Below are 72,089 nucleotides of genomic sequence, written 5' to 3' on the forward strand. Positions count from 1 at the left end.
AAGTGGTGGCATCAAATCTGGAGAGCCAAGTATGTTTCCCTGCTCTTCCACATAAGGCCACTTGGGTGACCTTGGGCTAGTCACAATCTTGCTAGAACTGTTCTCACAGAGCAGTTCTGTCAGATCTCTCTCAACCCCACCTACCTCACAGGGTGACTGTTCTGAGAAGAGGATGGGAAGATGATTGTAAGACACTTCTTCGAGTAATGAAAAATGGGATATCAAACTGACTCTTCTTCTCCTAAAAGCACAACTGGGGCCTATTCTGCATACACTGGATAATGTACTTTCAATGCACTTTAGACATATATTTTCCTGTTTCATCTATGTAGAGTACTGTGTGTTGGCCATTGACTGCCAAGGCAATGCTCTTCCCTCAGGTACATCCCCTCTTTGCTGTTGCTTCATTTCCAGACTACTCAATTTTTTACAGATCTGGAAAAGCATGTAGCTAGGAATGCTAGACCCCAGGGACATGGGGATCCCCTGGAATTATAGCTCATCTCCAGACTAAAGAGATCAGTTCCACTTGAGTATATGGCTGCTCTGGAGGGTGTACATATCATTATCCTTCACTGATGTCCCTCCTCAAATCCCTCCCACTCCTGGGTCCACCCTCAAAGTCTTCAAGTATTTTCCATCCCAGAGCTAGCAACGCTACTTGCAGGGCATTACACACAAGGGCTGGTGAGTTATAGTTCATTTGAAAAGTGTATGCCCTTAGGCTGTGATCTCACTGGTATGTGTTCTCATCTCTATTTGTTTTTTGCATAGTTACAGTAACTGGACTGAAATTGATTGTGCTATTTTCTAGAGCATAATTTCCTACGTAGGTTCTGTTTAAATTTCCAAAGAATCCCCTGCTTACACTATTTCGTCTCTTTCCCAAGGAACCAGCAATCAGGAGACAGATTTTTAAAAATTAACCACATGCATTATTTGTTCACAATCCGTTGCCATGTGGGAATTCATCATGGGACAAAAAGCAGCTGCCATGAGCGGCTTGGGGACCGGCTCTGAAGGGCAGGTGAGAGTACAGAATGGTGCTCCACATCCATCCATCCTTGCGGGGATTATGTTGGTTTGACATTATGTTGTCAAATAATTACTATAAATATCACACTAGAACACAGTTGCACCTGAGAACATTTTCAACGGGTACATTTTTTGTACAAATAGTTGTTTATTAGCCAGGATATTGATGGTATTACTAAAGATGCATGCAAAAGAAATCAAAATGAACATTCACGTGGCTTAGACGTTGTGCTTGACTTGCTGTTAAACCATTGACAAATACAGATGGAGGAAGGTTAGCATACCATTCATTGCCAGCGCTTATTTGGACAGATGGCCAGCTAACACAGTCATGGAACCTTCTTGGTTTTTCTCCTAATGTTAATTAAATGAACTGTGATGGCTCTACCAATATGTCTGGCCTTTTAAAAGAAGACAAATCTGTGCTGGGGTAAAATCAGGTAGTTATGCCTGTATCTTCCTTACCTTAATTTGTTAGCGTTCAAACTGTTTGCTCCTTTGCTGTTATTATCTCACACCTTGGCTAAGTGGTGAGCTTATGCAGATGTTCCCTGATTCAGTCACTAGCTTCTCTTGTTAGAGCAAGGGGTAGTCCACCCGTGGTCCTCCAGATGTTCATGGACTACAATGGAATTGTAGTCCATGAACATCTGGAGGACCACAGGTGGACTACCCCTGTGTTAGAGGACCTCACAGAGCAGATGTTGGGAATGTCTTTAGTATTAGCATTGCTTCCGTCTTTCTTTCAAGAATATATATAGGTTAAATCCCCAGAACATTTCTGTCTTACTACATGGTTTTGAACCAGGTGTGATAGCACTAACTAAGGAACCTTAGTAACTCAGAGTGATTTCATACTTGCATGGCTATCACTTGATGGCTTGAAACATTCACGTCATTTGCCAATGTGAATTGGGCAATGCAGATCTAATCTCACATTCACAGCTTCCATTTAGCTTGCCTCATAGCAGCTGCAGTTCCTTTCAGTGAAGTCAGCTTGCGCATTAACCTGCCAGTCCCAAAGTGCCGGTTCACATGTATATGCTCATCATCATGTCTGCACAGATTCATAAGCGCTCCTTTGGCCAAATCATAGTTTGATCAGCAATTGCAAGCAGCCCCCAACAGAAGTACAAACATGTTCATTTTTTCAATATTTGAAATTATTTTGAATTTCCCTGTTAAGGTTTTATTTATTATTTATTGCTATTTATTTCTCCAAGCAGCTCAGGGCAGTTTGCATGGAACATATCAGTAAAGATAAAACAATTCAGCAACAGCGTTGAATGAAACAGCAGTCACATCAGTGGTTTCAATAATATTCCCATAGCTGGTGGTAACGATTCATATATTTGCACACATACGTTCTTATACTGAATTGTTGAAGGCTTTCATTGCCAAAGCCAACTGGTTGCTGTGGGTTTTCCAGTTTGTGTGTCTGGGGATTTGTAGGCTTAGTCTTTCCGGGACTAAAACTACCAGACCATGGCCACACACCCCGGAAAATCTGCAAAATTCTCACACAGCTTAGCTGTGACTATTCATAACATCATAATGTATTGACCATTGTCACAAGTTTCTCACCTGATCTCTGAATCTACTGGATCTTTCTACCCCTCCCTGAACTTTTGTGGCAAGTTTGACCCGAAATTCAATTACATTTTTGTTTCTTTCTTTTTAATTAAAAAAAATTGATGTAAATCATGGACAGCCTCTTTCTTTGATTTCTTTCATGGGGTTGCTTAGCTGCATATGTATAACCATACAACTTAAATCAACAGGAGTAGAGAAATGTTATTTGCTTATTTCTAGGAAGACACTGTAAACAAGGGTGAATTACAAAACAATAACAAAATGCATTTGTGCATTAGAGAGGCCTATATATTATCCTAGAAATTTATTCATCTTATGGCATTTGGGTAATATACCCAAAGGTTGAGCTGCAAAAGCAATATTAAAAAATCTTACAGATATTTATTCAACAAAGTGCACTGATATTCATTAAAAACAACGTTTCTAACTGCACATGCCCAAATAGATCCCGAGGGGGTCTTCATCAGTGGTCTATTTGGGCATGTGCTGTTTGGGGTCGAAATGCGATTGATTCTGACTTTTGTTCAGGTTAGGTTTCAGTTCCTTTTTTTGGTTTTGCATTTGGGTAATATAGCTATGATTGTAGGGTTGTCTGGAAGCCAGGCAAGAGGTGCTTGGAGTTGGTTTGCCTTGGCCTGCCTACGCTTAATTATACTCATTTTTTCTTGGAGGTATTTCATCCAAATACTAACCAAGGCCAAACCTGTTTAGCTTCCAAGATCTGACAAGACTTGGCATGCCTGGTCTATCCCGGACATATAGATCTTGACCTAAACAACTGCTACGACTACCTTCCTTTATTTGAGAAGCTATTGAAAACATTTTTTCTGCAGAATAATTTAGTAAATAAGGGGTTTGGAAACCCCAGCCATTGCCCCCCCCCCCCCATTGTGATGACTGATCTTTGTTTATCTCTTTTTAAATGCATCCCTCACTTGCTCCAAGTTATCAGGTTGGGGGCAGAGGAAAGGGAAAAGGCAGCCAAACCTAAAACTGAGGGCTCTTGTTAATGATTTGTCATTGTTGATTCAAACTCTGGGAAATGTAGCTGGAGGGCAGGAGCATGCTTTGTATTTATTTATGCTGTTTACTTTCATTCACAGAGCTGGAAAGCGCTTTTGCCAGGTGTCTTGGCGGCAGCTTCCCTTCTTTAGTTTTTCCTCTTTCCCCCTCTCCTTCCCATTGTTTTGGGAAGTGTGGCTAAGGCACAAAGAGGGAAACTGACAAAAAGCCCAGGGGAGATGCTCTCCCAGGCTTGATCTTCCTGAGCTTTGAAAAATTCTCCAAAGGGCTTGCTAGACGGGTGGATTTTATCCATCTCTGTTTTTACTCCTCGTTGCCATTCATGGTCTTACTTTTCCTGATGGGTACTTGGCATGTTGTTCTTTCTCCTCTTGATTTATTTTCCTCCTGTGTTGTGTGCCTTATTGTAAGTCTGCGGCTAGAGTTATGTATTTTTTAATTTTGTATGGTTCTATATAGACGGTGCAAGAAAACCTGTGGAGCATGTTGAAAGTGCCTCAAATTATTTTTGTACTTATGACAAAAGATCATCACACAAAGGTAGATATAGATAGGCCCAGCTCCTCCCTGCCCTATGGTGGCCCGGGGGGATAAAGAATACCCTGGTCAGCTTCATAGTGCTTTGCTATACCACAAAATAAAAAGATCTCTGCACACACATACCCCTCTGGCAAAACTATTCTGCCACTGCCTTGTTTCCTGGGGGACATTTTTCAACACCAGAGCAGATCCAGTGCTGCAATGTGTTCCCCGTGGGGACATAGTGAACTGCAGAGCTTTATGTTCCACAGCACCGCCCTGCCAGTAGGTCAGCACGGCCACTGCCATGTGGAATGGGCCAATACCGATGCTTCTGAAGCTGAGGGGAAGGAGCTTAATATGGATATGATAATTCTGAAACTGACTTCAGTTGCAATTTTGGGATAACTTGAAACCCCACTTGGATGTTTGTAACCCTATACACAATAAAGAAGCTATAGCAAGGCAAGCGTTTTCGTACTGACAAGGCAGTGATCCTGGCCTGACCTGGAGATAGTCCTATCTAGTTCAGGTCAGTAGAAATCAGTTAGTGGCCTGCAAAGAGATACAAGGGATATGTGAAGCGATGTTGTAAAACTAATTTTATATCATTTCCCTTCATTCTGCAGTCTTATGCAGTTTCCTGAAAATATTCTGATGTCCAAAGCAGGAGACTTCCAGTTTAAATCTCAGCTGATCATGAAAATATCATTCTGAGTACTCTCAAATAAGTTATCATCACACATGAGTTAAGTACCAAATGTATATCTTGTGAGCATTATACAACCATTTGCTCAAAACTGTTCTTTTATATAGGAAATTAATTATTGTAAAAAGGTACAGATTGTTCTGGATCAAGATTGTAATGAGTCACTTTCAAAGGTTACTCGTGTTACTTTGACAAATACTAAAGCAGTTACATTAGTTATTGAGGAGATACCTTCAAGAGACTTGTGTTTGTCTTTCAGATGCCCCATAAAGTATCAGTAATACAAGTCAGAGAAAGTGATAAGCAGAAACATATGTTCTAACTAAACTGTGGAGATAATTTTATTTATTACTGAGACAATTTGGCCAAACTTCTCTCTACTTTTAGATGGATGACTGTGCCAACTGCATTATTCAGATAATGAAATTAATGTTCAGAGTAGTTGTAGCTTCTGGGTCAAGGTAATATGTTTTGTATCTCCCATTTTTAATCCCCCCCCCCCATGTAGCATGAATTGTGCTCATGTTGTGTGGAGGACACTCAAGCACAGATTTATAAAGAGACAAAGACCAGATTTGTCTGACAGATTTATAAAGAGATAGAGGCCGGCAGGTGACCATTCTGAGAGCTTTTATTAAGTTTATTTTAATACAATATTTGAATATTAAGAAGAAAGCTGAAGGGGTGAAAATATGTTTTTTAATTTGATTGATTCACTTCTGTTTTACAGTAACTTGATTGCATTGATGTAAATGCCAAAATGAACCAGATCCTATGTCTCATAGAGACTGAGAGTAATGTAGAGGTTAAAGAGTAAAGGTAAAGGTAAAGGTATCCCCTGTGCAAGCACCGGGTCATGTCTGACCCTTGGGGTGACACCCTTTAGCGTTTTCATGGCAGACTCAATACGGGGTGGTTTGCCAGTGCCTTCCCCAGTCATTACCGTTTACCCCCCAGCAAGCTGGGTACTCATTTTACCGACCTCAGAAGGATGGAAGGCTGAGTCAATCTTGAGCCGGCTGCTGGAATCAAACTCCCAGCTTACCTTTAAAGAGTAGCAGACTCTAATCTGGAGAACTGGGTTTCTTTCCCCACCCCTCTGCATGCAGCCAGCTGGGTGACCTTGGGCCAGTAACAGTTTATTTAATTAATTTATTTGATTGTTATGCTATCTATACCTGTAGGCCAGCTCTGGGTGGTGTACAATAATTGCATCTATTGATTGATTGATTGGATTTATTTTCCCCTGCTATCGGCAAAACAGTCTCATGGTGGGTTACATAAATAAGAAATAAAAACTCCTCAAAAAATTAAAAATTGAAAACTATTCTCAACCCCCCAATTCCAAACAAACAAAAATGACTTTAACCTCCTCACCCAATTTCCAACAGCCCCCTCCTGGTGCCTCAGGGAGAGTCCAGGTATACTAGATGTCTAACTGAACTTGGAGGAGCCCCTGAGATCTTCTGTGCCCTGTCCTCAAAGACCTGGCAGAAGAGCTCCATCTTGCAGGCTCCATGGAACCATGAAAGGTCCTGCAGCGCTCTCAGCTCTTTTCGGAGCTCATTCCACCAGGTCAGCACTAGGAAAGTAAAGGCCCTGGCCGAGGCCAGGCAAACCTCCCAAGGGCTGGGCACCACCAACAAGTTAGCTCCTGTAGAGTGCAAGACCCTATGGGGGGACATAAGGTGACAGACAGCCCCTCTGATATGTGGGTCCCAGACAGTGAAGGACCCTAAAGGTCCTTATACACACACAGAAGATAATTTTTTAAAAAAATTAAATTAAAACAGTTTAAAAACAGCAATGGTAACGACTTCCAGGTAAAAATATATTTATCCTCAGCAGTCTGGTTTATCAAGTCTTCTGCCATCTGAATTAAGTGGGCCCAGCAGAAGTTAGATATTTTCAGTTCATTGGCCCCAACCAAAAGCCTGGCAGAAGAGCTCTGTCTTGTAGGCCCTGCAGAACTGTGCAAGCTCTGACAGGGCCCCGATACATTCCAGGAGCTCATTCCACCAGGTAGGGATCAGGAGAGAAAATGTCCTGGCCCTGGGACCACCAGCTGTTTGGTGTTGGCAGAGCGTAGCACTCTTCAGGGGGTATAGATAGAAAGTAGGTCTCTCAGATGTGTGAGACCTGGACCACAGATAGCCTTATGGGTAAGAACCTTGATCCAGAAACTTGATCCAGATTCAACTGGGAACCAGTGTAGCCATTGGATCCCTCCAAGGTTTTCTCATGGGAAACCTGGTTTCCACATTCTGGACCAGTTGCAGTTTCAAGATAAGGGTAGGCCCACATACAGAAAGTTACAGAAGTCCAGTCTAGAGGTGACCGTCACATGGATGACTGTGGCTAGGTGTTCTGTGAACAAGTAGCATGCTTGTTGAAGGTTGAAAAATACCTGCGTCTACATAGATAAGGAGCAATCAAATATCACACCCATATCCCTGAGTGAGCAGAAAATAGTTGAACTCCATCCAGGCAGAATAGGTGTGCTTCCTGGCTTGGTCCCTTCCTACCAAACCAGAGGACTTCCATCTTTGAAAGGCTGAGTTTCAGGCAACTCTACCTGAGCCATTCCATCACTGCTTCCAGGCATCTAGCAAGATGGTCTGGGGTTTTATCCAGGCAAATGTTGATCAGGAGATCGAACTGGGTGTCATCTGAGACCGAACGGGTAAACCAGGTGTTAGAGCAGTACTTTCACTGCTTCTTAAATTACCACCATGATGACTGGGTTTTGCTATTGCCACTAGTCAAATATGTCTAAAATAATGCTCCTCCCCTGAGCACGAGGATGTCCCCTTTTGAAGTGGTAAATGGGTACGCCCTGCACTCATTCCCCACTCAATCTCCTCCCACGGATCCACACAATCTTCCTCCAGAGGTGGTAGATTGGGCATCTTGGGTGCAGGACACATGGGAGGAAGTATCCGACATGCTCAAGAGTGCAAAAGCTGATCACAAAATGTGAGCTGCCAAGAAACAGGTGCCAGGCCAGCAGTACAAGGTGGGGTACATGGTGTTTATTTCCACCAAGCATCTCAAGAACTGGCACCCCAGCAAGAAGCTGAATTAATGTTTTGTAGGACCCTTCCAGGTCATGGAAGTTATAAATGAAGTGGCAGTGAGAGTAGATCTCTCCCCCCCCCCCAACTGCAGGAAGGTCCATCCTGTTTTTCATGCCAGCTTGCTGAAACTGGCACACCCACTGGATAAATGGCACCCTACCGTGCTCCCCCTCCACCAATCATGGTGGGGGATGAAACACTTTATGAGTTGTCTGATATTTTAGATTCCTGCCTACAGAGAAAATGCCTGCAATACTTGGTTGCCTGGAAGGGTTTTCCAGTCTCCGCAAATGAGTGGATAGATGCAGAGGATGTAAACGGTCTGGTGCTGGTAAAAAAATTCCACTCATTGTACTCCGATAAACCCTGTCCCAACTGAGGACCAAAGGAAAGTGGGCAGGGCAGGCCTAAGGGTGAGCAGATCATCATATCCACTCTCCTGCCAAACCCAGGAGAGTTGAGTTAGAAGCTTACTGAGCTCCACCAACCCTCCTTTGTTTTTACTCTTACAACCTCCCCTGGCCCTTTGGCCAAACTTAATGGCTCTCTCTCCTCCTCCGCAACAATGTGAGAATGCTGAGAATCTTCCCTTATCACCCCATTTGTCCTTGATTTGTTTGGGAGATGCTGGAAATTTACTGTCGAGAACTTGTTTGTTTGGAGGATGCTGGAAATTTACTGCCGAGAACAAGGGCATACCAGATCTCTCTATGCAATTTGCACCTTAGATCCATAGTCTCTTCCTATGTGAACCCCTCTTCCCACCTGAACTACCCTACTATAAATACCTGTACGGGGGCCACCCATCCCTGTCACAGTCAATACCCCCTCCCGCACCCACCATGCTGTGTTTTTGCATCATCTAATGTGACCTTTCAATAAAGACTAGCTTCTGAACACCACATTTGTCTGGAGCAGTTTTGTTCGAGAGGGTCTCTTCTGATTGAGCGGGATCAGGCATGGTTCATGGCAACCCCAAATTGTGGTCAATTCATTATTTTTGAGACCCACACAGTAGCTATGTTTGCAAGTATGTGAAGCATGTGATCTGCCTTCCACATAGCCTTGGGCCAGTGGGACCCACTCATGAATTTCACAGGAACAATAGACCTTGGCTGGCTATCCTTGAAATCATTATATGAAATAGCCATTATTAATCTTCTGTTGGCTGGAGAAAATGTAAGGGAAGGAAGATAACAGTAATGGCATTTTAGCTTCCTGGAGATTTTGAGGATATAAGAACAAAATGGTAACTATTCTTCATATAAACTGGGGTTGCAAGCTCACAACCCACCTACCCCAATATAGAACATCTCATATGTATGAGTGTATTCTGAATCCAATTACCTATAGCTGCAGCTCATATCACTGTAGCTAGAATAGGCATAGCAGAAAAATGTATTTCTGCAGTACTTTATAGTTTTGCTATTATAATCTTGCAGTAATGCCAGCATCTTGTGGATTGATATTTACTGACCTGAAATCGTAACTATTAAACTTGGTAATCTGTATATCCTTATCTGGAGAATATTTTCCATAGTATCTCTCTCTAAACTATTGAATGTAAAATTTCATTACAATTTTTAAAAATACAGTTCTAAAAACATTGTTCATTTTCCAAACTTCTGTAATGAGACTAGAACAAAAATGACTTGGCTATAGCTGTTCAGTGGTGTAGAAGAAAAACTGATTTCACAAGCTTTGCATACTGCTTTGGTTGTTATTATTTTAAAACAAGTTTAACATTGATTTAAGATGGGACAGTATGTTTACTCCCTTTATGAAAGTAATAGTACCCAAACCAAAAAACGAAAGCCAGGCAGATAGTCTAGCTTTAATTTCCTTTTGCAAAATCATTTTAGAAGTGTTTGCAAACCTACTAGGAACAGAAATCTGGAAAATAACCCGCACCCAGGGGGGCATGGGAATTGATAGGAGGAATAGTAACCTAGTAAAAGTTCTGTATTGTATTGCATATGGAAAATGTTACAATCATCTATGAATTTTTAAAAGGGGTCATTTGTGCAATAATAAAAGTGTGCTTCCCATGAGCACATCTTTTTAAATAGGGTTCTAAAACTAGGCCTAGGGAATCTTTAGAAAAGGCAGGAAAGTGTATTTTTAAAGTTTTAGTAACAAAGTTCAAATCTAGCGATAAGGCCTTCTGAAAAAACTGATGCAGGAATGTCAAATAACCTACTCACCATGTTTCATAACTTCAAAGAGCCAACAGGATTTTCCCATATCAGTCCTTAATGGATATCCATCACCTACCATAGGAATAGAATCACAGAATCATAGAATCATAGCATTGGAAGGGTCTTAACAGGCCATCTAGTCCAACTTCCTGCTCCATGTAGGATCATCCTAAAGCATCACTGATCCCAGTCACTGCTTGGAGATTACCAACGAGGGGAAGCTTAACATATTCTTAGGTTATAAATTCCACTGCTATTCCACTGCTTAACCACTCTGATTGTGAATTTCCCCCCTGATATCTTGCCAGTACTGTTCTACACCTAGTTTAAAGCCATTATAATGAGCCATGGATAGCAGCCATTAATCAGTGGTCATGGAATTAAAAAAATGGATTCTGATAAAAATGGAACTATTCTGAAAAGTAATTAAATGATGTCTCTAGTAACTTTACATGTACCCTGAGTGTGGAAAAACATGTATGGCCTTTTGTAGTTATTTAGGGAATAGTTTACTCCTGGGGGTTGGGTGAAGGGTGAAAGTACTATGGACCTCTTCCTCCCCTTTCACAAAATATGATGAATTCCAAAATTGTTACCTACCAGGACAAAAGAAAGGATGGAGAGACTCGTATTTCTTGTTTAATTTCCAGCTTCCATGTGGGGCCTGGGGATCTTTTGGAATTACAGGGACTATAGGGATCAGTTTCCCTGTAGAAAATGGAAACTGGGGAGAGTTAACTCTATGGCATCACATCCCTGCTGAGCTCTGTCCTCTCCTCAGCCTGGAGTCTCTCAAGGTTCTGCCCCCAATCCCCCAGAGATTTCCCAACCTGTGTGCATCTGTATGACCCTGGAAGTAGTTGTTCATGGTTCTGTTGGTAGTTGGTAGTTGTGGGGACAAATGGAGGGAATAGTGGCTTTTAAAAGCCTTTTAAGGCAAAGGAATTTATTGTGCCATGTCTCTAAGAGTTTTGTAGCACTAGGTTTGCAACCAATTTTAGCTTCCATTTTCAGTTGAGGATTTTCTGTGTTTTGAAAGTGGCTCCACTAAACATTGTTGCTACCTTTGGCTGCTTGTTCCCTATCGACCTCAGTAAGGAAGGAGAGAGAGAGAGAGAGAGAGAGAGAGAGAGAGAGAGAGAGAGAGAGAGAGAGAGAGAGCTGTGCATCTTAGATGATTTTTTAAAAATATATATGTTAGTTCTGTCTTTTAACTCCTTTACTCACTCCTGTGACCACTCTGCCCTAGCTTGGCTAGTCCCATCTCTACAGATCTCAGAAGCTAAGCTGGTTGGCCCTGGTTAGGATTTGGATGAGACCTCCCAAAAATACCAGGGTGGTGATGTGGAGGCAGGCAATGGCAAACTACCTCTCTTTCCTTGAAAACCCTATGGGATTGCCACGAGTCAGCTGTGACTTGATGACACTTTCCACCACCACTATAACCCTTCTGACCCTAGGTACTTGGGCCCCCTTTGCTGGAGTGAGTGACTCAGTATGCCTGTATATTACATCTCTCTTAAGTGTGTACAGCCACTCTGTAGGATGCCGCTCTTTGCCTTAACCTGAAAGCTGCCCTCTGATCCCTCCTCTATCTTTGTCCTCTCGTTTTACATGGCTTTTCATGAACACACATGTCTCTGCTGCTCTCTCTTGGAGATACAATGCTCTCATAATCCCACACACATAATGACAGACAAACTGGGCATTTATGATAGGGGGAGTACTCTTTAGATTAGACTTCTCTCTCTCCTTTTGACTGCAACCTGAATTGGATACACTTGAATAAATGCAAGTTCACCTTCTTTGCAATATACTTCTACTAGTTCAACCCCTTGGTCAGGCTCTGCCCATGCCTTATTTGAATTGGCAGCCTTAGTCAAGACTGCGGGACCATGAGGAGAGAGATTTGGAAACACTTTCATTCTGTATTATGGATTTTTTTGTTGGTGGTTCATAGGCATGACTGATTTCCAGAAGCCAATTTTTAATTTCTGTTTTATTATTTATTCATTCACAGATTCTGCTGAAATTACAGAAGTTCTTTTCATTTGTCTTGTCTGCAGAGAAAGTTCATTTTCATGACACAGCACAGTATAATTTTGCTGTTTATTCACTTGACTAAAATACTGATCACAGAGATTAGTCATAATGAAGATGATGAATAAATGAAAGCCCTAAGTAACGATATATTGGAAAAGCATGAATGTCATATTATGCAACATTCTATTAATCAGTGAAATTAGCTAAGATTAAATTTCGGATTGGGTTTAAACAGGGCAAAGTCAATTCTTACAGAATGTAGTTTATATAAATTTGCATCTTCTGAGCACTGTAAAAAAAAATCCACATGACATTTCTTCCATTTAAAAAATTCATGGGTTCTACTCCTTTTTTGATTGCTTAAAATTAACTCACATGGTACACCTCACTGCACCAGTGAGAAGTTCCACGGCATCAAAAGCCTGTCTTGTAGATGAGTCATTAATTGGTGCATTTTTGTAGGCTCACTGATTTTCAGTTCCAGTGCCTACACTGGAGCTCCCTTGATTTATATTCAATTTTAAAATGTAATATTTCATGCATAATGCCTCAATTACATCAAGACTAATATAAGAACCGGCTTGAGCATAGAACTATCAATAAGACAATAACAAACTTATTGGGACTTGAATATTGAAGATTGAGATAAATAATGTTTCAAAACACAGGGAAGAACACATTTATTCACTTTCATACAGTACAACCACTTGCAGAATAATTCTTTATTTTATTCTTGCTGCAGTTCAAAGTTTACTAACCAAGATTATGTGACTAATTTTGATTCTCCCCCACCCCTTAAAACAGAAATATGTTACTGCTTAATGGAAAATGTTCTCTGATAATCCATTTTCCATTTTCAGGATGAAGAGAATTGATCAGGTTGTAAGAACTGGATTCTATGCAATCCAGGAATTCCCAATCAGGGTTCTTGGGAACCATGTGAGTTACACAAGAGCTTCCCAGGGGTTAGATGACCTTTCCCAGTATAACACTATGTTGTATCAACTACAGATGCTAAAGAGTCTGATACTGAGCATATTAAAAAGCCCTACAAACCTTCTAGTAGTAGGAAGAAATGGTGATCACAGAGAAGTGAGCCAAGGATAGTGGTGCTGATATAGGTAGGATCTCAGAAAAGCCAACAATTCTAAATAAATTTAAAATATAAATGAAGCAGAATGCCATCATTTACCATAGGTTTTCTAGAAGGTGGTTTCAGAAGGTGGTGCTATGAGATTGTTGTTTGGGGTGCTCTGCAAAGCTCCAACTCATTCCCCATGCTTTTAAACAGTTATCTCAGACCACTGGGAAGTCATCTGGAAATCTGGACTGGGATGTCCCCAATATGTGGATGAGAACCAGTTCTATCTTATGCTTTCATGTGTTCCCAGGGGGGATATAGTAATTGAAGGCATTTTGGGATGGATACAGGTTAATTGACTAAATACAGGATAATAAACTAAAGCTAATCCTAACAAAATTGAAAGTTTATTGTTGTACAGAAGGCCTGAACTATGATTGAAGTTGCTACCTCATCTGGAGTTGTACTCTCTTTGAAAATCTATAGATATTAAATACTCTGTGATCTGGATCTACTTCTAGATACGTAGGTGGCAGTTGCAACTATGAATATCTTTTACAAACTCTGAAATATTAGCTAGTTGGAGCCTTTGCTGTACAGAAAACATCTGGCCATTGTGGTGCATATCTTGGTGACATCTACATTACATTGTTGCAATGCATTGTTCATGGGGCTGCTCTTGAAAAGGGTTGAGAAATTTTATTTCGTATACAATGCTGCAGCCAGGATGTTAGCTGAATGTGTCTTAAAGACCATATCACTCCAAGCTTGGTCTATCTGCACTGGCTCATAATTTGTTTCCAGGCACAATTGAAGGTGTTGGTATTGACATTTACATTCCTATATGGCTTGGGAGTAACATACCTGATGGAGCACCTGCTCCCTTATGTACCTGACTGCTAAGGTCATATTCCAAAGCCCTGCTTCAGGGTCTTCTAAAATTAGCTGGGTAGCAACATGGGAGAGGGCCTTCTCATCCATGGCACTAAAACTATGGAATTGTCTCCACAGGAATATTCATCTGTTTCTTTCTCTCTTCTATGTGTTTCACCAAACAGACTAAGACTCAATAGCCCTGTGTTGTATTTACTGGTTTTGGGGATCTTACTATATATATTAGTTTTGGTTTTAATTATTCTTATGATATATTTTATAATATTCAGTTTTAACTGCTAGCTGCATTGGTGGCCCTGACTGAATGATACTCCATATTGATTAATGTATTTCATCTATTTATCTATTTATTTTACTTTATTTAGATTTTTATACCGCCCTTCCCTAAGGCTCTGGACGGTTTACATAAAATATTTTAGAACATTTGCATAGAATGGATGTATAAGTCTGTATATTACTTTTCAGTCAGGGCAACTGCTAATTAGTGGAAACTAACATTAAAATTCAGTAAAGCCAGCAAGCTAAACAACATGATTCAATCAGACAATCAAGCTTTATCCACATATCACTAGATATTGTGATGTTGTAGTGTTTGTGACTGAATAACAGCAGTGTCATAACCAATGTTGTGTGGCTGTAGCCACTGTTTCACTGGGTAAATATATTAACATTATTCTTTTTTTAAAAAAAGATAGTTAAATATGAAGTAGCTCAATTGAAATCTACAACTTCCTTTGTGTTTATCCTGTCTGTGTAATGTGGTTTATATAAGCCATTTTCACAACTTTTAAATGTATTTGTTACAATGTAACTATTGCAGTTAGAATTAATTTGCATTGTTGGACACCTTCAAAACAGACAAAACTGTGCAATAATCTTTACTAATGGAATAGGTATTTTATAGTCTTCAGTCTTTGCATTTTATTTCTGTAGAGTGCTTTTCTAGAACTAAATAAGTGCAATGTCGTTTTTTGTCATTAGTTTTAGCTGTAGGCTGAGTGCAAAGTGTTTATTCCATGAATATTTTGCATAAAACTTTAAGACAATCCTTTATTTACCCATGTTTGGCTATAATTATACTTGGAAGTAGCTGCAGGACTGATAAAGCAGGGGAAAAGCAATTGGTATAATGGCCCAGTACGTCCAGCATTTCAGAAGATATACAGATGTTTAACAGGAGATTTGAGATTCATTGCATGGTAATGGCTACAAGTTTAGAGGGAGCAGATTTAGAGATTGCTGACAGATTTCTAAGGATATGTTTTTAAACAATGGATTTTGTGTCAGATGACCATTTAAAAAAATGAGCCATATTCTTTAATATCAAAAGGGTGGATTCCTGCCATATTTGAGGACAACATATTATGTCTTATATAGAAAGGGAAGCAGAAGGATGGGACCAGGTGAGGAACACTGTAGGCCATGCCATTGGGCCCTTTCTTGTGATTTCCTTGCTTGCTATATGCAGCCTTTCTGGCCAGTCAGCTTAAGACTAGTTGGACTGAGGGATGGTGTATACTAAGGAGTACCAGAAGGGTCAAATCCATTCCTTCTGGTCCATTCTGAGCAAATAAAAGCATGACCTGTATTGGCCCTGATTGTGTCTTGTTCAATGGCCATCTATTCAAGGTTAACAGCTGACTCAGGTTAAGTTTTTCCATCTTTACTTAGGGCCCATTATGTTACAGGGTAAGGGAATGAATTCTGCCTAGGCGGGAAGTGAGGTCAGCTGGCCATGCCTCCCTGAACACACTCAAGGAGGGGTGGGGGAGAGAAAGGAAGTTGTTTGAGACAGTAGAAGGCATCCATGATTTGCCCACTTTTCGGGCATACTAACCCCATGATAATGTCACCCCCAGTTCAATGTAAGTGGTTGGTTCCCTGCTTTTACAGCAGTGCCAGGAATAGCTTGTGACTGAGTCCATTAAGGCAGAATATAGGGGAAAGGCCCCGGCAAGCTCTCACAGAACCCTGCTATAACCCCTGCACCACAGTGGCCTTCTTATGTCATAGGCTTCAAGTTGCCTTCTTAGGCTTTCAATTCCTAGAGCAAATATAGCCCAGAAGTGATTTGCAGGAATTTCTGAATGGGCTGATTAAGTGAAAGCAGCAAGATGTTGAAAGGAAGGAGGAGTCACTCCTAGAGATTGAAAGCACAGGCTAGTTTCAAAGAAAGACAAACTTTCAAAGATCTGCAATGATTACAGAAGTTCTTTTTGACTGGCAAGCATGGAAGATCAGGAATGACATTATTATTACAGAAAAAAGGTCAAACAAAATGAAATAAAGATTTTCAACTGAAATTTTGGTTACTGTTTGTGATGTGATGACGGGCAATCCACAGAATACAATAAAAATGATTTGTGGCACTGTGAATATTTATGTTAAAACTGCCTTAAAAATAAGGTGAAAAATTAATGTAGTGTTGAAAGAAGAAAGAATTGCCTTGGATATACACAGTTAATTTCACTATTTCAGGCTGTAATGTGGCTGAAGTGTCTCTTGGGTTTTAATAGTATAGTAAATACACATGAGAATGCTGCCAGAACAATAATCAAGGCCCAAACTTGCTCGGAATTTTATCCTTGGAAGTAAAGTAGCTTTTTTATAACATTGGCACAGTATTGAATCTAAAGGAGCAATATAAGCCTCCACTGAGAAACATAATCACTTTCAGTATAAAATTCTCCTTATAATCTTTATGAAGAATTAGCTTTAGCAGGGGGGAAATTATCATTCAGTAACATGCAGATTGAAGTATCAAAGAATTGGGAAGACTTAGGAGCCCATAATCATCAATTGATATTTGTAAGCACTTAAACCACAGTAGACAATCTAGTTCAATTTAATACTATGAGGCAGATTCTTCTATAAGCAGGGTTCTATCCCCCAAGATTTTCCTAATTCCCCTGAGTTAAAATTTCACCTTTTTAAAGTTAATTTCCTTTAAAAAAATCTGATCAGATATACAAAAAGACAGATAGCATTAAAAAGTCATGTTAAGATTACTTTCCACTGTCAAAAGAGAAATATTAAGGACAGTAACAAGCACAATCAATCTGACGTCTCAATAACACTATCAGAAAAAAAACTCCAGTACAGTTCCTAAAAAGGTTTGTCATAGTAGGTTTCTGTAACAAAGACACATGCTCTTCATGAATTTATAATTTCCTATAAAAACTTGACGGCTCTGATCACCATTACAGAATATGCTTTAATTCCTTTATCATTAACATCAGATTCACTCATGAACTCTTATATCCACATTCCTTACAATCCCTCTTCTTTTTATTTCATTTGGGACAATGAGATTGTTATGTGATGTAAGTAAGTATGCAATGCTATTAAGAATCTAACTCTCTGTGCTCAGGACGGGATAACAAAGTCAGCACAGCTTGTCTTTGTAGGGATGCCTCCATGCTTTGGTAGAGTTGGATGGGAATAGCAACAAGTCTCTTTCAATTACTTTTCACAACTGGGAATGTGTCTGCCATTATTCACTAACCTTGACATTTTTATTGCCCTGATGTTTTTGTGAATGGCAACTGAACCCAAAGGACTGATTTGCTTGTCTAGCAAAGAATTATCATATGGCTCATTTTGGACATTATGATGCTGTTTACTAATTTGCTACAAATTTACTTTCTCCTTATATCTGTACTCTTATGATCCCTGTTTCATTGTTTGAGGAGGTGTACAAGCACACAAAAGCTCACTCCTTGAATAAATCTTTGTTGGTCTTTAAAGGTGCTGTTTGACTCAAATTTTGTTTTGCTACTTCAGGCCAACACGGCTATCCACTTACATCTATCTAATACGCAGATGATACTCAGCTCTCTCACACCTCCACTGATCCCAGAGAGGCTGTAAAATAATCCCTGAACCATTGCCTGGATGCAACTTTGGAGTACATGCAAGCTAATAAACTGAAACTCAACAAGATGGAAATGTTCATCGTGTGTGGAATGCCTGATTTGGGATGTAAGGTGTTACTTCTTTTCACATGCCTTGAAGGAATGGATCTGTAGTTTAGAGGTGCTTTTGGACCCAAGACCACTGTTGGATAAGTAAGTGGCAGCTGTGGACAATAGTGCCTTTTACTACCTTTGACTGGGTAGTAAGCTGTAGCTTTTCCTGAATGAGCCTTTTTTACAGCAAATTTTCAGGATGCTTTAGCATGACTGGTGCTGAGGGATGGATTCTCCCGTCCTACTTACCAAAAGACAGATGATATTTTGACTGCTGCCATACATACTTGCACATGTGGTAAAAATGGGTTCTTACTGCATGATTCAACTGTATTACTCAATTTATAATGGGTACTTATTCCTTGGCTGGTGGTAATAGGAATTCTGTGAGAGGTGTGTGTGGGTGAGGAACGGCTGGAGGTCATGGCTAGGTCTCAGAATGGGGTGGGGGCCAACAGTAGTACCATCCCCTTTCCCCCAGGCCTGGGGTAGTTAGCCTTACTACTCCCAAGTCCCACTTCCTGCCCCAACCTGCACCTCTTCCTTCCTTATCATCCTTCCCCCACTCCCGGAACCTGCCTCCTGAGCCCACAAAGAGCCCTCATTCTGGCTCCCCCCCAATCCCCTTCTAGGTGCTGAGCTTGCCTCCTGGGACAAGCCTTGCCCTGGTATCACTGTGGCCATTGCCCCTGGTGCCCTTACTCAGTGCAGGGCTTGCAGCAGCATCCTCCAATCCACCTTCAGCCATTCCCAGTATCTGGCTAAGCAGAATCCCACTTCCCAGGTATGGCATGACTGCGGGGGGGGGGGGGGGGCTCCTCCTGGCTTGGAGCTGCGGCAGCTAGCACGGGTGACTCTGGAGGCTCCAGTGAGTGGTGCTTAGAGTGGGGCCCATCCTCTTCATCCCCCAGGCAGCAGGACACTCAGAAAAGGCAGGAGGGCCCACAGGAGAGTCAGAACAGGCAGCCCCTGACACTAGCCTTGTGTTTAAATGGGGAAGAACACCCCCCAAAATGTACTTTTGTAAATATACTCATTGGTTTCTCATATTTTCTTTTTTCTCTTTTTTAAAAAAGATTATTCTTTCATTTCTCTTTTGTATTGCTGCTGTTTGTTTGTGATGTACATACCACACAATGGTGGCCTAGCAGGAGGAGTGAAAGGTTTTGGAAGACATGCCTTATCTCTGAGAATGAGTGAAACTCTGAAATGTTGCTGAACCACCCTTCCAGCTCCTCCTTTCTTTGAATATCTGTTTGATCAAAGTGGAATTGACCAGAAATGGATGCCAAATGCATAAAAAGAGATCGTAGGATTTCAGAGAGAATTTACATAAAGAAGAATTAAGAACATTTCTCAACATCCCTAGATACAGCCAGCAGAACTGAACTGGGCATTCGGTCTGACCCGCCAGAGTGGAAGGGGTGGCTGCCTAATAATGGAAAGGGAAGGAGCAACGTTTTGAAGTGGCAATTGCAGGAAGAAGGAAGACATTTCTTGAAAGTATTTACTTTCAAGTAAACATACAGAACAATCTTGGTACTGCTGTATTTTACCAGCTTTATTAAGTGCAACATGGAATCCAGTTCAAAATTTATTTGCTGCTGATGATGAAAGGGAACAGTCCAGGGTTGGCAGTGGAGATTATCTATGGTAAAAACTAAAAATGAATGCCTGAATCACGGATTCCCTTGTATATTGTTGTTCTGGTAAATCCAGTGAAGCATTTCACATAATACTTTGATTCATTTTTTTCCAGTTTGTTTCTGTTTTATTTCATAAACTTTAGCGGTGCCACCTGGTGGCTATTCTAAAACCATATCTTTGGAATTAATGTTTTTACAAAATGACTGGAAGTGAGAGGTACTGTTAGGACTGTGCTAAAATGTAAGATAAAAATTAAAAATTATTTTAATTATTCTAGTGCTTACTTTCCTTTATGGAGTCCTATAATCAATTCAAAGCAATATATGAGGGAAATGGGTGCAATATTTCCCCAAAAGTAAAATTTCCACTGATCAGTAATTCATAAAAATAGAGAAGGGGCATGAGTCTAGGCCTCCTGCTACTAAATAGATAGCGAAGTTTTAATATTTTTAAGGAAATCCTATCAAAAAAGAGCAAGTAGCTACACTCTCTACATCCATTTTAGTTTACAAGTTTTCTGCTGCTGCTTCACACAGATGAAAGTACATAACTTGCCTATTTTGCAGTGAAATATATTTTATCAAGAATGCTATAATGAAGGGCCGAGGATTTTAATTGTAATCTTGTCTCGAGTTATTGTATTGGAAAGAATGATTAAGGATTTTATATAAAATACCAAGCAAGTTATAAACATTCCCTCCAATCCACAAAATACTGAATTGCAATCTTACAACTTTGCTAATGGCCAAAAAGTCATGGCCTCCAAGTAATGCCCCAAACTTAACCAGATTGTGAGTGGGTGAGCAGGTAGTTGTGAGTTCCTGCATTGTGCAGGACTAGATGATTCTGGAGGTCCCTCCCAACTCTATGATTCTATGAAAAGGCACCTGCAAATTTGCACTTGTAGCAACAGTTGGTATAAATCAGACATTTTATCAATAAATTTATAATGGCCACTAATTTTCCATTAAAGTTTTGAATCAAAATGTTTACAGAAAGGTTTAACAAGAATGTATTTTGTAAATCCCAGAAAATATGCCTTTTATACTACTGACACAAATACATTTAGAACTAGGTTGTAAGAAGAATATCTTATATTCTGTATCCCAGAAGAAATAATCAATGTCCTTGACTGATTATGCCCGACACCAGCCTGGGCACCGCTCAGCCCTGGCCCGACCCAGGCACCCGGAAGGCCTGTGTTAAGGGAACGTGTACACTGGGGGAGCCCCTCCCCTGTGCGCACACAGGGAATGGTGGGATTTCCGGCCCCACAGCAACTGAATGGTGGCAGCACGGCATGGGTGCCACCATGCATAATCGGTCCTTATGGTATATTAACTAGATCAGTAACTGGAAGATGTTCCCAAAGAAAAGTTCTTCGTACAAAAAGTTCTCAGTACAAAACTTGTGGAGAAGGGGGAATAGGAGCTGAACTGAGCTGGATTTTTGTAAGTGTGGCGTAGTGGTTAAGGAGTGGCAGCCTCTAACCTGTAGAAGTGGGCTTGATTTCCCCTCTTCCACATGCAGTCAGATGGGTGATCTTGAACTAGTGATAGTTCTCTCAGAGCTGTTCTTACAGAGCAGTTCACTTCAAAATCTCTCAGCCTCAAGGGATCATTTCCACAGGAATTCAGCCCGCCTCACCACTTATTTCAGATTGGGCCAAATTTCCGCTTCCTAATGATGTCAGGGTGGTCCAATGCGGTCCTAGGCCTGGCACAACTGATGCCATCCATTGCCATGTGGCAAGGGATTGCAGATAAATCCATGTTCCCTCTTTTACCTCAGGCTTCAGTGGGATGTATGTCAGGCATGGGCTGTTTGTCTATGGAAAATCCAGGCCATCCTCAGTCAAGGCATTGTTCCAACCATCCCCCTTAAGTGTCACTTCCATCATGTACTCTAGCAACCAATGCGATTCTCAAGTAACGAAATAGCAACCCATCACATTTGGTTTTGTTGGTTTTAGTGAGATCTGGGACAGTCTATGTGAGTGTGTGTGTGTGTGTATGTGGGGGTGGCATGATAAAACTGCCAATTTTAAAAATCCCCTTGTGTGTGTTGTAACAGTTTTGCATTACAATGCAATCTCGGTAATTTTTAAAAATGATTTTGAACTTAGAGGGGTGGTGGTGATCAAATGGTGCTGGAAGTTGATTGTGAAGTTCTCACTACATCCTAATGACCCTGCTTGACATGTATGACCCTCACTGGGAATGAAATGCTGCACAGTTTGCTCTTCAATGTTATGAAAGAGAAGGGGAATAAGGATCCAATTTTCAGGGGTATGGGGAAGAAGCCAGTAAGGTGCTTCTTGGGAACCAAAGAACAAGCATCTTGTGAACAGACTAAATGTCAAGGGGAAACCAGAGAGAATCTTTAGTTCTCAGAAGCCCTGAGAAGTCACATCTGTCAAGATGGATGCATCTATCATGTTTTGGCAGCAGGTCACAGAACAGGAAAGTCAGAGACACTTAGGGCAGCAGATGACAGGAATGGCTCATGCTGCTCCCCAGCTACCAGTCTGGTATATGTATCCTACCTTTGATATCCCTAAGAGTCTTGTCACGGGTAGCTCCCCACCCAGCCCCCTTATAGTTGTTCTTGATAACTGCAGGATAAAGACATGCTTAGCTTGCCTGACTCCACTGACAAACTAGTGGCAGCTGCAGTTTATCTCTCTTGATTGACTCTATGTGATTCAGCCAAATACTTATTGCTCTTTTCCATGACGGCACTACCTTTTAACACTTGATAACATTTTTGCTGAGTAGACTGTTTCCTTTGCAGCTTGGAATACACTTCTTGGGACATAAAACCTTTGACAAACTATAAAACAGTATTCCCTAAAGATCAGAAAAATTCTTCCGCAGCTGTCTGAAACAATCTATTTAATTTGAGGTTATATACTTTTATATGCCAGCCTATATTCTTCCTTCTGTTTCAGCTAGGGTATTCCCTACTCTTTGCAGTACTCACCTTGGAAATTCCGCACTACCAACTAAAATCATACAGGATTATAATCCGTTCTCCGTAGATCATGTCATATAAACTGCAACCCATTGTCGTTCCATGGCAGCCTAAACACAAACCCTAATTAGGGTCAAGCAAGACCACATTACTAGACAGCTTATGTGAAGGGTGGGCACTAATCAAACAAGAGCTATTGCATGCTTAATCAATGACTATCCCAGAAAGATGAAAACACTGCAGGAGCTCTAAGTAGCCTATTTGGATGAACAGAGAACTTCAAGAGGAACTAAGAAAGAAAAGGGAAATGGAGGGAAATGGAGGGAAGGACAGAGCTCTAAAGAAGAGTACCTACAGGTTACTAGGCACTGTAGGTCAATCATCAGAAAGGCCAAAGCTGAGAGTGAGCTAAGATTGGCCAGGGAAGCCCACTGTAACAATAAGAGATTTTTCAGTTATGTGAGGAGCAAACGTAAAGTAAAGGAGGCAATAGGCCCATTGTTGGGTGCGGATGGACAAACGGAGGAGGCAGAGAAAGCAGAAAGGCTCAGCGCCTATTTTACATCTGTTTTTTCCCTCACAGGTCAAAGGGTTTAGGCACATCTAAAGATGGCAGTAGCCAAGAGATAGTGACTGGGTGGCAGGTTGACATGGACAGAGAGGTTGTCGAGAGGCATTTAGCTGCACTGGATGAGTTCAAATCCCCTGGGCCGGATAAGTGGACCTGAGAGTGCTCAAAGAACTTTCCGGAGAACTTGCACAACCCTTGTCCATCACCTTCGGGACCTCTTTAAGGACTGGAGTTGTCCCGGAGGACTGAAACAGAGCAAATATTATTCCGATCTTCAAAAAAGAGAGGAAGGATGACCCAGGAAACTACAGACCAGTGAGTCTGACCTCTGTTGTGGGTAAGATAATGGATCAGATATTAAAGGGAGTGATCTGAAAACATCTGGAGGACAATTTGGTGATCCAAGGAAGTTAGCATGAATTTGTCTCCAACAGGTCCTGTCAGACCAACCTGGTTTCCTTTTTTGACCAAGTAACAGGTTTGCTGGTTCGTGGAAATTCGGTTGATGTCATTTACTTGGATTTTAGTACAGCTTATGTTCTGATGGATAAATTGAAGGACTGCAATCTGGATTTTCAGATAGTTAGGTGGATAGGGAATTGGTTAGAGAACTGCACTCAAAGAGTTGTTGTCAATGGTGTTTCATCAGACTTGAGGGAGGTGAGTAGCGGGGTACCTCAGGGCTCAGTGCTCGGTCTGGTACTTTTTAACATATTTATTAATGATCTAGATGAGGGGGTGGAGGGACTACTCATCAAGTTTGCAGATGACACCAAATTGGGAGGACTGGCAAATACTCCAGAGGATAGAGACAGAGTTCAACGAGATTGTGTACGGCCATTGTATACGGCACTGGTCAGACCACACCTGGAGTACTGTGTGCAGTTCTGGAGGCCTCACTTCAAGAAGGACATAGATAAAATTGAAAGGGTACAGAGGAGAGCGATGAGGATGATCTGGTGCCAAGGGACCAAGCCCTATGAAGATAGGTTGAGGGACTTGGGAATGTTCAGCCTGGAGAAAAGGAGGTTGTGAGGGGACATGATAGCTCTCTTTAAGTATTTGAAAGGTTGTCATTTGGAGGAGGGCAGGATGCTATTCCCATTGGCTGCAGAGGAAAGGACACACAGTGATGGGTTGAAACTACAAGTACAACGATATAGGCTAGATATCAGGAAAAAAAAATTCACAGTCAGAGTAGTTCAGCAGTGGAATAGGCTGCCTAAGGAGGTGGTGAGATGAGGATTGTATGGCAGACAAGCAAGTGGTGTTTGGAGGTGGTTTCCCATTGCCTGCCTCCATGACATGGCCCCTAGTGTTCCTTGGAAAAAACTACCTACCAGTAATTTCCCTAGGTAGAAATTCTTGGAGATCTGAGACCTGATCGGATTGGGCTTGTTTTTTGCCGGTATTCACTGGTACAGAGCAGCAGCACCTTTTCTGAGGGTTCTCCAGAGTCTTGAGGGGAGGGAATTGGTGAAAATCTGCACAGCCTCAGTCTTGGTCCCTTTAAAAAACAAAAACAAAAAGAGCACTGCATGCATCTATATTGTCTGTTCACTAAAGCATCACAAACATTTTCAATATATTTTGCTAGGCACTATATGAAACTTCTACAACATACCTTGTAAGGATGTCTTTTAGAGAGAATAAATGGTCCATAAGAATTCTAGAAACGTAAACTACATTTATATTGGTAGAAGCACCATTAGAAAGACCAATAATATAAAATGTCAGCAATCCCTCATGCTGCTAGGTAGGCCTAATGGCTTACGGCATAACAAAATGATCTTCAAGCAGCTTCCCATTTACTAAGGGAATCTAAGCAGACAGGCTTTATACACAAGCGTGTGGAGTAACTAATGAGCTGGTATCAGTGATTACCTTTGTGAAGGGCCAACAACATTGATCAGGCTTCCTTCAGTAACATTTTGGCTTTAGCTATCCATAAAAATCACACTGGAATCTTGAGTGGTTCTCTGTGTGAGCATTTCACTTCCCCACCCAGGCACATTTCCTGTACCCTGTTCTGCTATTGCATGACAACATTTGACTGCCTATTGATTTTCAGGGCACTGTCTAACTTGAATATGCTCTGCGGAGTTGGTGGGTATGAACACACAAATCGCAATAACAGCTCAGGGTTGTTGTTGTTTTTGCAGCATTACCATTACCAACACCATTGTCAAAATATAAGAACTGGAAGGAATGAGTTGAGATGCTGAATTATGATGACAATTATGATGGAGATAGCTTTGCCATTGTCTCTCCCGTTGCCCTTAGAACTATTGAAGATTGCACTCTTCTAGTTTTGCAAAGAACATGAACTAATTAGTATTTCCCTCAGTTCTGTAAAACCAGACACATTTGGCTTTTCACAGACCTATCTGACATGGCGGTAACCATGCAAGGCCACCACTGAGAGTTTGTGATGGGGCCATTTGCCACGCCATTTCCTGTTTCCCCATGGGGGACCATTTTCAGTGGCTCTAGATTCTTGCCTCCACATGAGGCAGCCAGGACAGAAAGGTTCTGTGTGTGTGTGTGTGTGTGTGTGTGGAGGGGGGGTGTTATTTTTTTCTGTGTAGGACTGCGATAGCAGTACTGCAGAGCCACCTAGGGCATTTTGTGTCCCCTTCAGGACATTGTAGTCAGCTCAGGGTGGGCGTAGGAACTGGGCCTGGAAGGGGTGACTCTTTCCTGCCAGAGAGGCCTGGGCCAACATAGGCCCTGATGGCAGCCACACAAACATGGAAAGAATCCATATTCCCTTGCTGCAGGGCAAGCGAGGGCCTGATTCAGGTCAGGCCCAGGATGGTGCCGACATCATGTGGAAGCAAGGATTAGCTCCACTGTCTCATCAGCGTACATGGCCTTTTCCCCCCATGCAAAAAAGGTCCCAGATAAGCATTAGCCACCTCCCCTTTTGCCATAGGTATCTGGCAGCTTAAAGGTGCTCTGTTTATGTCAGACTAAAATGCTATAAAGCAAGGGATTACAGAAATGAATTGTGCACAAATAAAACACAAATAAAGTCTGTGCAATCTAAAACTATAATGAACAGTTGATTAATAATACATTAACACTGAAATCAAATTAGCCCTCCTTTGCATGATTTCCATCCTCCCCCCCCCCTTCACTGTTGTTGCGGTAATAGTTTTTAAAGCAAGTGAGCTTCTATGATGAGTTCATTTGGTATTCAGTGTAATAGCACTGATAATAATGAAGTCATTTGGCTTCCATTATATAAGCATTAGATAATGGATACCTATATTAAAGTGTTACTGTTATGGTAGTGCTTATTTTTGTCTTCATTTGGTACACAGTGCTAAATCTTCAAAGCAGAAGCTTTTATGCAAATTATTGATGTCTATATGTTTGTATCTTCCTGACAAATTATATGGACTCTGGTAAGCCATTATTGTAAAAGTCGCTTCCAGGGCTGTGACTTGCAGCAGTCTGTCTTGTCAAGAGCATTAAAGCCATAGGTTTCTTCTTCACATTCCCCCTTACATTTCCCACTCCTTTGGCAGCCTTTAAGAGGCTGATCTTCATGATCCCCTCCTTACAAATATACGTTGCAGCACACCCAGCTTGGTATAGTCGTTAGGAGTACGGACTTCTAATCTGGTGAGTCAGGTTTGATTCCGCACTCCAATGCAACCAATTGGGTGACCTTGGGCTCGCCACAGCACTGATAAAGCTGTTCTGACTGAGCAGTAATATCAGGGCTCTCTCAGCCTCAGGGTGTCTGTTGTGGGGAGAGGAAAGGGAAGGCTAATGTAAGCCACTTTGAGACTCCTTCGGGTAGAGAAAAACGGCATATTAGAACCAACTTTTCTCCTTCTCCTTCTCCTTCTCCTTCTCCTTCTCCTTCTCCTTCCCCTTCCCCTTCCCCTTCCCCTTCCCCTTCCCCTTCCCCTTCCCCTTCTCCTTCTCCTTCCCCTTCTCCTTCTTCTTCTTCTTCTTCACAGACTTCCTTGCCAGTGTTTACTATTGTTAGAGAGTCATAGTTTAAAGCAGTACATGGCAGTCTGAGGGATGACCTGCTCATCCTCCATGTTGAGAATGGTAAACTTCTTGCCAGTTGTAGTTGCTGATCTTGAATGTAAAACTGTGGTTTTAATGTGCAAGCTTATTTTGGTGAAATGTCTAAGATTTCAGCCAGAAACTTGCATCCACTTACACACTGACAATTCTATTCATGGGAATTGTTGTAAATAACTGCTTCTGTGTGGCTTGCATAACTCATTGGAATAAAACATGCATGTTCTAGGCCTGCTTTTGTTTTCAACTTTAAGTGTTAAGTGGCCACATTGTCCAGAGTTGTTTAGTTTGTTTTTCTATTAATAAGGGAGAGCTTACCAAACAAGCAGACATATACACATTTTATACACATGCAACAAAACCTGTGTTCCTGCATTACATTCAGTGGGCTACTATACCAATGATATTTTTGTTGTAGCCAACTCACATCCAACTTCTTGATTCTCACCTGACCATATGGTAGCATTTTTAATGTTCTCCCATTGGTTAAAAAAAGCCACTTCTCAATAGCAAGAGTGAGAAAGATGTCTATCCCTACTGAACAGTAATCTTCTTGGTTTAATCTTTGACCACATATTACTTGATTAGTGTTAGAATGACACACCGGGAGATCTATCACAGCCTTTCTCAACTTTTTTACCACTGAGTAACCTGTGAAACATTTTTCAGGTTTTGAGAAACCCCAGAAGTCGCATAGTGTTGCAGAATATATTTGGGAAGTATAGCTGTGTACAGACCCATCTGGGACCCCTCCCTTTCCCCCCTTCAGGCCCATCATTGGTCACTTTCAGAGGGGGGCAGATCAACATGGCCATATATATAAACATTTATATCATCATATAAATATTTAACATGTTTTTAAAATATATGTTTTTAAAAATTAGCTCCCATCCATTCAGGAAATCTTTCCAGGCCCGTCAAGAAACCCTAAGGTTTCATGAAACCTTCATTGAGAAAGCCTAATCTATCATTAATGCAATACATTTTTCTTATTTGGTGAGTGGATAAAACTGGATAAAATAAGAAGCAAGTTGTCCAGGTTCTAAGGAAACCTTGATTAATATGGAAATGTAATTTTAGTTTAGTCAGCTATAGTGATTTTAAGGAAGGTTAAAGAGCCTTCTGAGGCTATGGAGGTGCATTGTTGCCATTATTGGCTTAGCCTATAGCTTGCTTGGCTAGTAGACCCCCCTCCCCCCAAAAAGTGGGCAATAGATATATGTCCACTACAAGTTTTAGAAAGGATACTATTGAAGGACTCAAAAGAAGATGGGCGTCAACTGGGGCATAGCCAGTTTGTATTATTTCTGAAAAATCTAAGCCTTCTTCTCACTGTCTCAGCCAGGCTCCTATAGAAGGCTTCTTGTAGATTGGTTTCAGAGTTGAATTTTTAAAAAAATTCTTAGATAACACTCAGTGACCATCTGTGACTGCCTCCCTTGGAAATATCCAGGGATCACTGCATCTGATCTTAATCCAACCATAAGCTATTTGATATCTGTATATAAAAATAAAATATCTTTAAATCCTAGCATAGCCAGGAGGTATGGTATATATCAATCTTCTCTCTTCGGACTAAAAAGGATAGTATTCATTCCAAATGCTTACAATGTGCTTTTTCTGCAATACATCGGCCTGGGTCAAAATGTCACATTTTGTCAATTTCAAATTTTAATAATTCAAGTTGAATGGTACAATATGAGTGCTGTGAAATCACTTCCTGGAACATAGTATAAACTTTAGTGGGTGGATAAAAGTGGATAAATTAATTTGTCTTTTCATCTTGAGTTAGCCCTTGGAGGAAATCATTATCATAAAACCACTGTAAATCTATAGGCCTGGCAGCCTCTGCCCTGAAGAGGCAAAAGACTTGAGTAAATATGAAGATTTAGAGATTTACTGTCTTATCCTTTGAAAAGGTAATTTCCCTAGGTAGAAATAAAGGGAGACAGGCAAGGAAGTAGAAAGAAACTTAAGCATTATATGGTTGAACTCTGCTGTAGTATGTTTACAAATTCATTTTTTAGGAATGTTTATTTTTTAACAGTAATAGCCATTTTCCTAATAACCATCATCATAATAAAAAATGAGACATTTTCTTTTACTTTTTTATAGAACACAAGGAGCAAAAGAGAAAAGGCAAAAAAATTGTGAGCTAAATTCTGTGTCATCAATAGTTTTGCAGTATATGCCATAAAGCAAAACAATTGGTAATAATTCTGTTATAAATTGAATGACCCTCTGTCAAATGGAACACGGCTTCACTGGCAGCCCTATGATCATGGGGCAATCTATGGGAGGAAGTGTTGCCGAAACCTTGTAAGTTCTTTTCACTCCTCTCTCATAGACATCTGCTGCAAATTATGTCCCCCACCACCATTCCAACAATGTTGGATCAGCTGGTCATCTATGGGAATTAGTGGAATCTGTTATGTTTTTTTTTTACTTGCTCCATTTTGTCCTTGGGATATCTGCTAATATGTCTGACTAGATAAGCTATAAGTAGAAATGGCAGGAAGGTTTAGGGGCTATTGCAAAGCTAAGGACGTTGGGGAAGAGGGACCCTTCATGCTGATCAGCATCAGCCAAGTCCTTCCTTTCTTGGGTGGGAAGATGCAAAAGGGTGTTGGTGTCAATGATGCACTTCAGACATCAATAAACCTAGTTTCAACTCCTATGGTTGGTGTCTCCTGGTTTTCATTTTGAGATGTACTACATTTGTTCTGCTGTTTCAGCTCATGGATTATTTATTAATTATATTCTTTCTGTGCCATGTCTACTCTGTTCTCCCTGAAATTTCTCAGCTTGCCTACAAAGGGGCCTTCAGTTTCATCACCCTCATTTGTTCAAAGATTTTTTTCAACTCCATCTTTTTGCCCTTGCTGCCTTCTGTGTCCCAAATGCTTGCTTAGTCTCTCTCTTTCTCTCTCTCTCTCTCTCTGCCTTGAAATCCCCATTTCTGGGGAAACCTTGCCACAACATCTTAACTGTGATTTGCTACAGAAACTTCAGCCTAAACACCTGTAACTGAACTGACTGCACATTTCTCGTTCACATTGTTGCTCTCCCCTGGTAAATTTTACATTGCAAGGTTTTGTACTTTTTCCCTTTGTAAACTGGCATATGCATTGATGGATCTGTCTGATTCTTCTTCCGGAATTACTGTTACTGAAGGTTCTCAAATTCTGCAAAAAGCAACTCTCCTTAAAAGAAAATGTAAATATTTGATCTTTCTTAAGGGGACGGGAGACAAACACATGGGATAAAAGACAGCTAATCTGACACTCTGGTTCATAGGCAAGACAAGCAAAGGCAAAAGGGCAGAAGTTAATAACAAGCCATGAAGTATTTGACAATGCAAGCTGACAATGAAAACTTTGAACAGAACTACTGGACTCCAACTTATAAAACTCTGCTTCTATAACATATAGACTGAGCACATGACAGCACTCATATGACAGCACTCAGGTGACAATTCTGTTTGCTAAGTTTTGCACTGCCATGAAAATACGATGTCCTGAAGTAAGATGGTTTCATGTGTCTTAACTGTATTTTAACTTATGACCTTACTGCTATGGTCTCTTATGAGTTTGTTTGCATAACTTGGTCTGAATGACTGTAACAAAAAGCAAACGCGATTTACCACAGGGCCTATTGACACTGTGGAGAGCGGAGCTGGGAAAGATGTGACCGGCACTGGCATTGCTATCATACTCTTGTATGATATTGCTTCATGCACGCCAGTGTGTGTTGGTGTCAGGGGCGGGGAGATTGGTGCACGCAGCTATAAGTAGCCACCACGTGTGTGAGGCCTGTGTCTTGGTCTGCAGCAGTCGCAAGGACAGCTTCCCTCCCACCCACCCACCCACCCATTTTGTATGGTTTGATGTTGCAATGCAGTTTGTTATGAGTTTTGTTTAACACATTTTGTCACAGCTTCAGTTTAGGGCACGGGGAATCCGGTTTGTGTACCCGACTCCCTGGCAGTTTGGGAACCTGAATAAGAGGTTGGTAACACTGAATGTGGCTGACCCGGCTGGGAGGCCAAAGGCTCGCTGTCTGGGTGACTGAGGGGAAGCCGAATTAGGTGGGTGCCCCATTACCCCCCCCCCCCCTTTTACAAGGCTGCTTCTCTGGGGTGAGATTCCCATGAGGCAAGGGACCTGCTTTCCAGGCTGGAAATGCTGTGGGTCCCAGGGTGCTTCAGGGAACTGACGGAGCAGCCGGATGGCTGTCACTCAGGCTTTACCCTCATGCCGGCCAACCCTCCAGTTGGAGGAGGTTTGTATAGATAAAGCTGTGGCCTTATTTAATGCCATCAATAAGGAGTCATGTCTCTTTCAGCCCCGAATGCTATCCTGCCAGTCAGTAAACTTTGACTTTGATACCTTTGCTAGAACATGTGCATCTGTTTCTGGTGGAACCAGTCTTGTTAAGCCTGGGGGCACTTTGGGGTTTTTGAAAAAGAGCAGTGGCTCCCATGGAGGTGAGGCCAGTCATAACATATTGGGAGGTCTCAAGCTAACTGCCCCTTCCCAATGATCTCTCCTCCCAATGGATGCTCCAGGCAGATGCCAGTAAAATGTCTCTTGAGCTCCTTTTAAGCATCTTGTGTTCAGTACTGGTTTATCCAAGTAGCACTTGAAGCATGTGCTATGGATCCCATGATTCAAGGGAACCCATCCCTGCCTTCCCAGCAAAGCCCCTGAATTGTCAGGGAGTGCACGTGCAGAGAACTTACATGCATACTTCTGGTGCTCTTCTGCCCCAGCAGCTTCAAATGAGGCAAGGAGTCTCTTTGCCTGGATTGTGAAGCTGTACAGCAGGAGTTGAAGACTGATTGTGCTGGAGAGGAGGCACCAGCAGTTGTGGTTTGTGTGAATGAGCTGGCCAGATCTGGGGCAGTTTTTGGATCCCATACTGTTAAACACTTCGAAGGGATGTGTTCATTGTAATGTTGCAGCCTTTCTTTTGCAAGAAGTCACCCCCCCCATCTTTAGGTGCTCCCCTCTTGCCTCAGCAACACCCAGATTTGCAAAACATACAAAACACCCATACGTCTAACACATGTCCAAGCTGGGCCCCTACAGAAACTGTTCCAGCTTCCAAATATAAAAACATGGGGAGGGAGCCTCGTTTCAGCTAAGATCCCGGAAGAATTCCAGAGGTTCATTTTTGTAATCAGGGGAGGGGGGATATATCTACTTACAGGAGCTTCAGAACACAAAGTTCTTTATTGCAACCCAACTCCAACTAACACAGGAACTGAAAGATAAGGAAAAAACAAATTCAGGGGGTGGAGCTTCCCTCCACTCCTAATCAGGTTTCAGTTAAATCTTTGCTATCCATTTTACTACATTTACACACACAACACAAAGCACAACTAGAGAAAAGGGGAGAGGATGCTCTGGCGGCAGCATGTGCTGCATTTGATGACCTCCACTGCAGCCTGCCAAGTGTCATGGTAACCCACCCACAAAGAAACAGTCTTCACCACAAGAAAACCCTTGAGAGGAGTGTCAGAACTTCCCCCAATCTGGAATAGCCACTGAAGGGCAAAGCTGAAAGGCAGCACGGGGGAGGGGGTGGCTGTGGGCAGCTTGGAGCTGCGGGTGTCAGCTGAAACAGGAGGGTGCCCTCTGAACTGCACTGAGTAGCTGCCACATGTAAAACAATCCCTGGGAGATATATTAATTTATCTTTTTTTATTTATACAAAATATAAAATCACAATACAATCAATTACAATAAGATGGTGGTATAACTTCTCTAATTCACCCAGCTCTGCTGTTCCAACCTTAGGACCTATGCAGGTTGTCCTAGATTATATAAACCTGTGGGATCTGATCATAAAGCATATAATAGGGTGGAATCCACAGTTAGTAACTCTGGTCACACACACACACACACAGCCTCAACCAAATGCCTGGCGGAAGGGCTCCATCTTGCAGGCCCTGTGAAACCTAGATAGCTCTGTCAGGGCCCTCAGCTCTTCCGGGAGCTCATTCCATCTGGTTGAGGCCCGGCGAGTGTCCCGGAGGCCCAGGCCAACCAGTAAATTCATACCCACAGAGCAAAGAGCACTGCAGGGTGTATAAGCAGATAAGCATTCCCTCAGATAGGTAGGACCCAGGCCGCATATAGACTTGAACCTGATCTGGAAGCAAACTGGTAACCAGTGCAGCTCCCACAGCACGGCCTGGATATGGGCCCTCCAAGCCACATTTTGTACCAGTTGCAATTTCCGGGTCAAAAATAAGGGTAGGCCTGCCTAGAGCAAGTTACAGAAGCCTTGTCTGGAACTGACTATTGCATGGATCACTGTGGCCAAGTGTTCTGAGGACAGATAGGGTGCTAGTAGCTGTACTTGGTTCAGGTGGAAAAATGTCATTTGGGCTACTTTCACGATTTGAGCCTCCATTGAAAGGGAAGCATCAAAGATTATCCCCAAATTCCTGGCAACTGCTGCCGGTGTTAATTATACCCCATCCACGCAGGGGAGGTGTGCTTCCTGGTCCTGTTCCCTTCTACCCAGCCACAGGACCTCTGTCTTGGAGCGGATGAGTTTCAGATGACTCTGTCTGAGCCATCCAGCCACTGCTTCCAAACAACTGGCAAATGTATCTGGGGGGGAGCCCATCAGGAGGTAGATATCCTAATGTAACAGAATACTCTAGTCTTTTCCTTTCCCTTCATGTTGAATTTACAATGGGTAAAGTTTTTTTCTTTTTTTGAGGAGGGTCTTTGAGTAGAAGAAACTTTCCCTTGAGACATGCTTTAGAGGAACAATCATGCTAGAGGCTTCGTGAAGACATTTTAAAAGAGGTGACCAGACAGATGAAGAAAGAAGATAAAATTGAGATGAACAGAGCCTGAACATCAAACCTGGGACCATTAACATATTTCTTCCTGTCACTCTAACAGTACAGAGATGAGTTTTAGACTAAGGAATACAGGATTATATTTATATCTGTTTTATCTTTTCCTGTGCTCAGGTATTTATTGGCTTTTGCTGTTCAGCCACAAAATTTCATTGGTTTTATCTAATGACTGCTTATGTATTTAAAAATTAAAAATATATATATATATTCCTTCTCCCCACTGGTCTTTGGAACCACAAATATAATAAAGAAGCAGGGAGAACCCGCCTGGAGGGGACTCTCTCTAGCAAGTCAGATTTCCCAAGTTTGCTTCTACCTTCAAAGAGGCTTAAACAAAGAGGTGTTTCTGAATTTGAACAGATAGTTCAACGGTTGGCCATCCCATTGTAAGGCTACTAGTAACGTGCTGATGACAAAGAAGAGTAAACAGTGCATTTGAGAGGGAATCAGTAAGATAAATCTGGTAAGGTGAACTAATTGAAGCCTAGTGACTGAGTAAACTCCTCACTGCCCTGAGTAAAAATTAGGGCCCCTGGAGCCATTTTAGCACACAAGGTAGCTGCATTTAAGACTCTTTTCCAATTTACTGGCCTGCTTGTATTACTTATGCCCAGATTTATTATAGGCAGGCCATGCATCATTCAAAATCAGCCACCTTTTAAGTATGTATGTTTCTTTTGCACTTTTGAAGTCAACAGCATTCATCATGCTGACCCATACTCAGAACTTATTGGAATTCCTAGGTGGCAAAGTGAGCCCAACACACAAAGAATTTGCAGTCCAATTTGGAAGGCTCGATACATCTGAACTTGCTCAACTTTTGAATGTAGTCATTTATCTTCATTTTATTTTTTTCTTGAGTGTCACAATTAGGTATGTGACTAAAATCAATGAAGGTTGATGCAAACACTAGAATGGGAGGCTAGACTTCAGTATGGATCAGCAAGCTATCTTAAGCCTATTTTAAGCCTGAAAAATAGTTCAGGGACTCAGGTGGGTATTTGATGGCTATGAATTATCTTACAAAATTTAGGTTGCATTTTTTTATTTGAAGGATGCTTCCAAAAGCCACCTCATCTAATTTTTAATAGATGTTGGAGTTCCAGATTACCTTGTTTGCTTCCAGAGTGGAATGGTTCATGAAGTGAATTCCTTCATTCCAGCTATTTCTGAATTTTGCACAAAATTCTATGCATACATTGTTTGCTAAGGAAGGCCTTCAGCTGATTTATTTCCATCTCACACAGCTCAGCATCACCAATGAATACAGATACATTGATTACATAGTGCAGGAAAAAATAACCACTACCACCACCACCAGAGTTTTGGTCCCAGTAGAGTACCATGAATGGAAGTAGGTGAGATCTGTGACAATTTCACCCTTCCTCTGCAGACTTCTGGCATCTAGCCATGCGGTTTCACTAATCCTCTTTAAGAAACATAAACATTTGGTGAGTTATTTGTGGCTACAACAGGGAAGGGATTAAGGAAGGGACTATTCCATGGGTAATAATTCCCTTTGTTCACAGAAATATTCTAGGATCTAAGACACTACTATTACCATTTCCTCATAAAGGATTTGGCTGGCCTCACCATCTGTTGGGCCAAATGTCCATTTCTTGATGATGTCAGCATAAGTTTGGGGCTGCCCCAAGGTTGGTCCAACCCAGGCCCTCATTTTCCTGCAGCAAGGGAACTTGGATAATCCATGGTCCCTTCTTTGTCCTGGGCATCAAGGAGGTATATGTCAGGCCTGGAAGGTGTGTCTGTGGGAAATCCAGGCCATCCCGAGTGGTGGTTTTGCTACTATCCTCCCCCCAAGTGTTACTCAGGTGCACTGTCCACATCACGTAAGGTGGTGTTACCACTTTACTCCATTCTGGTTAGACCTCATTTGAAGTACTGTGTAAAGGTTTGGGTACCACAACTGAAGAAAGATGTGGAGAAACTGAAGCATGTCCAGAGGAGGGCCACAAAGATGGTGAGGGTTTGGAGACTAAGTCATATGAAGAAAGGTTGAGGGAGCTTGGTCTGTTTAACTTGGAGAGAAGACTACTAAGAGGTAATATGATAACCAGCATCAAAGACTTAAAGGGCTGTCATATAGAAGTTGGAGCAGAGTTGTCTTCTGTTGCCCCGGAGGGTCAGATCAGAACTAATTAATTCAAAATAATTTTTGACTAAACATCTGGAAGAAGTTCCTGACAGTTAGAGCAGTGGTCCCCAACCTTTTTTAGGTTGGGGACCGGCAGGGCAACTGCCCCGCCCGCGCATTCTGCATGCGCCATGCATGGCCGAAATCGTGCACGCATGGCACTTTCGCTCATGCACGTGTGCGATTTTGGCCGCGCATGGCACATGTGTGCGGGCATGGCCCGGCCGCGCATGCATGATGCATGGGCGCGGCTCTGATTCCCTCTCCCCCCCTCCTGCAGTAAGAAGCTTCCCGGGCCGTAAGCTTGCAACCAGGGAAGTTTTTTACTGCGGCGGGGCGGGGAGAGGGAACCCCGGCCCAACGCCATGGTCTTCGCGGCCCGACACCGAGCTGCGGCCCGCAGGTTGGGGACCACTGAGTTAGAGTGTTTCCTCAGTGGAACAGGTTGTGTGGAACAAGAGGTGGTGGGTCCTTCTCTGGAAATTTTTAAGCACAGCACAGGCTGGATAGTCATCTGACAGAAATGCTGATTTTATTAACATAGGCAGATTGTGAATGGGTGGGCAGGATGGGATGTGCCAGTATGTTGCAAGTCACAAGCTGTTAAAAGCCAAGGAACTTTCCATGATGAAAAGCAGATGAGGAAGAATAGGCAAAGATGCAGACCTAGCCTGAAGAAGAATTCACACCAGCTTCCATATCCTCCCCCCCCCACCAGCCTTAGACTCTAATAGTACAATCTTAAGGAGACTGAGACCCTTCTGTGCCCATTCAATGGCTTCAGAAAGGTGCAGTTCTGTTTAGGACTGCCGCATACGTCTCTCGTGACTTTTGAAATGCTACAACATTATGTCTCTTCTTTCTCGTATTCCTTAGCATGCTATATTTCTATTATCCTTTAAATTAAATCCTATTATCCTGGATCAAATTCAGTGTTGCCCAGAGAATTGCCAGGGTTGAGAAGAACAGGTTTAGCACCTGAAATAACAGACCCTCAATTTAAAAAGATCCTTCCTTTGAGATTTGACTGTGAATGGGTGTTTCTAAGGCTACAGATTGCTGTCTGAGGTTTTGTATTCAAGCAAATGGTGTTTGGCAAATCAGAATATCAGGGGAGGCCAGATGCTACAATGCCTCATAATGTGCTCTTGCATCATTCTGATCACTTTTGACATGACAAGCATAATAATATTCCATGATTTTATGCAGCTATTTTATCCCCATTGAAGTGGAATTATAGAAGTCTTAATATACCTTTTTACAGTGAATGCATAACTATATGCCACTAGTCCTATAAATATATAATGAGTTTTTCTTTATGCATATTATTACCATTTGAATAACTGTAAAATGATTCTATTTCCCATTTCAAAAGGCTATGGTCATGATATTCTGCTCTGACAGGGGACCTACCTATGTCTCTCATATCCTGACCCACCATCAACCTGACAATACAAAAAATACATTTTCTGGACACTACTGTAAAGCTACACTATGGATGCATAGATACCACCTTACATCAGAATCCTACTGACCAACAAACATACCTCCATGCTTCCAGCTCCCATCCTAAACGTACCGAACTGTCTATAATATACACCCAGGCTCTACACTACATCCACATCTGCTCTAGTCCTACAGACAGAGATTCTCACCTGAATGATCTATAACAACAAAAGTATCTACCTAGTGAAGTCAAGAAATAACTTAACAAATGGTACTCAAAGAAAACCTGTTGCAAAACAGTCTGCAAAGAGGCAATAACAGAAAACCACAAGTGATCAAAACTCAACTCAAAACTGTTCAGTGTTGCATCAGCAACTTACAACTTCTACTGGGTAATGACAGTTCCCTTTCACAAGGATTAGGAGGCAAATTTTTTCCTGCACATAGACAGTCCAACAAACCTCACACACAATACCACATCTAATTTGAACATGGACACTGATATCAGAGCTTGCAGTAACCCCAGATGCCAACTTTGCTGTGACACACGGCCAAACAACACAATCACCGGACCTAACAACATCAACTACACCTTCTCAGGCTTATTCACTTGCTCAGCTTCTATCAATGTTTATGTCATTAAGCACCAACAATGCCCTTCAGTTCTCATTGGGCAAACAGGTGCCAAAGGAAAAATGGACACAAATCTGCCATCAAGAATCATAAAACTGACAGCCTGTAGGAAAATATTTCAACCTCCCAGGGCACTCAGTAGGGAACTTCAAAGTAGCTGTTTTAAGACTTAACAGAGATATTAAGTTCTTATCTTGTGACACAAGCTTAGTCAGTCAGTTCTCACAGCCAAAATTAAACTTTGTTGGTCTTAAAGGTGCCTCTGGGTACAAATTTGGTTTTCACGTATGTTGCCAATTCATGTATTTGTGTGCTAATGAGCTGCCAATCTACTTATGCATCTTGACTATAATAAAACCTTCCTGGTAACTAACCCCTCCCCCCCAGTCTCTACCTATATATAAAGCTTGAGGAAACGTGCTTCAATATATCTGATGAAGTGTGCATACGCACAAAAGTGTATAACTTTGTTGGTCTTAGGTACCACTGGACTCATACTTCGTACTTTTGGGAATTGTTGCTCGATCTGGACTGACCCCTGATTAGTACCAAAATCTAAAAGAGGGGGCAGTTATCCACTGTACCAAACAGCTCATCCTAGAAACCCAAAGGACTGTGCTCACCATCTTTCTACAACATCTTGCCTATTTATAGATCAATGCCATTTAATTTCTCCATACTCACTGTCTCTTTTCTGATAAACTACTTTATGCTGGCTCAGTTAAATCTATTACCAAAAGACTGGTCTATTATCATAGAATAATAGAGTTGGAAGGGACCTCATGGGCCATCTAGTCCTACCCCCTGCACTATGCAGGAAACAAACACAAACCTATCGCTCATCCACTGTAACCTGCCATCCCCTTAAGCCTTCACAGAATCAGCCTCTCTGTCAAATGGCTATCCAGACTCTGTTTAAAAATTTCCAAAGATGGAGAACCCACCACCTCACGAGGAAACCTGTTCCACTGAGAAACCACTCTATTTGTCAGGAACTTCTTCCTGATGGTTAAATGGAATTTCTTTTGAATTAATTTTATCCCATTGGTTCTGGACCATCCCTCTGGGGCAAGAAAGAACAACTCTGCTCCATCCTCTGTTGGTTCTGGACCATCCCTCTGGGGCAAGAAAGAACAACTCTTCTCCATCCTCTGTATGGCAGCCTTTTAAATACTTGAAGATGGTTATCTGATCCCCTCTCAGTCGTCTCCTCTCTAGGCTAAACAGACCAAGCTCCCCCAACCTTTCTTCATATGTCTTGGTCTCCAAACCTCTCACCATCTTTGTTGCCCTCCTCTGGACACATTCTAGTTTGTCAACATCCCTCTTCAATTGGGGTGACCAAAGTACTCCAAGTGAGGCTGAACCAGAGCAGAGTAAAGCTTTACCATCACCTCCTGTGATGTGGACACGATACTCCATTTGATACAGCCCAAAATCCCATTTGTCTTTTTAGCTACTGAGTCACACTGTTGACTCATGTTCAATGTGTGGTCTACTAAGACTCCTAGATCCTTTTTGCATATGCTACTGCCAAGTCTCCCCCATCTTATACTGGTGTATTTGGTTTTTCCTACTTCAGTGCAGAACTTTACATTTGTCCCTATTGAACTTCATTTTATTCAGTTTAGCCCACTTCTCAAGCCTATCAAGATCATCCTGTATTCTGATTCTGTCTTTGGTTGTGTTTGCTACCCCTGCCAGTTTAGTATTGTCTGCAAATTTAATAAGTATCCCCTCTAAACCCTCATCCAAATCATTTATAAATATGTTGAACAACACAGGCCCCAGGATAGATCCCTGGGGAACTCCACTTGTCACTATTTTCCAAGAAGATGCTGACCCATTAACAAGTTCCCTTTGGGTACGATCTGACTACTGATTTTGACTATTTATTTTGTCTTATAAGTCTCAGTCTTAAAAGTTTTTGACCTGTTAAATGTGTGGTCCATTGTACTTGGATACAGAAGGCACCTATGCCCAAGTATAAAACATATACAATTTCCTTTTTTTACTTTCTGTTTGGATTTCATATAGATATTTTACATCACTCTTTTTCTCTCCCCATGGGGGAAATGTAAAAGTTCAATTTCAGACAAGTAGTGAGACTGAATAGGAAGAGGTTCACAAATTGTGCAAAAATTGTATTCACCACAGTTGAATCTTGAGCACATAGTCCATTATTTATATCTCAACAGTTTGCATATGTTCTTGATTGAGAGGTATGGCATTCCTCCTTCTGCCTCACCCATTGTTCATTATAAGAAAAAGTATATGAATTTTTGGATAAGTAATAATGTGGAGATGTGTTTTCTTGCTGTGTTCTGCCATAGATGCCCCTTTTGAACTTTTTCAGTCTCCTTCAAAGCATCAACTTACAAAAGAGGTTGTAACCCACTTTAATGGGTTACATTTTTGGCACTTTTCTTGATGTGCACTCCTTTTTTCAAAGAACACCTTGGTCAATTTTAAGACAGGTAAATGTACTGGTCTGACAGATGAGGAAATGCCATTTTCCAAACTAATAATTGTTCATCAACCCTACCCCCTGTACCTCCATTAGAGATGAAATTGACCAAGGGCTAAGAAAGCTTTGGTCAATTTCATCTTTCATATACTAACTTGTAGAAAGTCCCAAATTCCAGAATATTAAATGAAATTTACCAAGGATTTATTAGTTTGTACTTTGGAAGATATTCAGAATAAGAGGGTGGGGATGGGTAGAGAAGAATAGAGGGAGGAATGCTGCCTAGTGGACAGGTTGAAAAGTACAAGATACAACCTAATTTAGCTACTTTTAAAAGATAACTCAAGACATGGAGGATCAGTAGTCATCTGGTTTCCATGCATTATTCAGATATAAAACTTCTTGCAGTACTCTTTGAGAAAAAATATTCAAACTTATCAAAATAATGTCTTGACATGAAAAAAATGAACATTTCTGATATGGTAGGTTTATTTAGTACCAAATTCAGTACTTAAGTACTGCCTGCTCCATCTGCTTGAGAACACATCTAAAGAGCGGCTGCAGCTGGACGCGGCCGCAGTTGACGGGCAGGGGAGGAAGGAGGAAAAGACGGGGGCAGCTGGAGCGCCTGCGCGGCTGGAGCAGCGGCGACGTGGAGGGCGGGGCCAAGGCGCTTATAAGCGCCATGTGCTCGGCCCTCGCCCTCTTTGCCGCTGCGAGCTCCGGGGACGGCACCCCTCCCACCCTCCCTTTGTTATGATGGTTCAATTGTCGTCACAGCTACCTAATAGGGGGCACGAGGTAGAGCTTTTGGTCCAGGGACCAGTTTGCGACTGGGACCTGAGGCGGGGGTCTCATTAAGAGACTGGCTGACACCGAGCGTGGCCTTACCCGGCTGGGAAGGCCAGGGGCTCGGGGCCAGGAGGTAGGGATGGTTGTATGAGGCGGACGCCCAACAGCCATGACTGGCCTCCTCCCTGGGGAGGGCATCAAGGGGCAAGGGATCCTTCCTCCCGGCTGGGAGGAACGGGGAACCCAGGGCGCCCCTTGAGCCCATGTTAGCAGCCGGACGGCTGCACGGGGATGGCTCTATACCTCGTGCCAGGCCAACCCCTAGTTGTTGTTATTCAATAAAAGCTGTGGCCTTGTTCATGCCAAAAAGCCGGCTCAAGTCTTATTGTGACTGAGTTCACCATGCCAGTCAATTGTTTTTTGAAGACCTATACCAGTTACTAATTTGTTAATTCATAGTACACTTAAAGTCCTAGATATATCTTAAGGACGAACTGCTTTCATACAAACCTATATGAAGATTACGATCAGCTACTTTGGCCATATTAAGTGTGCCCCCATTTATTTAAGTGGGTTGTTGTAATGCCCAGGGTCTTTTGTGTGGTGGCACCTCACTTACATATATCCCTTCTCCACTATTTATCTGACACTCTCTTTATTGGCTTTTAGATCCCAGATAACAAAATTCTTATTCTTTTTCTTGGTTTTTGGTGATTTGCTTCTATGTGTATATGTCTAGCTTGCTTTCTTATTAAGTTGTTTGAGTTAAATAAGTAAATTAGAATCATAGAATCATAGAGTTGGAAGGGGCCATACAGGCCATCTAGTCCAACCCCCTGCTCAACGCAGGATTAGCCCTAAGCATCCTAAAGCATCCAAGAAAAGTGTGTATCCAACCTTTGCTTGAAGACTGCCAGTGAGGGGGAGCTCACCACCTCCTTAGGCAGCCTATTCCACTGCTGAACTACTCTGACTGTGAAAAACTTTTTCCTGATATCTAGCCTATATCATTGTACTTGAAGTTTAAACCCGTTACTGCGTGTCCTCTCCTCTGCAGCCAGCAGAAACAGCATCCTGCCCTCCTCCAAGTGACAACCTTTCAAATACTTAAAGAGGGCTATCATGTCCCCTCTCAACCTCCTTTTCTCCAGGCTGAACATTCCCAAGTCCCTCAACCTATCTTCATAGGGCTTGGTCCCTTGGCCCCAGATCATCTTCGTCGCTCTCCTCTGTACCCTTTCAATTTTATCGACGTCCTTCTTGAAGTGAGGCCTCCAGAACGGCACACAGTACTCCAGGTGTGGTCTGACCAGTGCCGTATACAATGGGACTATGACATCTTGTGATGTCATAAATTAAATTAAATTACATGCTTATGTTTCTTGTATTATTTTTAATCTGATGACAGTTTAGATTATTTTAGAATAAATTAGATTTTTTTAAAGTGGTTGCCGTTTTTATTTTAATTTTTTAATGTTATTACTGCTGGTTTATTAGTTTGATTGATTCTGATCACTTTATTGATTTCAGTTTTGTACTAAAAATGTCATGGCTATGCGGTGGCAAATGAACAAATAAATAAAGGAATAGCCTAATTGGCATTTTTATAAATCCAGAAAGGAAACTAAGATTAGATATTGATGTGAATAATATGAATAGGTCATTAAATGGGCTTGGTAGATAAATACCAAGTGGGAATGATATTACATCTACCAGCTATACACTCAGCAAAGTGAGCTATGAAATCCGTAGTAGCAATGAAAAATCAGCATTATGGATTCAAGCAATGTTCATAGCAGCAAAATTAATGCATATTCTTGGATCAGTATAAGAGCTGCTGATGCAACCATTTTAGGATACATGGGGAGAATTACTTTGCCTCTCCCCTCATATATATATATATATTATATAAACAATGGAACACAATAATATTATCTTGTTTTTCTGCACATCTGTGCCCTGAACTTCAGGTTCATTCAGCAATGATACAGACAATAAAAATTAACATTTCCAACCATCCCCACATTTAGAATTGATCAGATAGTTCATGCTGAATAATTTATATCTTCTTTTTTTGTATGCATAAATAATCAGCAAACAATTATTCCAACTTGTTGTTTTGAATTATTTGTTAAACACTTTCCATGAATTATTTTTGGTCTGTTACACTTCCATAGGCAGCTACCATGGAATATTTCATATTCACTCTGGCTGCCATCTTGTACAAAGTAATCCACGCATAAATAAGTGCCATTGATTTCAATGAGATTTTTATGAAGCTGACTGTGCACACAAATGACTTAGCCCCACTTAGCTTTGGTTCAAAGCCTATTATTTTCTGCCTCTGACAGAATAACTGTGTAACAAATAATTTAAAATTCTTCAGAAGGCTCAAAATCCCTAAATCTAATTTAGGCTACTTGAGACAATTATTTTGTAATCTGAATCATGACAAATTAAAATACTGGAAGAAGTTCCACTCTTACAGAGGAAACTTCATTCCATGTAGATGTTTTCTTTATTTAGTGGGTTGTAATGAGTAGAGTCTTGGCAATAGGACTGCAGAGACCTAGGCCTGCGCCCTTTAAGCTATTTACCTCAACTCAGGACCTTTACTCAAGGCATTCTAAATAATGGTTGTCGTGCAGAGATCATAATCAATTACCCCAGTAATCCCATCTAAAGGTGGTGTGATATTGTTTTGGAAAGGGTAAAATATATGTGAGACAAAAGCAAAACTAATCAACAACTACATTTTAGTACCTACTTTAGGTTGAATAAATAGCAGAAGGGTTCAAAGACAAACATGCCACCATGGATTCATGTGGAAGAGAGGTATTTTAGAAGAAGAAGAAGAAGAAGAAGAAGAAGAAGAAGAAGAAGAAGAAGAAGAAGAAGAAGAAGAAGAAGAAGAAGAAGAAGAAGAAGAAGAAGAAGAGTTGGTTCTTATATGCCGCTTTTCTCTACCCAAAAGGGGCTCAGAGTGGCTTACATTTGCCTTCCCTTTCCTCTCCCCACAATGGACACCCTGTGAGGTAGGTGATTCTGAGAGAGGCCTGATATCACTGCTCAGACAGAACAGCTTTATCAGTGCTGTGGTGAGGCCAAGGTCACCATCTGGCTGCATGTGGGGGAGTGCAGAATCGAACCCGGCATGCCAGATTAGAAGTCTGCACTCCTAACCACTACACCAAAGTGGCCTTTAATGGACCAGTTACTGCAGTGATCTCCATATGTATTAGTTTATACAAATATTTCTCTGTATATTATTAGAGGCAGCTTAAAATGTGTTAAAATATACAATCTCATAATAACATAAAAAAGAAACCATATTGAGAAAAAAGAGACTGAGAATATTCCTAAACCGTCCTGTAACTAATGAACATGTGTAGTTGGCAGTTAATCATGTTTTCTACCCAGCTTCTCTTTCAAGGAGCTCAGAAAGGTGAGCATAGTGAGACAGATCAGAACAAGTTTCCAAAGACCATTCAGTGATTCTCCTTGCAAAATGGTAAATTCAGATGGACAGCTATGTTAATCTGAAGAAGGGTGGGGATCAGAGGCGAAGCGGGCCAAACTGTAGCTCTTCAGATGTCCATGGACTATATTTCCTATTTCATCACAGCATAAGAACTGAGTTTATATTGAAAAAATTGTTAGATTGATGCCACTGGTCTTCTGCCACTAGACTTCTGTTTATCTGCAGATTGGATATTTCATTCTGCATTTCCCACATTCTAGGCTAGAGCATTAAACTATCACAAGGGTTCATTCATTTAAAGAAAGTAAAAATGGCTGACTTGCTGCTACATTCCTCAGAAGGGAAATCCATATCAGATTACTATTACTGGAAGGTCCTTATCTCCACATAGACCAATTATGCACAGGCAAAGAAGGGCGGGATGACATCTGCATGACAACAAGACTAAGCCCCACTATTGTAGGAGACCAGCACCATAAGGGCTGCCAACCAGCCCTGGCCCGCATTAGGACGTCTGTTGGCCTATGACAAACGAATGCTGATTTTTCTGTGTTTCTTTTCTTGCCAGGGCAGCCATCAGAGGCCTGGCTGGGCCTGACCCATGCATGTGGGAAGACCCGGGCTTTTGAAGCTCAGCTCCCCCCCCCCCACCTACAGTGTCCCTGCAGGGACAGAAAATGCCTCATTCTATTTTGCGGGTCTGCGAAGCCCAGTGGAGCATTTCTATACCACCTATGATGGTGGGATAGCGGCATGCCACTATCCCATCATCCTGGGGTGGGACCCCAAAGCCCCTTGCCCTCTCTGCTGCTGCTGCCACAAGGCATGGCAGAACCTTTCAGGCTCAAAGTTGTGCAAATGGAATTTATCAGTTCCAATACCTTTGGGCTACCTAACTCCGGATTTTTTCCTTCTATAAACACAGTTAACTCCATATATCTCCATTTGGTTCAGTGTAAAGCCCAATACTTTCTGAACCTTAAATGATGTGCACCAAAGAACAAACTTAAAATTTGTGCTTCTCAGATAAATCAGGAACATCTTGACAGCTAGGTTATGTATCCAGTACCTTTTATGTAGGATGGATGCATGGCCATACCATGCCAGAAATGTGCTGATCTCACCTGACAGAAGAGGAACATGTCTTACTATTGGCACTAAATTTCATCCTGTGGCTACCCTTTATCATAGGGAGGTCATAAGGCAACCACCTCAATGAAGTCAAGCAGTTCTGAACCTGATCAATGACGGACAGGAGGCCTCCTGCAAATATTGTGCACGCCACTTTGAGTTGTATGATAGAAGGCAGTCTGGATACAAATGTAATAATAAATAAATGTCTCCAATTCTCATCAAGGAGAGAAAACTCTTTCTTAGCCAGCCCTGGCAAGGAAGAGCCATAGCCATTAAAATCTAGTCTCAGGAGTGAGAGGTAGCCCTGCTGTGAGAGGTAGCCCACTGTAAACAATAAACTTAATTGGGTCTTACCAACAATTATAAAAGTAACCCACTCAGAATCTGGGCCATATTACTATATTTAGTGTGCCAGATTGAGTTGGCAGGATTTTTCAATTATTCCCTGGAGGAAGAAGGAAAGCGGATAGAGATTAAAAGCTATTTTACTCTGTTAATCCTTTTTGTACTGTACATTCCTACCATATCTCTTGCCAGAAATTGACTTTGTGCTTGGAAAATCGCATTCCTTTCATCATGGTGTTCAAATAACTTGGTGCACTTTACTTTTCTATGTTAATGTTCAAGGGGAAAATAGGTCTGCTTCTAACATTCAGTGTACCATAGGAAGCCCTATAGATGTACCTATCAATATTGCACTGAGGCAGACATGTTTTTTTCACAGTGTAAAAGTAATAAACCTGTTTTTCTGCAAGCAAATTGAGATCTGGCATATAATGGTTTCAAAAACCTTGCATTACATTTTACTTTGCCAGTTATTTAAAATATCTTTACTGTGTTTCTCTTTTATTCAAAGCAGTTTGCAAAAAACAACAGCAACTCATAACTAAATTAATCAATAGTTAGGCAACCATTAAAAACAGCAATACCAAATGACTCATGTGAAGAAGAGCCCTTAGGAATAACTATGGATCATAGCTAAACTACCAAATTCACATCTGGAAGCTACCTAAAAGATGGATGTTGTACTTCTTAGAAATGCCAGTAGAGAGACCCAGTGAGAAGAAGAAAAAGAAGAGTTGTTTTTTATATGTCACTTTTCTCTACCAGGAGTCTCAAAGCAGCTTATAATTACCTTCCTTTTCCTCTCTCCACAACAGACACCGTGGGAGGTAGGTGAGGCTGAGAAGCTGAGAAGGAGGCTATTCTGAAGCTTTGTGCCATTAAGGAAAAGGTCCTGCACCTTCTCATGGTGGTTACCAGCCTGGAAGATAAGTGTTGGCAGAGTTTAAATTTGCAACAAGGACTAAATCAACAGACGGCTTAAAATAATAACATAGTTTTATTTAGAAGAGAAACAAACTTTGCATAGAGAGAGGTAGGAAAGAGAGATTCTTGTCCAACTGTTCTGTTGTATTCACTTAATTTGTTCTGGAGGTAAGCAAGGAGGTCTCCAACTAAGTCAATGTGAAAACAGAGGAGATTATTTCAAAAATATCAGGAAGTTCCTAATCTAAATACACTAATTACACATCACCTCGAATGCCCCCTGCAGGACATTCCCCATATTCTGTTCAATCATGAAAACTATAGATCTTGCATATTCCAACAATGTGAAGCTTTGTAGTGATCTGATTTCAAGTCATAAAGGGCTTTATAGATTACTAATGTAACAAACATGGATTATTTCTATAATATTTCCAATAGCCACTTATGCCTTTGAAAGTTGGACGATGGAGAAAGTGAACAGGAGGAGAGCTGATTTGTTTGAAATCTGATGCTGGAGAAAGCTTCTACAGTTTCCACAGACAGTAAAAGTCACAAACTAGGAAGTACTAGAGCACATAAAGACTGATATATCACTGAAGCCGATTCCTCATGGGTGGTCATTTGGAAGCTGGGCAACTCCCTGCTTCTACATGATGCAGCTGCTGGGCTGCATCTCCCGGGGCCTGGGCTAAAGGAATGCAGGAGAATCCACGTTCCCTTAGCCGCTGTGGGGGCCAACAGGGCCATGTGGACAGGGAAGAGCTGGCCTTTCCAGGATGTTGTATGAGCCATGGTCACCCAGCAAGCTTCATGGAATACTTGATTATACGAGATCTTAGTCCTAGTTAGACACTCTAATCATTATACCATACTGGTGGTTTTTTATGTCACCTGGGTTCAGACTACTTAGGATATTCAAATTAAAGACTAGCACTTTGAATTGTGTGCAAAGACAAACTGGAAACTATTGCAAACTGCAATAAGGAAACAACTGTAGTTTTCCAAAACTTTCAAAGGCAACTTAACAAACAATCCTACTTTTTTATTTAGCAAATTTACTTTCAGTCATGTAAGCTGGATGCCAACGGAACATAAGTTTTAAATTGGAAAATACAAGTTGTACTACTACTCCAGATTCAACAAGATTTACAACATCAGTTCTTCTATCTTTCTTGGTTTTAACATTCAGTTTGTTCACCATCATAAAGTCTTTTACTGCACTCAGTGTTTCAGGACATTAACTGCCTTCCAGAATTTGACAGAAAAGACTCCCACCCAGCAGTTTTGTATAGCTGCTGAGTGAGATGGGATACAGGATGGAATATCGCAGACAGCCACAGAGTAGTGCAAAAGTAGGGACACCAGACTTTTCAATCCCATCCAAACAAGGACACTGTGATGAATGGTACCAAAAGAGGCTGCAGGGTTCTGAAGAGCTAGTTCCTAACAGGTCTTCTGTTAGAATTATTAGGGCTGTTTCATTCCTGTGACCAAGTCTAAATCAGCTCCTTGTAAAACTCCCTCCCTATCTGGCAATCTTAGTTGGGGGGAGGGCACTGTCAGATTGCAAATGTTTTAATTTTTAACCTCGTATGTTGCTTCCAGTGTTGTTAACTGCTGTGTGTAATATGGAAGGGATATATATATTTAGTGTGTGTGTGTGTGTATACACACACACACACACACACACACTAAAATTAGTAGTAGTAGTAGTAGTAGTAGTAGTAGTAGTAGTAGTAGTAGTAGTAGTAGTAGTAAACCCTATGGCACTCTGTAATACAATGGGCGCTAGCTCATGGTTTAGTGTGGGTTTAGTGACTCAGAAGCTGTTAGCCCTAAGAAGAGGCCTCTGTGTGCAAAGCAGTCTTGAATCTAGTCAGGTTTATGCACACCTAGGTAGTATGGAATTCCAGAACATGAACCTACACCAATCTGGCAACCTTACCTCCTCTCTGCAATGTTTTCTTGACCTGACATAGGTCAGGGGGTGCTATGTGGCTGGTTAGATGGCTGCAGAGGCATTATACACTTCTGAGTCCCAACTTCTAAACCTTACATTATATTTTCAGACCAGGGACAGCCAACCTCCAGGTGGGGCCTGGAGATCTCCTGGAAATGCTGCTATAACAGTCAGTCCCCCAGGCAAAAAATGGCTGCATTGGAGGGGTAACTCTATAGCATTGTATCCTACTAATGTTTAGGACTATCAGCCTCCAGGTGAGATCTGAGAATCCCCTGGAAGTACAGCTCATCTCCAGGTAGTTAGGCTGAAGGGAAAACTCTTACCCCCTTACATGCACCCTTTCAAAAGGAATGCACATAGCCACAGACAACCCTTGTTTAGCGCAGTCTGTTGCTTGGCTGGTGATGTCTGCCCTTCTGAAGCCTGAGGCCTACTACTTACAAATGCAGTCCTGTTTTTGTTAGCAAGGCCACATAAAAGTGGATCACCTAGTCCCCCCCCCCAAAGTCTCACTGTCTACTTCCCTGTAAAACTAACTCCACTTGAAATTCTGGGCTACTGTGGCATCAGGAGGTGTACCCTCTTGGCCCTGCCCCCTTCGGCTGTCTTGCCAACTGTTTCTTCACTTCCCCTGGAAGGACAGGCTTCAACCAGCTAGCTGACTTAATCAGGTTTTTATTCATCCAAATCAAACACATGAAGTCAACTCTCCATTTTTAAGCTCCTACTCCAACTACCACCCCCAGTGCTCCTCCTCTTCCCTTTTATCCTACTCTGTGTCTCCACCCTTCCGTATTTAATCTGATGTGCTCACTTCCGGATTCCACCCCTTCCCACTCTGGATGTTGTTTGGTTATGTCTTCTGATACTCAGGTAAGTATGGCTCTTTCTTCCACAGGTTCTGTCTGCTGTGCTCTCTCTGCCAGGGCCTTCCTTGGGAAGCATGGAGCAGGACATCTAGCTAATACTTTCCCCTCCCTCCTCCCCTCTCATGGGCTGGTAGAGGCATCTTCTTGTCCATGGGGCTGCTTGTCCACATCGTTCCTGGCTCCAGGTACATCCTCCCTTCCCTTTCCTGATTCCTTCTCTCCCCCTTCTACCACCCTGGGCTTGAGGCAGTGGGCTGCTCTCCCTTTTCCTCCCCTCTTCTAGGTTTGCCAGCTGGCTCCTTCCTACCCCACCCCCCACCTCACAGGGTGTCTGTTGTGAGGAGAGGAAAGGGAATGTGAAAGTAAGCCACTTTGAGACTCCTTTGGGTACAGAAAAGTGGCATATAAGAACCAGCTCTTCTTCTTCTTCAGTTGGCCACTGCATTATAGTTGGCTTACTGAATCTGTCATATGCTTCATAGTACTTGATTTGTTGTATTGAAAATAATTTATGAATAAGGAAATATAATTTGAGGTTACATCTATACAAAACTGGTGCTGTAATTTACGAATATAGGCCTTAAAACTATTGATCTCATTCCCCACCCTCATCCCCAAAACTAGGTGGACAAATGGCTTGAGTCCCTAGCTTGAATTTCCAAAATAAAACATTGCACATAGCAAAATACAGACAAATTTAGAGATGGCTAATTGTAAATCAACAACTGTGAATTCAAATCATGCAAAGAATATGGGTTAATTCAAGGCCTAAAATTAAAACACTGAAATGTTTTAATACTGAAAAACAAAAATGTGTGACCAAGAATTGATATTTATTTCCAATGACACTCTGCAAACTGCAGGCACTAAATGTGCAGAATCTCAGGATAATACTGCCTGTAATAAAATACTACCATTTTGTGATGATCAACAACATTCAATGTGGCATTATATCACTTCATCTGTTTTTTAAGCGTGATGTCAAAGTGGGAATTGTGGTGCCTACATTTTACAGCAAGATCCAGGAACGGTAAGCTGCTGTTGCTATGGCTGCAGTTTCATCTACTGCATAGCTATGGTTTTCTATAGCTTCAAGGCTTCATGGAATATAAATTTCCACTGCAGCAGTAGTTAGGGAATAGTGTAACAAAAACTGCCTAAAATTTTTGCAGCTTCCTAATCTGATTGCCGGCCCCATGTTTAGCATTATTCTTTTTCTTTTACATAAAGATGGAGTGCGTCACCAACATAGACTTCAGAAGAAGATTACTAATTGTGCTAATAAAAACAGGAAAGTTCTCCCCCATCTTCCTGTCAATAATTGACACCAGCTGATAGTTTCCCTCCTCTTTTTTGAGCCCAAGTTAAATTTTGTAACGCATGCTGGTCTGCCACATTTCTTTTGTGTTACTTTTTTTTTTTTGTCTTATAATGCTTTGTACCTTCAAGTGAAACATAATTGTCCTAAAGTTTTCAATGCTGCTCCATGGTAAGCGCCAGGATTTAGCATGTATAACATTGTCTGAGGCATTTGTTCAGCTGTCTGTTGAATCCCCTGAAACTAATGCTCAGTCTCTATTAATGTCTCAGTCCCTGGAAACCGCAGCCTATTCTCTCCTATAATTAATCTTGCAGGTACTGCCTTGACATTATTGGTTCACCAGCAGAGCAGAACTGCCTCAGCCATCAATAATAATTCAACACATTAGGATGAGGCCTACATACACAGCCCACAGAGGTAGCTGAACTGTGTGAAATCTTTAGAATTCCTCTCAGGTTACAAAAAAGGTGTGTGTGAGTGTGCACGTGTGAGTGTGTGTGAGAGAGAGAAAGGGAGAGAGAGAAGATTCTGTCGATGAAACTGGCCATTTTGGCTGCTTGATAATCTTTCAATAGAAGGGTTTCAGTGTTACTAATTGTTTTGCCTCCCATTTTTATATCTCAGCGTAGCCACCGTTTGCCACAGCATTTCTGATTGTCTGTTTATAGAATCTTAATACTGAAGCTGTTTCAAATTGTCTTTCACAGATGTTGAGAACAGGAGAGGTAGGGGATTTATTACTCAATATTTCTGTATTACTGATTGGGACGTGAGGTGAATCCACAATTCATCTTACTGCAGGCGTCTCAGCTTTTTTCTCCCCTTTCTTTCTTCTACAAAATTATGGGCAGCCAAAGATGTTCTTTCTGGTTTTGTGTAGACAGCAGCTGTGCAATTTCAAGCAGAATGTTTGCTTTGATCCTCCTTTCTTTAATTGAAATCCACAATTATGAGATTTGCTTCTTTTATGTTTGTGAGTTTATTGGTTTAATCTACAAAATGCGCTGTCTTGCTGTCTTGCACAGTTAAAAGCAACAACTGGGATTTAAGTTGGGACTCAGATGATAAACTGGGAAGAGGTTTCTTCCTCTCTGTGTCTAGCAGTTACTGGGAACAAAGCCCTTTTCATCAGACTTTAGGGTACTTGATATTTTGAACAGGGACAACAACAAAAACATTGTTATGACCTTCAATTACAAATGATTTATCACTACTTTTTCATGTAAATCACTGGAAGGAAAAGAAATATTCAAATAGGAACTTATTCTGACACTTTATTCTGGGTTTCCTTTTCATGTGATGCATGATTTCAAAATAATCATATTTTGAACAAGCTATCTCACAAATAAATTAACAACTCTTGCCAACCGTTTCTTGTCTGTCCCCCCAGAATCTTTAGCCAGATGCTTGGAAGCAGTGACAAAATGGATCAAGCAGAGCCATCTGAAGCTCAACCCTGCGAAGACGGAGGTCCTGTGGTTGGGTAGGAAGGGACCATGGGAGGAAGCGCGTCTGCCCACCCTGGATGGTGTGCAGCTCCTAGTGACTCACTCCACCAGGAACCTGGGTGTGATCCTGGATGCTTCCCTTACAATGGAAGCCCAGGTCACGAAGGTAGCACAACTGGCATTTTACCACCTCTGCCAAGCCAAACTACTAGTGCCCTACCTGGAACCAAGCACCTAGCCACAGTGATCCATGTGATGGTCACCTCCAGACTGGACTTCTGCAACTCGCTCTACGCAGGTCTACCCTTATCCTTGATTTGGAAATTACAACTGGTGCAGAACGCTGCGGCCAGGATTCTCACTAAGACATCATGGAGATCTCATATCCGGCCGGTACTCCAAGAACTCGGCTGGCTCCCAGTTCAATTCCGGATTAAGTTTAAGGTTTTGGTAATCACCTTTAAGGCCATACGCGGTCTGGGCCCAGTGTATCTGAGAGACCGCCTCCCTGCCTGTACCCCCAGAAGAGTGCTACGCTCTGTCACTTCCAACAGGCTGTGGATCCCTGGCCCTAAAGAGGCATGTCGGACCTCAACAAGGGCCAGGGTCTTTTCAGTCCTGGCCCTCACTTGGTGGAATGAGCTCCCGGAAGATATCAGGGCCCTGCCAGGACTTCCACAATTCCACAGGGCCTGCAAAAGGGAGCTCTTCCACCAGGCATTTGGTGAGACCAACTGACCCATAAAATCTACAGGTCCTCCCCCAGACTGAGGGACCAAACCTACTGAGGGAGTGTCAAAGTTATTGTTAAAATACAGTTCTAGTTGGTATGTAATTGTTACTGTTATATTGTTATACTGATTTTCAGAGTGTTCTATGTAAATGTTTCAAAATGTTTTATGTAAACTGCCCAGAGCCATAGGGAAGGGCAGTATAAAAATCTAAATAAATAAACAAACAAACAAACAAATAAAACTATGCTCTCTCCTTGAGTTATGTCAAAGGATAGGATCAGTTCTAGGGGACGACCTATTACACCAGTGTAATGGATTTATATGAGCTCAGGTATACCATTGCACTGGTGGTATGGTACACAGGCATAACACCTATAGTGGCAGGACTCCATCAGGGTGAGGGACAAATAAATGTCATTGTATACCTGAAGGAGAGAGGAGTGGAGCTGAACCAACATCATGTGTTCAGTTTGCAGATGTTTATCACTATAGATTGGGAATCATGGGATAGTATAAAAAACTGCCTCCAGTCCTATTGACTTTTCCTTCCATCTACAGGCACCAGTCTGCCATTCCAGCCTTCTGTATAGTGTCTAACTCAGACCTTTTACACCTTTTGGCCATGGAGGTGCCCTTGTAATAATCTTCAGACTTCATGGTACTCAGACGTGATGTCACCTAGCTACACATCCTTGCCACACCCCCAAAGTGCCATTTCACTGGACATTTCACTGGAAGCATTTCACTGGAAGCGATGTTACCCAGACACCCACTGGATATGATGCAGCCACACCAAATGCCGCTTCACTGGAAGTAATATAGCCCGGTCTTCATTTCTCCTTAAAAAAGAGAAAAAAGGCTCACTTATTTACAGTGTGCATGGCATCACTGGTAAAATAAAATGTCTGTTAAGTGAGAAGTTAGTTTCCTTTTTGTTTTTGCAGTATGCTAAGTAGCAGAACTTGACTGAGTTGAACATGGAAGCATTCATCTCAGCTGTCATAAAGCCCCCCATGCAAAGCAGCTCAGGGGAACTGATCTGTGTGATTTGGAGATCACTGTAACGTTGGGAGATCCCCAGGCCCCACTAGGAGGTTTGCAGTCTTAGCAAGGTTTGAGATTATAGCTGCCAGTGAAAGGGGAAACTCAGGAAGGTAGGAATCATTGTACAGGCTGTGCACTGTCCTTGTTCTGGATCCAGGCCTTTACCTCTAGTGGCTCTCAGCTAGGGATGCCAGCCTCCAGGTAGGGCCTGGGCATCCCCCAGAATTATGGCTCATATCCAAACTACATAAATTAATTTGCCTACAAAAAATGGCTGCTTGGGAGGGTAGAACTTTTGGCATTGTACACCACTGAGGTCCCTGACCTTGCTAGGCTCCATTCTCAAATCTCCAGGAGTTTCACAGCCTGGATCTGGCAATGCTATACCTCCAAACCCACTAGAGGCCAGCAGGGACTTGGCAAAAATCCTACGGGGGTAGTGCTGCCAGATCCAAGTTGGGAAACTCCTGAGATGGAGCTTGGGTAAAACATGAACCTCAGTGGGGTACAGTGTCACAGAATCGATCCTTCAAAAGTATCCACCCCAGAGCCATCAAGGACCCTACCCAGCCTTATGCTTCTGCTGATCATACAGCCTGAAATCCATAGCAGTGGCTGGGAGCTAGGTCCAAGCAGGCCCTTCAATATTTCATGTCACCAGGACACTTTTCAATCCCCTCAGACTCCATGGCTTTACATGGGGTATTGTTTAATCTTAATGATGCATGTCACCACTTCTAGTTATGTGATAAGAATGTAACAAAGTCATTTTATTGCCCAAATTTCTCCCATTGCTGCGCCAGGTAGCAGGAGGGGACTGGAAACAGAGGTGGAAGTTTTCCCATTGTAACAGGAGATCCTTAGGATACAGGATGTTCTTGACAGTCTGGAAAACTGAGCTAAAATGAATTTTAATAGTGAAAAATGTAAAGTTCTTCATTTAGGTAAGGAAAATCAAATACATCACTATAGGGTGGGTGAAACTTGTCTTGGCAGTAGTACATGTGTCAGCAGTGTGACTTGGTAGCTAAAAAAGGCAAATGGGATTTGGGGTTGTATTAAAAGAAGTGTACAGATCATGTGATGTGATATTACCACTCTATTCCACTCTGGTTAGACTTCACTTGGAGTACTGCTTTTAGTTTGGGGCAACACAACTGAAAAAAGATGTAGAGAAACTGGAGTGTATCTGGAGGAGGGCTACAAAGATGGTGAGGGGTTTAGAGACCAAGTTGTATGAGGAAAGGTTGAGGGAGCTTGGTCAGTTTGGCTGGGAGAGAAGCCGACTAAAGGTGATATGATAACTATCTTCAAATACTTGAAGGGCTGTCATACCGAAGATGGAGCAGAGTTGTTTCTGTTGCTCCAGAGGCCTGGATGAGAATGAGTGGGTTGAAATTAATTCAAAAGAATTTTCAGCTAAACATCTGGAAGAAGTTCTTGACAGTTAGAGTGGTTTTTCAGTGGAACAGGCTTCTTCGGGAGGTGATGTAGTAAAAAATTATTTGGAAGTTTTTAAGCAGAGACTAGATAGTCATCTGGCAGAAATGCTGATTTTATGAACATAGGTAGATTGTGAGTAAATAGGCAGGTAGTTGTGATTTCCTGCATTGTGCAAGGGGTTGGACTACTAGATGACCCTGGAGGCCTCTTCCAACTCTATGCTACTATGATCTGTCCTAGACATCTTGATGAATTATGCATGTCAGAATGGGTTGGATAGACAGACAAATGTTCTGATCAGTATGGAATATTTTACACTTTTTTCCTGATTCTCTGCCATTGTAATCCTTGTGATTATCTGTTTTACACCCATTCAAACTGCTGTTTGTTTGTTTTATAAGTGGCTTGGTCTAGTGGTTAGGAGCACTGACTTCTAATCTAAAAGTCAGGTTCGATTCCCCGCTTCTCCTCCACATGCTGCTAGCTGGGTGACCTTGGGCCCGCCATGGCACTTATAAAGCTGTTCTGACCAAGCAGTAATATCAGGGCTCTCTCAGCCTCACCTACCCCACAGGGTCTGTTGTGGGGAGAGGAAAAGGAAGGACATTTTAAGCCACTTTGAGACTTCTTCTGGTAGAGAAAAGTGACATATTCGAACCAACTCTTCTTCTTCTTCTTCTTCTTCTTCTTCTTCTTCTTCTTCTTCTTCTTCTTCTTCAGCGTATGCTTTATGTAGCCTCATCATATGCAGTATTTTTGGTCAGGACTTCTGAGGTCTACATGTAACTCTAACCTTATAATAGGGTGGGCAAAATAGTGCATCAGGGTTAGTTATAAACAATGAGCAGAGGTACAAAGTAGCAGGCAAAGGGGATGAAAAGCTGAACCCTAGAAAATACAGCACAGTATGTACTGTTTGCTACTTGACCTAATCACAAGGGCAACAGATCCAGTTCTCCCTGACTGTACCAGAGAAAGATTGATAGTACAATTTTTTAGTCCCCAAGTTTTAGCAGTGGATGTAAGAGAGGTTAGGGCAAGTCTAAGAAAGTTTAAGAAGGAAAAAAATGTGATGAATTGGAAATGAGGAGATTGTATAGAAAGAAATATAATCCCCAGACCTGAGTGACTGAGAGATGAGAGAGCCAAGACAGATGGCAGAATTCTCTGAACAAATGAGTGCTCTTAGAAATTTACGAGAAGTTGAAGGTTTAAAATAGGAAAGTCCTTCTAACAATTCTGTGATTTAAAATTAATGAAGAGCTCCCATTTAGTGCAAGTGACAGAGGAAGTATTCTTAAAACGGGAACTGAACCATCAACAGCTGTCTTTTTTCAATATCAATTCCCATTTAATGATTATGACGTGTGGCAGAGAGTTTTTTTTCTTGAAGACTATTCAGTCTGACCACTGCTTTGTATTGGACAGGGATTCCTAAATGTTGGATAATGGCCTGGGGTGGGGAATGTAACAATGCAATTGTTTCTGCGTACCTCAAATATGGGATGCATGAAGCATTGCTAGTGCAGGTCTCTGCTGTAGTCTCGACTTCTGTTTTCACATAGGATTGCCAGGATGCTGCAGCCACTTCATACGCAAATCTCTCTCTTCGTTCACCAATCTAATTTGTGCCTCTCTCTCTCTCTCTCTCTCTCTCTCTCTCTCTCTCTCTCTCTCTCTCTCTCTCTCTCTCTCTCTCTGTGTATATACAGTATTTGCTGGCATATAAGTCTACTTTCCCCCCCTGAAAAACATGCCTCCAAGTGGGGGGGGGGTCGTCCTATACGCCGGGTGCACTTCAGTTGGGATAGACATAGCTGCCCATAGTGGCCCATAGTACTGTAATGTAATGTAACAAACTCTATATTTTGAGTGGAAATGTTTGGGGGTCGTCTTATACGCCCAGTCGTCTTATACGCCGGCAAATACGATATATATAGATATAGTAAAGGTAAAGGTAAAGGTATCCCCTGTGCCAGCACCGGGTCATGTCTGACCCTTGGGGTGATGCCCACTAGCGTTTTCATGGCAGACTCAATACGGGGTGGTTTGCCAGTGCCTTCCCCAGTCATTACCGTTTACCCCCCAGCAAGCAAGCTGGGTACTCATTTTACCAACCTCGGAAGGATGGAAGGCTGAGTCAACTTTGAGCCGGCTGCTGGGATTGAACTCCCAGCCTCATGGGCAAAGCTTTCAGACGGCTGCCTTACCACTCTGCGCCACAAGAGGCTCTTCATATATATATAGGAAATTAACCAAATGCTGTCCTAAATACAACCATTTCTTCCTGCCTTCTATAGACAGAAAGTGATGAGACCAGGTTCACTTCTACGGGGACGTTATTCCATAATTTTGGAGCTGCCACTGTGTACCCAACCTATGAGATTCTTTGATTGGTGGAACAAGCAGGAAGGGCTGTTCCTGAGATATTAATTCTTGGACAGGAACATATGAGGGAAGACCCTGGACCCAAGCCACATGGGGCTTTAAAGTACAAAAGCAACACCTTGTATTGGGATCACATGTTCCCAGTAATTCTCCAACCAGCAGACTAGTCAAAGCATTCTGCACTAGCTGTAGCTTCTGAATACTCTTCAGGGATAGCCTGAGGTAGAATACATTGTAATAGTCTAGTCCATTCTAAATTGATATTGGCAGAATTTAGATATGTAAAGTGGTATGAAGGACCAGGCTACTTAAAAGAATTATTTGTGTAACTTTGGAGTAGAATCAGTATGCACCAGCATATAGCACTAGACCCTCTGTGGCCAGACAACTCATGAAGAGTCTGGAGTTGGAATCTGTCTCTTTCCTCTTCAAGGTGTAACATATATCCATTGACCAGGAAACAAATGTCTTCAAATGTCTAGGGAAAGTTGGTTCTTCTAATATTTCAACTATACTTGCAGTGAATGTCTATTCTCCACTCTTTCTATTTTGTATACACATAGAGATTATACATAGAATCATTAATTTCAAAATCAGAACCTCCTTGATACAATATTATTTCCCGATTAATGGGGAAATGAAGCATGCTAGTACAGAATATCTATGTATTCTGTCCCACATTAATTCAAAACTGAAATTCATTTTAATGGATGAAGAAAAATAAATATTTCCTTTGCAGAATATAACTCTACCTGTACGTTTCCCTTTCATCATTAAAGAAAGCACTTCAGGTCTGATTTAGGGGCTAATTTTGACCCAGTTTTGAGCAATTATATTATTATGTATGCAGGAAAAAATGAGTGGTATTCTCTTTTTCACAAAGCACCCTTTGTTGAAATTCATGAAAGCCATATTCCATCGGGGCAACATTTTGAAGTCACTGTGGGTGAAACATCAAATTACCAGCAGTTATGCAAATGCTAATTATTTGTCAAAGATAAATAGATAAACTCACAGTGTTAGCATGATGGTTTCAGAAAGCAAAGAAGAATGACACTGTGAGCATTAGAGAGATATGCAAAAGGAGAAAGAGAGACTCTGCACATTTACACATGAAAGGGGTGGTAAGTATATGTCACGGTTCCAGTGCATTAGACAGTCTGAATTACAGATGCAGTGTAGTTATTCAGATAAGAATTTGGACTTTGAAGGTGGGTGGCTGTTCTTGATGGTTTCAGGTTGCAAAATTGAAGAATGGGATGCCAACATAAAGTAATATCTTTCACTGATCCTATGCCTTTATTTCAGCAGGATTAATAAGATCTCCAACATTTTGATGTACTATAGAAGATATTGTTTCTGGCTGTCCAAATCAAAATTTTGGAGCAGGGGAAGAAGAAAGTCAGAATTGAATGTACTGTTGAAGCTCACAAGAGGCACAAAGAATTGGACTTTAGCTTATTGATACAGTAATCTGCCACCCACTAAATATTAAGAATGAAATAGTAGGCCTAAACTCAATTCAGCTCTCTGCCTTATTTAAGTTATTTGTTATTTATTCTACCTTTTCAAAGCTAGCATGCCAGATCAAAGAATAAGGCACTAAGCATCAGGTCCCTTACTTCCACCATCTAACAAGCACCTAACAACAAGCAACAATACTCAGGGTGTTTCCGCACAAGGACCAATGTTGCCAATTGGTTCCACAAAGTGGAAACGCTATTTTAAATAGTGGAATCTCGGCGTTACGCATACCTGGTGTCATGGCCCCATCTTCAGAGGGTGCCTCTGCACCACTGCCTGAGCTCATTCTGCCAGCTCCCTCAGAGGAAGAAGTGGAGGACCCCTGTCCATCATGGCTCCTCAAGGGAGGTGGCCAGAAGATAGGAGGCCAGCTCAGGGACATTATCAACCTCTTCCTGGAGTCTGGGAAGTTCCCTGAGCAGCTGAAGGGGGCAGTGGTTCACCCTCTCCTGAAAAGATCCACACTGGACCCACGGGACCCCGCCAGCTACCGCCCAGTGTCGCACTTGGCGTTCCTGGGCAAGGTTTTTGAAAGGGCCGTGGCAGACCAGCTCCTGGCATTCTTGGAAGAGACTTCGGAACTCGATCCATATCAGTCTGGTTTTCGACCTGGCCACGGGGTGAAGATGGTGCTGGTCGCCCTGTTGGATGACCTCCGTCACCAGCTGGATAGGGGCGGGGTGGCAGTGCTGGTTCTTCTGGACCTGTCGGCTGCTTTCAACATCGTGGACCATGAGTTGTTGGTCCACCGCCTCGGCGGCACGGGGATACAGGACACAACGTTACGCTGGATACGCTCCTTTCTCCAGGACCGGACCCAAAGGGTTGCAGTGGGGGATGAGTTCTCGCGCTCCTACAGACTCCCTTGTGGGGTCCCCCAGGGCACGGTCCTCTCCCCCACATTGTTCAACATCTTTATGCGCCCTCTGGCACAGCTGGTACGGAGTTTTGGGCTGGGTTGCCACCAGTACGCTGATGACACCCAGCTCTATCTCCTCATGGACGGCCACCCGGACTCCCCCCCGGAACCATTTGCCAGATGTTTGGAAGCAGTGACGGAATAGTTCGAGCAGAGTCGCCTGAAACTCAACTCCTCCAACCCCATGGAGGTCCTGTGGCTGGGATGTAGGGGGCGGGACCAGGAAGTGTGCTTACCCACCCTGGCAGGGACGCAACTCACCATCGCGTCCCAGGCCAGGAATTTCGGTGTGACCATTGACGCCTCTCTGACTTTGGAGACGCAGGTCAAAAAAGTAGCCGGCCAGGCATTTTCCCACCTTTGTCAGGCCCGACTACTAGTGCCCTACCTGTCCCCTGAACACTTAGCTACAGTGATCCATGCAACGGTCACCTCCAGAATAGATTTCTGTAACTCGCTCTACGCGGGGCTTCCCTTGTCCTTGATCTGGAAACTTCAGCTAGTGCAAAACACAGCTGCCAGGGTCCTCACTGGTACACCTTGGAGGGCCCACATCCAGCCAGTGCTGAGGCAGCTGTACTGGTTGCCAATTGCTGCCCGGATCCGGTTCAAGGTTTTGGTTTTAACCTTCAAGGCTTTATGTGAGTTGGGACCCACATACCTGAGGGACCGCCTATTGCCCTATGCCCCTCGCAGGGCTTTGTGCTCTGCGGGTGAAAATCTGCTGGTCGTTCCCGGCCCTAGGGAAGCATGCCTGGCCTCGACCAGGGCCAGGGCCTTTTCGGTGCCTGGCCCTGACCTGGTGGAATGAGCTCCCGGGAGAGCTGCGGGCCCTGTAGGATCTTTCAACGTTCTGCAGGGCCTGCAAAATGGAGCTCTTCCGCCAGGCTTATGGTTGAGGCCGGGGCCGATAATATAGATCTATGCCCCCCCCCCAGGGATTTGGGATCGGGACCCGAATTAAACATCATCAGGACCTCCTCTCCACCCGCCAGTAGTGGGAGGGGGGGGAGTTGAGTTGCTGTTCTTTGCCATGCCGGTAATATTGGTAATGTTATTGTTTTTAATGGGGTTTTAATGGGGATTTTGGGATGCTGTAACCCACCACGAGCCGCAAGAGAGTGGCGGGAAATAAATCCAATAATAATAATAATAATAATAATAATAATAATAATAATAATAATAATAATAATAATAATAATAATAATAATAATAATAGGAGCTGGAGCAAAGCAGCAGGGTGCTGCTTAGACCATTTATGCACTGGGAACTTCACTGTTCCACCTCCCGTGCAGGAGCACAAATCAGGGGCGGATGACCTGCACCAGGCCAAATGCTCCCCCATGTGGGTGCAGGAAGAGGTGGGACAGCCTGCCACAACTAAAACTCCAGCCTGCAGCCCATCATGAAACCTCCAGTGCATAAACAGTCCTAGAGAGGCAAGTCCTGATAGGGAGCCACAACCAGACAAGCCAGACAAGCACTATGCCCTCTGAACCAGCATTACCTCAGCCTGCAACAACACCCCTGAACAGCCCAGACTCATCTCCAGAGCGCAGAAAGGAATGCAGGAGGACAACGAAGCTGAGGCCATCCCCTGATGTTGCCTTCTGGCTCTGCAATTCAGAGGTTTAGTGCCTTTAAATGTGGAGATTGCTCTTAGTCAACATGGATAGCATCTAATGATACACATATTTTCCAGGAATTTCTCTAACACACTTTTAAAGATGTTTATTCCTATGGCCATCAATACATCCACTGGCAGTGAATTCTGTAGGCCAAAGCATGCTCTTGTGTCCCTCTTCCACTGTAGCTCTAAATTTCCCTCAAATGCAGTGTGCTATTCCTAGGGGACAGGGATTTCTCCCTCCAGAGGAGCATTTGTGAAGCATTTGGGCTGCAGAAAGTAGAAAGAATGAGGTACAAGTGTCACACTCAAGTCTATTCTCACCAAAGTCACTCTTTTGCCTCCTCACCCTTATTAAATAGAAATTCAGTGTTCATTTCATATGGCCATGTTCCTTTAGTCAGATTATTTCCATTACCATCTTCAGAGACTAATTTTCTCCAAAGGTATTCATTATTCATTGGTTTTCATTAAATAATTCAAGAAGACAATTTAAATATAATTAATTTAAGCAATGTAAAGTATGCACTGTTATGAAGCAAGGTCATAATTGATTTATTCCTAAATATAATTTACAATTTATTGATGTTACGTGTGAGATTCCGTCTTCCTGAAACAGAGATCTCTCATGTATGAGTCATATATGAACCCTGTAGGGAACTGACACTCACCAGATATAAAGCTTCACTACTTGTTTTCTTTGAATATTAAGTATTTTTAATATCTATATTGCATATAGATATGAAAGTTATGCGGTTCTAATCGATGGAAGCAAACAAGTCTTTCTAATCGCAAATTATGATTAAATGGGTAGAAAAAGACCAAGGCTGCAATCCTATGCACACTTATATGGAAGTAAATTCCACTGAACAGAACAGCACATCTGAGTGTGGTAAACCATTAATGCCAGAAATAAATCGGAATAAAAGGATATGGAGTACAATTTTTTGTGCTTTGGAGTTGCTTTTATAAACTAGAGGTTCAGCCAAGCCAAGCATACATATTTTTAACGGTGTTATCTGAAGCAGGGTTATACCTATCTAAGCCTATTAGCTTCAATTACTGTCATCCTAAACAGGGCTATTTAGAATCCTACTGAGGTCTATTCAGTGATGTTTAATCCCAGAAAAGTGTTCTCAGGATAGCCCTGTGTTCCCCACCAAACTCTAAATTTACTTTTATTTGAAAGTGCATAAATTTAATGAGATTGTGCTTTGATACTGGGTTTTAGGTTAAGTTCAAGTGATCTTGCCTATATATACATATAACCATATCAATTAGGATAGTTGTCTAATATTTATATTTTACCTGATTTTTAACTTCCTTCTTTTACTCTCTGCAGGCAGCTCAGCTAAGTTAAACTTGAGCTATACTCCAAATAAGAAATGGATTTTTTTCACCTGTTACTCCCCTGAGTGCATGCAAAATCAGTAACAATTCCAATTCCAGTTGATTGGTAGAGGATATATTTCACTTTTAGGGACCAAGTAAGGTAAAGGTAAAGGTATCCCCTGTGCAAGCACCAGGTCATGTCTGACCCTTGGGGTGACGCCCTCCAGCGTTTTCATGGCAGACTCAATATGGGGTGGTTTGCCAGTGTCTTCCCCAGTCATTACCGTTTACCCCCAGCAAGCTGGGTCCTCATTTTAAAAACTCAGGGACAAGCCACATAGCTAGAAACATAGTGTTAAACCAGCACAATTGCCCAATGCTATTAAAAATTGCACCCACTCCTTGCTGTCTTGATAAAAATTCTCACCTCCTTGCTCTCTTGCTTTCTTCTCCCACTTTCTCCCACTTCCTGGCACTCTGCATGGCTGATTAAAATGGTGGAGGAGAGGGACTCGCTAAACCCGTGAGTCTCCCCCCACCTATCAATCGTGGTAGCCAGCCAATCACCTTTCTCCCAGTTTTAAAGGGAAAGTGATGCAAACAATATCTTTTTTAATACGTAAAAATTCTCTGTTGCTAATCATAGATGCATAGTGCATAATTTAATGCCACCCTGTTTTGGAATTATGAGACTTGAATATTAACAAAGGTAATCCCCCCCCCTGATTTTCTGGAGGGGTGAGGGGTTGAGAGGCATGTTTTGTGTGCCAACTGGTGGGTGGAATTTTTTCTCTGCCTGGATGAATCAATGTGTATTCGTTGCTCCAGGCAACTTGCTACAAAAAAAGAAAAGAAAAGAAAAAAAGACCCATTCCAGGGAGGAGGGAAAGGGAAGTTGTCATGAGGGCGGTCACTGGAAATGGAGATGCTACTTCTGGCCACTTTGGTTATGCACAGCTATTTCACTAGTGGTTGCTGGTTGCTCTCCTCCCGCTCGTGCAACATAGTTGGGGAATTCCCAACTATCACTTTAAAATGGAGGGTGTAGCTGCCAGTTTGCTGCTGGAACTCTAGATTCTGATTATGTTGTTTAAAACATCAAAAAAAAGCATCTGCAAGAAGTAACCTTCTCACTTCATCTTCTGGATGCAGAATGGCCCTCATATTTCATAAGCCAAGTCACAAAAGTATAAATCTAAAACCACAATTGTCCACTGTGCTTATTTTGGATTTGTCCAAGCTACCTGAGTTATTGAACAACACTCTGAACACAGCTCAAGATAGATGCTGCTATCAGTCCCATACACACATCCATAAGAGAACCTCCATATTTCAGTAAAATACAAGTGGGGCTCCCACAAGGCATTGCCCCCAACATGACAATACAGAAGCAGCTCAAATAATCTGCCTAAAGCATTTCTTACATAACAAAATGAGAGCAGCCCAAATAGCAGTTAAGTGAATTAGTACCTTCCCCACCCCAAAATGCAGAGCTTATCTACAATAACATACCCTTCATACATGGATAGATCAAGACAGTAATCAACCCTTTGCTAATCCTGTTGTTTCCCCTGGGTGTGACTATCAGTTCATACCTTATTCTTATCTTTGTCCACCCTCCAGACCAGACAGTGTCCAGTTTATTCCAATCACTCCCGCCCCTCCAACCTTTGGTATGCCATTTGTGTTTTATAATTTTTCTGTCTGGCAGATAGAATCAAGCAGGCCAGTAATAGTCAAATTTCTAGCTCCAAATCATTCCTGGCTTTGGAACCCATAACACTCAACTCCCTTTATTTTTATAGTATATATATATAACTACCTAAAACTCAGGAGTTTGCACCAGCAACTATTCCTCTGGACTTCCTCATTACTGCCCCTGTGCAGCTTTGAACTAAGATATCTGGGACTGGCCTCAATCTCTACCTGCTTTTTTAAAATTGCACTCCTCTTCCATCCAGGAGCCCCAGGACTCCCTCGCTGCATTTGGTCAGGCTTATCAATATACATAGGCAATAGTCCTTAGTTTAATTTTACTGGAATACATGTGTGGGTGCTTTTAACAAACAAGACAGACATCCCAAGTGTTGAGGGTCACATCTAGGTATAGCTATTTGGGTAACAACACTGAAGGCTGAAATGATTGCTACAATTCTTTCCACAACTACAAAATTTCATGTCAGTAAATATCACAGTGTCCCGTGATGGTATAGAACAGGGGTGGCCAAACTGTGGCTCTCCAGATGTCTATGTACTATAATTCCTATGAGCCCCTGCCAGCATCTGGAAAACCACAGTTTGGCCTTCTGTGATACAAAAAAACTAGACTTACAGATAGACTTTGACAGTTCTAAGCGGGCCTCTGGTTGTCACTGTCCCCAAGCCACAAAGGTGACCTACCATGGGAATTGCCTTTGTAGACAGAGGGCAGCTGCCTTGCAGCATGCAAAATATCACAGCATCACTACCCAAAATATAGGGTATGTGGATACCACTCAGAGAATCTTATTTGTGAAACTGTAAGATTTGGATTCTCTATCATAATTCTTACGATGAAAATAGGTATGGAGGATAAGATTTGTATGTGCATAGCTGTTAACTGCAAAGTCTGGATAAAATAGAACTATAACAAGTCATGGGGAATATTTCTAATAGGAAAAATGTTTAAGACCTTGATCAGACCTTTATAGTTCATAATTTCAGATTCTCCTCCCAGTCAACTACTAGGCTATGACTTTTTTTTTTTTGAAGATATTTTTACAATGGTGACTGCAGAAGATCAGAATTTCAGTTGGCCTTTAGAAAAAGCCCCTAAGCAATACCAAAACAGCAACAGCTGTTTGGGCATTACTCTAGAAATTAAATTCATTATCATTGTGCATGATGCATATTATAGCTTGATCAGAATGTATTTTTTATGAAACTTTTCAATAGGAGCTAAGTCAAAAATATATTCTAAAAGAACAACTGCAGAGACAGCAAAAGACAAAAGGAAAATAAGCAGTCAAATTCATCATGTTTATAGTTTATTGCCTCATTAATTAAGTTGCAGACAATACACAAGAGAAAAATGCAAAGCATAAAAGTTCTTCAATAACGTATTTATTACCCAAACAGCCCACTGCTGATTCACTATTAAAATCCTTGTATATAATAAAATGTTAAAGTAACAGGATGACTGCTGATCCACTATTAAAATTATAGCATAAAATAAAAATTTAATGCATCTAGATGACAAGCCTAGGACAGTATCTGCTTATAACCGTTCCATTTAAAAGCAATCTTTCTGTTCTAAGTAATTTTTAAAAATCATTCCTGTTATTTTAGAAAGAACTCTTGTTTTCTTTGAAAATATGTACATGTTTCCTTAAAAAAGAAAGTTTGTTTTATAGCATGGACCAATGTAAAGTGATTCTAGTTCAAGCCCATATTGGAATAATTCTGCATAAGGTTACATTAGGCCTCACACAGAAAGTAAAGCCTTTTTTAAAAGATTACATTTTAACGTTGACATTTAAGCGTTGAGCAGTTAAAGTTCAGTCAGTTCCCTATTGTACGTTCCATTAAATTAACCTTGCAGCCATGGTGTAATTCAGCTCCAAATGTCTTGACTTTCTTCCAAGGTCTGGCACAAATCTTCCTTGAAGATCATTGCTCTAATATAGAAATTCACATCTGGTGATCACATGAGCATTTCTTATGCAAAGTCAGATCATTGGTCTACCTAGCTCAGTATTGCCTCCTCTGTCAGTGGCACTCCATAACATAAGCAGAATATCTTCCCGAACGCTAACTGAAACTATTTAAATGGAACTTCCAAAGACTGACTGCAGAAATTTTTGCAAACAAAGTATGCACTTGACTACAAGAGCCAGCGTGGTGTAGTGTTTAGGACTGGGACTTCTAATCTCATGAGCTGGGATTGATTCTGCACTCCCCCACATGCAGCCACCTGGGTGGCCTTGGGCTCGCCATGGCACTGATAAAACTCTTCTTACCGAGCTGTGATATCAGGGCTCTCTCAGCCTCACCTACTTCACAGGGTGTCTGTAGTGGAGAGAGGAAAGGGAAGGTGACTGTAAGCCGCTTTGAGCCTCCTTTGGGTAGAGAAACTCCTCCTCCTCCTCCTCTAGTTATCCCAGTACAGGTGTTATTTTATTGCCTCACTTCTCAACAGCTTTGTGAGTACATAGTAGTGGCGGTGCTGGTGGAGTTCCATCCCCTCTGCCGCTTTTTCATCTGTGTAAAAGTTGAACCATTTTCTCCCATTGCCATGTAATAGAATGTGAAAATATGCAAGTGTGATATAACCTTGGTGATAATATGTACTTCAATAAAACCAAACAGTAACACTTCTTTTTTTAAGTACAGGATTTTTTATGAACACTGTTTGATTAATTTGTTCACTATTTTGTTACAAGACTAGCTGTATAAGAGTGAATAGCTGAGAACCTGAGAAGGTTGAGAAAACAGCTACTTTATATAATAAAAATGTATTTCCTTTGAATTTTATTTATGGAGGTCAAATATATAGAAGTATAAATAACAATAAAAACAGCAGGGAGTGACACAAGTCACACATATATAAGTTAGTTATGTCCTTACATCCAAGGACCTAATGCATCTCAACCTATACAGGTCTTCCTCAGAGGTCAATATTAAGTACACACAATTGTTTTAGAAAAACACAGAGATATACATAAAATATGTTTCATAGCATTTTTCAATCACCAGGGTGGTACACTAACATCTATATTCAAGTGGAGGTCCCTTGCATATCCACTGGATATTAAAAGTTCTTATACAAATAAGGGTATTTCAAGGGGCTGTCTTCAATAACCTTCCCTGGTTTTGAACAAAACCTGCTGTATGTTCTTGTGTGCAGATCAGATCAGTGGTCCACCTATTCTACCATACTGTTTCACACAGTGGCCACCCAGCTGCCTTGGAGGGGTAGACAAACAGGTCATAGAGGCCAAGAAAGAGACAACCCCTGCTGTCACCCCCTAGCACTGATTTGGACATTCTGGACAGAATCTTCTCTTGCTCTTTATGCAACTTTTAATAAGATTGGGGCTCCATCAGCCTTTTAAAATTGTCCGTGTAAACTGGAGTTGAATTGTCCATCTCAGCAAAATGAAAATTGTGTTCACTTATTACGTCAAAGGCTGGCTTAATAGTAATAGCACAAACTGTGTAAAAAGCCAGAAAACAACAGAGCTCACATGATTAAGCACACATAATTTAATACATTATTTGAGTTATATTGAAATCAATGGGGCTTATTTTCATGCAGTATGCTTAGGGTCAGATTCCTAGTATTTTTTATTAGTTTATTGAAGTGTGTCTCTAGGTTTATAACCAGCCAAAAAAGCATTCCAAAGATACTCTGAGGTGACAAATCTACAAAATGAATAAGCACAATTATGAGTAGTTAATCATAAATGCTTAGGCAGCAGTCTTACCCGCAGTTACATATCCATAAATCCATTTTAAATGAATGTGACTTATGCATGATTAAGTGAGTTAAAATGGAACACAGTGCATGAACAACATGAAGGTGTACAAGAAGAGCCCAAGGAGACTGAGATTTACGTAACCTGTGCTTGGAATGCACCGTGTCTGGAGAAGAGAGGAGGTTACCCATAACAAGTGTCTCTTTCCATAGGAAAAAAATAATCCCTGTGTGCATAATAAGCTGTATGTCAAGAAGCAGGCAATTTAATATGGCTGAATCAGTTGTGCAGGAGCAAATATATTTAGTGTAAAAATGGGCCTTTCAAGGGACATGAAATGTTTTCTACAAACCTCCCCAAAGTGTTTTTTTTTAGCAGCTAACAGATGTTAACAGCCACAGACCTCCTCCCATACCGATAGCATCTCTACCTAGTCAAATATGTTATTATTAAAAGTGGCAATATTATTGAACAAGAAAATGGCATCATGCAGCAACAGAGAACTCACAATCTGGCATGTCACCAACTCAGTGTCAGGAACTGGTATACGAAAGAGCAGCAGCTTATATTTTAGATTCGACTAGTTTTGGATTACTGCAATGTACTGTATGTGTGGTCATCTTTTCTTGGAGAGATAACTGAAGATCCCTCCCACCAGATTATCGCAATGTTGTTTGATCCTACATGATACTATTGGGAGAGGAGAAGCATAGCTTTATGGATTTTTAAATTATATTTTGGCAATTGTTCCCATGGCTTTGGGGGAATGTGTGGATTAGCACAGAAATTGGTATAAACTGGAATATTAGTTTTGCCTGATGAGTTAAGATAAGCAGCTACTGAGATTCTATGAGAGCAAGTAGCACAAGATTGGATTCCAAACCTAAGGAGGAACAGCCCTCCTACGAAAATACTGTTTGTATGCACAATGATTTTATACAAGTGTATTTGTCCTGGAATCCTAGCCTGAAACTCCCCAGAATGCACTGCTGATTGATGACCTAGCAAACTTATACTTGACCAACAAACAAACATACATCTGACAAACAAGAAAACCAGTTTTATGTCTAACTAGTATAGAAGCCCACTTTAAAAATTAATGGGCAATCCTCCCCCTCCAGCAGCTCTGGCAGGAGGCAGCAAAGAGTGGTAGGGACTTGTCAGAGGATGCAGTCACCCCCCCCCCAAAAAAAAAAAACAACAGCAGTAGGGAAACCAGGCAGAATGGTGGGCTGTCACAGTGAAGGCAGCAGATGCTTCTCACCCCACATGGAGGCAGGGAGGCTGGTGAGAATGAGGGGTTCCCACGACAGAGACTGTCGGCATTCACCACCCATGGCAGTGGCGAGGAGGTGTGCTGACTGTGGTGGTGGGTATAGGAAAGTGCCTTGGATTGTGTTATAATACTGAAGCACAACAACAGACAGAAGTGATTTAAGCAAAGATTAAAATGTACTCTGATGCTGGATATCATTTCTTAAGTTCTTCTTCTTCTTTTTTGGATACACTATGAAATCATATTGGCATAAAATGACAACTTGTTCTTTCGGCCATTTATTGTGTCACCCCCCCCCCCTCCATACGCACACACACAGAACAAAAAAACATTTTTGAAAAGTGAAATGGCTGATCAAGTTCTCATGTAATCAGCCCCATGAAGAAGAAGAAGAAGAAGAAGAAGAAGAAGAAGAAGAAGAAGAAGTAGTAGTAGTGTTGGTTCTTATATGCCGCTTTTCCCTACCCGAAGGAGGCTCAAAGCGGCTTACAGTCGCCTTCCCATTCCTCTCCCCACAACAGACACCCTGTGGGGTGGGTGAGGCTGAGAGAGCCCTGATATCACTGCTCGGTCAGAACAGCTTGATCAGTGCCATGGCGAGCCCAAGGTCACCCAGCTGGTTGCATGTGGGGGAGCGCAGAATAGAACCCGGCATGCCAGATTAGAAGTCCGCACTCCTAACCACTACACCAAACTGGCTCTCAAACTGAAAGCTCTGTTCTAAACACAAGCACTGACTGACCAAACAAATTCCTATGGCATAATTATCAATAATTATCAGCTCCCCCCGCTACTGTGGTTGAGATGCATTAACAATATCCAGACAGAAAACGCAAATATTCAACACTGTATTTATGAAAGGAACACACCAATGGAATAGTGCTGGTGAATTACCATTCACACTAACCCCTCCAGAATGGACAAAGTGTCAACCCAAGGAAAAAAGAAAGGGGGGGGGTTGGGTGCTAGCAGGCAAAAGATCAGAGACCTAGCATTGTAACACAATCAGCCTTTTTTTAAAAAGGTGGACAAAGCTGGATGAGAATGGGGGGAAAGGAAAGGAAATTGATGATGGAAATGGTACTAGAGGGAGTGGGGAACAATAGCAAC

The sequence above is a fragment of the Paroedura picta genome, chromosome 2, assembly GCF_049243985.1.
Source record: "Paroedura picta isolate Pp20150507F chromosome 2, Ppicta_v3.0, whole genome shotgun sequence".
Lineage (NCBI taxonomy): Eukaryota > Metazoa > Chordata > Lepidosauria > Squamata > Gekkonidae > Paroedura > Paroedura picta.